The following is a 72,089-nucleotide window of genomic DNA, read 5'->3' as shown; positions in this document are numbered from 1 at the left end:
TACAATATCATAATTGAAAAATATCTACAGTTATTATTATTATTTTTTTTTTTTTGCCAGTAGTCTCAAAAAGGCGAATAAATATTGGGAAAATACTGTAAGCAAAATGAAAACCACCAAGTATACATAAATATCGAATACTTATATAACTAATGGCCCCAGAGGGACATCTACGACAATCTTTTTCTTAAAATTGTCTAATCATTTGGTTTTAACACGTGGTCTTAACTAAGAAATAATATCATCATGATTCATGAGGCATAATGATTTTCTATTCACTTTATCATTAATTTATAGATGATAAAGCTACCTGGTGACTTAATTAATAAGTCCCTTATTCTTCTTTCCCTATTCTCCTCTCTCTATACATAAAAAGCATACAAGTATCTCATAGCTGAAACAAAAAGCTTCATTATGCAATTCTTTCCAACCAAAAAGAAAAAAAAAGTAAGGAAAAGAAATAAAAGAGAATATATATATATATAAATAGAGAGAGAGAGAGAGAGAGAGAGAGAGAGAGAGAGAGAGAGAGAGAGAGAGATTTCTTCCTCTTCCAAAACAAAATTAAGGCCTGATTTTTATTTTTATTTTCCACTTATGCTGATAATATATATGATGATTACGAACATTAATTCGTGATTAGAAATGAACTTTATACAAACATTACCGTGATAATTGATCATGACCGTTTTCATATTAAATAGTGTATATATATATATATATATATATTGAACAATTTATTAATCGCTTAAATCATAGTTCTTACGAATCTTCATGAATCATGTGTAAAGCATCCCTGTCATTGTCTCATGTCATATAATTAAATCTAAGATCAACATGATGGGTAGAACCAATTGAGATTTGGCCAAATAAAAAAGACTCTCTCTTTCTATATATGTAGAGGCACTAGTTTCTAATACGGGTCATGTAGATGTGTATGTATGTACGAGTAGATGTAAATGAATTAGTACTTTCGCTATAAATATTTGTATTTTGTAGTCCTTTTTTATCGAATATTTTGTAGTCCTTTTTATTACTGTACTAGTTGTTTTAATTTGACAAATTGACCCTTAAAGAGAGAAAATATCAAGAGTATCCCTCATGTTAAATCGAAATGCGAGATTTATCCCATCTATTTCTAGAAATATCAGACATATCCTTTCAGTTTAATATAAATGACATATATCTCCCCTAAAAAAATGTTATATTACAAAAATCACCATTTTCGTTTATTTTTTACAAAAAAATAATTTGAACTCCTCAAAATACATTTAATAGAATAAATATTTATTTACTATTTTATTAAAAAAATCAAAATCTCTCTTTATAAAAAAAAACCTTAACTTTTTATAAAGAAATTTTTTAATTTAATTTTTCTGTATATAGAATAGAAGATAAAAAATTATTTCATTAAAGGTATTTAGGGGAGTTCAAATTTTTTTTTTTTATAAAAAATAAACGAAAAATGATGATATTTGTAATATAACATTTTTTTTATAGGAAATGTATATGTCATTTATATTAAACTGGAGGATATGTCTGATATTTCTAGAAATAGAAGAGATAAATCTCGTATTTCGATTAAACACAAGATATTTCCTCTTATTTATTTTATTGACACCGTAATTCCATGAACTTCATAAAAGTGGACTCTCATGGTCCTTTTGCTTAACTTCCGTCAACATATATGTATGTATATGTATGTATGTATATATATATATATATATATATATATATATATTATATTATATTTATTATTGAAAACTTATGAATTCCAGTCCCAAGTACCTTATTACCAAATTTAAACCAAATAATTAAAACATACTATTACCGAACGTGATGATGATTCAAGTACGTACTTACAGTATAAATTGTTGTAAGGAACTATGCAGTAAATTTCTGAATAGTTGTAAGTTCCAAACTCTACTGTTACTCATTAATATGTCTTTTATATTTCTTTCATCACTTGTTTGGGCTGAGAATGGTTCACCATCATTCGTATAAAGACGTGTTTTCTGATTGTCAATGCTCACTCAATTATTAGACAAAACACTTGTGTCCAGCGAATAAATTTCTCGGACCAGTGTCTCTTTTATTCTTAAAAAGTTGGGAAAACAATTTTGTCTTCCTTTGGAATCTCAGGGCAAAAAGCTAAATAAATTGTGTAGTAATTATTGAAATGAGATAGTCTCATATTAATTGTGCATGAATGGACATGTGTTAATTATATATCAGTTTCTCTACTTGATAATTTTGAGTTGGAATTTAAAACTAACTAATTATGATGGCCAAATTGAAAATCTCGTAGATAATGATACGGTGAGGTCACTAATCACTAGGGTGGGTCCAGTAAAAGGCATCACCAATTTTTTTTTATTTTTTTTTAAATCTTTTTTAGAGACTGTTTAAATTTTTTTTTTTTTTTTTTTTTTTATGTGATGACAATAACATCCACAGACCTGATTTTCTATTTAACTCTAAACACATGCTATTATCATGTAAATTGTCTCCCTAGTTTTGTTTTGGTGTCCTATACTCCAAAAACATTTATTAAGGAAGCACGTTATATTCTTTTGCTTAATCATAGACAATATAGTATATGAGCAAGAAAAATAAAATTTCCCCACTATATATGATTGCATTGATTCACCCCTTATCTTTCGGGATATAGCAAAAGAACAAGATATGGAAACTAAACGAATTGTGTTGACATATCTTATATTCTTTTATTTTTATATGTTCATTCAATTGCAACATGATTGAGAATAACAGATTAAGAAGTAAAGGGGTCTAAATCAAGTGGTAGATGGATTACTTTTACTTAGAGTCAAATTTACCAATCTAGAGTTATAATTAAAGAACCATAATACATGATCTAGAATAGAAGCACCGAGAGGGAGAGACATTTTTTAGAGGAAAGGAATAAAATAAAATAAAATAAAATAAAATAAAATAAAATAAAAACTGATGGCCGGCGTCATCATGACCAACAGTATATTTCCTTTGTTTAATTTTATTATTATTTTTAATATTCGATCGTAATAGCATAATACATAAGGCATACACGGTCTCGAAGTACTTTTTAATGAACAAATATATTCAAGAGAGCTTAGTACGTTTATGTTATGATCAACAAATCCAAGAAACTGAACAAAAACGACAGAAACTATGAACCAAAACAAAGCTTTTCTCTTTGTACTAAGAAAAAAAAGAAAAAGTAATGATAATTATGGAGACCCTTTTCATCTACAGCGACCAATACCGGAAAATCGCAGTACATTTGCAATATACAACAACCGGTCATCTTTTTCTTTTTCTTCTTTCAGACCAGAATTATTATTATTATCATTATCATTATTATATATATGACAACACAATTTAGTTTAATACATGTATATATATTGTTCACTAGAGAGCTAGGTAGCTAGCTATATATATATATATAATTACTCGAACAAGAATGGGTCTTCCAACAACCGGAAACCGGACTCATCATCATCAACTCCATCACCACCGAAAAAATGCCACGTGGCGGAGGGATCAGGAGGAGAGTAGTAGCAGAGCTCAACATCACCGCCGACGAAAAGGTCAGGCAAGTCGAAGAACAACGTTTCCTCGTAAGCATCGCCGGACGACGAATCGGAAGAAGAAGAAGAAGAGTTATTGGGAGAGCTCACAGCAGATTGACGATCGTGATCATCGCCGCTGCTGACTGGGCCTTGTCGGTGGGTCCCACCGGCGGCGGCGGCGGCTTGGGCGGCGGCGGCCTGAATGTCTTTCGGGGCGGTGGAGAGCGGCGTGGGGAGATCGGCGGCGAGGTGAGGGAAGTTGAGAATCGCCGATGGGCCTTTGATGGCCAGAGCCGCCACGTCGTGGGCCCGAGCCGCCATCTGGGCCGTCGGATATGTCCCGAGCCATATTCGAGATTTCTTCCTCGGCTCTCTTATCTCCGACACCCATTTTCCCCAGCTCCTCATCCTCACCCCTCTAAACGCCGTGCCGTTTTCTTGTAATTTCTGAACATCCTCGTCGCTGCTGCTTATACTACTATTGCTACTACTATTACTACTATTATTGCTAGTGCTTGTAGCAGTGTTGTCGTTCCTTTGCCGTTTTCTTTGGCCGCTTGATGATGATGTGGCGGTGGTGGTGATAATGGGGTTTGCTTGAGAGTCACTACTTTTCTGATCAGTGTTGGTTTCCTTTTCCATGGTTGGTGTGTGTGTGTGTGTAGACTGTTTTATTTTTCTTTAGTTAGTAACTTCTAGAGATGGCTAAGTAAGCTAAGACAAAGGGTGTGGTGTGTGAGTGTGTGTATATATATGATACATGTGGTTGGCTTTTAATATTTTAAGAAAATTGAGTGTATTGATTAAGAAAGTAAAAAAAAAAAATAAAAAAAAAATCTATGAAAATTAAATTAAGGAAAAGGAAAAGAAAGAGAGAGGGAATATATTGCATAAAGAAAGCGATGGGGTCCAACGGCGATTAGCTATAGGAAGACTACATACAGTTCAGCAATGCTGTTTCCATGTGGGATTTGAATAATGCATGCTTTCAAGACGACCATCCTTTTACACATACAAATAAAATAAAATAAATAAAATCTTCTTTTTCTTTCTTAATCTCAAAATACATAATTCATTATTTCACTTCCTCTCATTTACTCCTATAAACATTCATTATACGTAGGTTTTTACTCTTAAACATAATTACTCTTTGGAGTTCATATTTTCCATCCAACTTTATGAATATATATTTATTTTCCGAAAAATATAGTCTTTATTTTTAACGGACATAAGGTCGTCGTACGTAATGTTTCACATCAACTCACATAACGTAGTAAATGTGGAAAACTGTTACTGTATTAGTACGTAGGACATGTTTTTATATAGCACATAAATAACGTACGTTCAAACAACCATGAGATTCACATGATAATTCTAAGTAGAGCCTACCCAAGTTAACGTTTTCCAGTGCGGGTCCACATCGTATTTTTTTAACCCCCCATAATCAAAATTGGCAAGCTTAATTTTTTAAATTAACGTGATTTTGAATTTATAAAATAATTTTGTTCAATTTGTACTTATAATAAAATTTATCAAGTATATTGCAATAGCATACTTGGTGTATCACGCTCAACTCGGCCCCAACTGCGTCTCTTCCACCTACTATGGTCTGCTATAAAAGGCCTCAAGTCATCATAAAATTATATATTATAAATATTTATATTTATAATGTGAGCATATATATATATATATATATATATATATATATATATATATATATACATAACACTCTCTAGCTAAGGAGCAGGAACATACCAGATAACATACATTTTTCAAGCCTTGAGATAAATTGTCCAATACAAATAATTTGGCATACGCTTATATAGTGGAATAATCTTTATGAAAATATAAATAAAGCCGAAGTTTCTAGTGTTGGGCTAATTATTATTAGTTCTTTTGGGAAAAGACAATTTATTCAAAGCATAATGTCACATGAGCAATACGAAGAAGAAGAAAAAAAAACGATGCTGTACATGTATTTAAAAAAAAAAAAAAAAAAAAAAAAAAAAAAAAAAAAAAAACTACAACTATCGTAGTTGATCTAGTTACATCTTGCATACATTATACATATTAAATAAAATAAAAGAGCATATAATAACTGTATATATAAATATAATATACGTTATTATTCACCAAACTTGCATCGATTTTTCAAAAAAATGGCAAGTTAATTAATTTATAAATATATAATCATGAATATTATATATATGCACTTATATAGTGCATATATGCAAGTGGAGTGGGTGTGGGTCATGAATCAGCAATGCGTTTACTATTGCAACCTCCAAAGATTCTCATTATGTTTGACATTCGAATCCAATATCAATTACTCAACGAAGTGTGGATACATGCATGATATCATTGTTTTATTACTGTATTAAGTTTTTATGACTCCGAAGAAATTAGTAGAGTAGTGAGGTATTTCCAATTTCATTAATACCAGGACCAATATTTTCGATTCCATGGTCATTATATTACCTGTTTTATACTCGCAAAGATTAAAAAAACAAAGCTTGATTCCATTATGATCAAATTGAAATATTTCATCGCATGGACTTCCATATTTTATCCAAGTAGATCTCTTAATGGGTTCTTTCGGACAGCATCATGGAACAGAGTGACATTATTATTTATTTATTTTTTATTTTTACTTATTTCCATATTTTATGCCTAGTTGGTCTATAAACTCACATGGAACACAACAAAAACTACTCTATATTTTGTCATTTCTCCCCAATCGCTCGCAAAGCTCCAAAAGCACAATTAAGAAGAAACTATTTTTTTTTTTTTGAAGAAAATCTGGGAATTAAGAAGAAATTATATAGTGAATAAACTCGTCTGTTGAGCAATTATAACATGTGAATTTCCAGGTCTCATGCTATTAACTTAATTCTACGTACATTTGTAAATTAATTACATCCACATTTGAAGTTTCTTTAACTCTCTTCTTATTATTTTTTTTTTCTTTAAGCATCTAATTTGAGTGCCAATTACCTCTTTTTCGTGAAGTCTTGCATAGTACAGTCTCTCAAAATAGTGATTTGTTTTCATTATTTGAAGTTTAAAGAATTTCTTTATAATTTGAGTTTAAAATGTTTCATATAATCAAGTATCAAGTAAATTATATGTAAATATGTGAATGAAAAATACAGCAATTTTTTTTTTTTTTTTCAATTCGGCAGGAAATAATGAAAAAGTACCTCGCATTAAAAATTAGTTTCCACCTATATGGTGCAAAATGCAACTTAATGGATAAGGTTTAAGATTTGAGTAATTATGTTTTGGGCTTGGAAAATTAATGTCGTAATTTTGGTCTTTTAAGTGGTCTTAAATGAAAAAAGAAATCAATAAGCAATCACAAAAAAATCAGTCTCCTAGGGAAGATTAAGATTGGCGGAATTCTTATCATGAGATCGAAATCTCGGGTTGTCAGATTGGGGCCAAGAATGTACTGGGATGAAATACTTCATAGGGATTGGCTTTGGGAATCAGTTATCTAATTTGGTCAAGTTTGTTCGTCAATAATGGTTTAGGTCATTTTATTATAGAGTTTATACAGGGCTTTTACATCTTATATTTTAGGTGTGTTAATAGATGGTTAAAGTTTCTTCAACAATTGCTAAAAGTCATTTAGGAACAAGTCGTGTCACATTCGATATCTAGTGTATTTTCCAATTCTCTAATGGAAGTTTCGTTCAGATTTGAGTTAGTTACTATGTACTATTATTTAATTGGTGGTAATTATATTAATTATCTAGTTACTATGTAATGTATTATTAATACCACCCTTAATATATATATATATATATATATATATATATATATATATATATATATATTGACATACAAAATTAGTACAACAATTGTCTCGCAAATAACACTTGATTCCGAGCTCGCAGTGCTAAGAACTCCGAGTGTCTACGCAAGATTATCTCTAAGTACAGACGAATCTAATAAAAATAAATTCAACGAAGGTGCTGAACGATAGGTGAAATTTGGGGCGAGTGCTTGTGTGTGTGTGAAAATGTGCCCTTCTTCTCTTCAGCGAACTCTTCTTCTTGTTATAGGGGTTTTGGATCGAGTACGTGAGGTGATCTATTCTACGTTCTTGACGGTTTATCGACTAACTGCTCCCAAGACATGCGTAGTGGGCGGTTACTCCTCTTTTTCGCGGCATATAACCGTTGAGGTGTGCGTTTTATTTTAGTTTTAATTTATTTATACGTGTTTGTTTTGTTTTGTTTTGACTAATCTTTGACCTATCAGCTTCTCTTCTCTTCGAAGTTTTGCTCGGTATGATTCATTCTTGCCTTATGAACTGGTCGTTCCTTAATTTTCATGAATCCTCGAGCCTATTTGACTCGGGTTTAGTGCTGAATTTCTTGAGTTCTTGTGGAATTTCTATGAGTAATATATATATATATATATATATATATATATATATATATATATGTGCGCGCGTGCGCGTGCGTGTGTAGATTTTAATGCATATATATATATATATATATATATATATATATATATATATAGTATAATGATTCAAATTGATTTATTAGTACAAGTCACGCTCAGAATTCATTTCTTAAATTTGTACAACGCCAACAAATTATTATACTACTATTGCAGAGTACAGACCATTTATGAATGCGTTTGTTAGTGTAATACAACATAATATGATATGATAGAATATAATATAGAAGCATCTTCATCTTCAACTGGATCTACGTTAGTAAAAGCATATCCCATTATATATATATATATATATATATATATATATATATATATATATATATATATATACACACACACACATATATATTTTTATTTTTATATTCTCTAGGCTCCAGCAAGACTAAATATTGATTCTGATCAATATTATTTGTTAAACTAATTATGAGAATATCAAGCTGATTTGTATTGGTTATAATATAATTAGTTTGTTAAGTATCCTTTTGACTACAGCGTCATCGCACAAAATCTTTTTGCAAGTTATATTGCATTTTATTTTCTTATGCTATGGTGAAAGAATAATACATATATTGAATTATTTATTCATTAACTTCTCTTAAACACATTTCAATAGTAAAATATGATAACATTAGTCACACTCATACGTCTATGCACAGTACTTATTCCTTCCTAAACATTGATTAAGGTTTTCAGTGGAAAAATCTAGTCCATGCCTATGTATTATTATTGTATCATGCGTTAGTTACAAAATGACCGCCCTCGTTTCAATTGACCACATAGAAGTAATCCTCGTAATTATGCTATTATGTATGAATTTAATTACAATAATATTATCACTGGTCGAGCTTTGAAGTTGACTGAGTTTGAGCTAGTCAAACGAGTACAAAATTTCTCACGTATAGTCGAACATTACGAAAGACACATGACAATTCAATATGCACATGTCTCATATATATATGGTTAGTCACCACAAATTTTCGTAGATCACAACAACTATATAAAAACTAAATAGGAGTAATAAAGCTACATGTCACGAAGTGAGCTAGCCCCAAATCCAGACGGAGACATAACCATATCCACCACATCTGTTTTCTACTCTTTTTTCTCATCAGGTAGTGGGACGAGAAACCGTTTTTTCATTGCTCATAATTTGTTCAGAAAAGAAAGATATGACGGGTTTATGAGCGAGAAATAGTCGGTTTATCACAACAAGCAAACAAAGAATATGGAGTAAGAATAATGGAAACTTAAGAGATATGTTACATATCGTCGAGATTATAATATATTATGTTCTATTACGAAAATGATACAGTTTCTGTTGAGTTCCATTTTTTTTATTGAAATTTTTAACACATAGTCAATACTATAATGCACTATAGTTTGATGAACTTCTAAAAATTTCTAGTGTATTATGGTAAGAACATTAATATGGACAGCTACCAAAAATTAAAAAAAAAAAAAAATTTAAGTTACCAAAGAATCATCCAAAATAAAAATCCTCCATAAATACTGGCAAATAAATAAGCTCCACTAAATTAATTTATTAAACATGAAATGTCAGTTTTCGGTAGTACCAGCCAATATCCCTAACGTGCCAATATACGAAAAAAAAGAAAAAAAAAAGTAGGCCTTGTTGCGCATCGTTGAAATGCAAGTATAAAAGAAAAGGGAAAAGGGCTAGAAAGAGTACCAATATTACAAAACCTAATACCTCATATTTTGAGACACGTCAATTCGCAATAATGCATGGAATTACGGCAACACTACGATATACGCTTAATTGCTTCAACCGAAAGTGATGTAACAACGTTTGATTTTCATTATCAAAATATATTAAACCATGGCATTTTTCAAGCGATAAATAACCCAATTTCACTTATTTTAGATAGTTTTGAGCTATTTTACAAATCAATAACTTTAAATTGATTATTTAACTAAATCATCAAAAATTAAAATTGATCTTAATCCCACCTTTTTTTTATTATTGTCAAAGAGTCACAATTCTTATATAATCGACAGTAGTGTACCGTAAGTGCAATTTCTAAAAAATTTACAGAACTTGGAAACCCCAAAGTACGAATCTTATAACTGAATTTCGAATCATAAATTCATGGAATCAAGGAAATTTTAAGCACCCAACATAATGAACTAATACTCGGATTGATTTGGGTTCAAATTACGATATCAAATGGGAGAAAACTAGTTCAACTACAATACATCATCAATCTCATAACCCTAAAAACAGAGACATACCTTTGTCGTTTTTAGTGTTTTTACAACGTTTTTGTTTCTTTTGTTGCTTTCTTTTCTTTATTCAAAATTCCGTCATTTTTCTTGTTTATCATGATGATGAAGTTTTGTTGTTTGTTGTTTTTGCATGTTTGTGCAATTATTGTCGTTTTCTTCATATTTTGCCTTGTCGTGTATTACACACACATATGCAGATATATCGTTCATGAACATGTTAAATAGCATAATTACTTTATAATTTAAAATCAATAATGTATGTTTTCAGCTTCAAACTTTATGTCCATATGTTATCTATATATTAATGAGTTGATTCATATAACACATATTCTTGATTTTTCTTTTTTATTATATGCAACATTTTTTTTCATCAGCTATCTATTGGCCATCACAATTTTTCCGCGGCAATTTCCAACATCTGGGACGACCATCATCATACAATTGATCAATGCAATTTCAAGCAAAAGAGAAACTAAAACCTAACTGTTTTAATCTCAACCTTGTACCATTTCGAAGCAGATCAGATCCTCTAGCTGGCGAGACCGAGTTTTTATGATTATCATAAAGAGATGGATCAAATTCATGAAGACCGTGAAAATCTGGTCTCTGAAAATTCCTCCCAAGATTAAAGGTTATTGTGTGGCGTGTCTGCCAAAACATCATACCGACTCGGGACAATCTAGCGAGGCATCACATTCCGACCATATGGGCAATCTAACGGTTGTCTTCCTATGTTAATGCCTTGATTCTCGGCATTCTCAGCGGGTTGTATGTCTTGTTTCCATTCTCCTGATGGGATATTTGGAATCAAAGGATTAAGTAGTTGCATGACACGTGTCGATTTCCCTTGTGAGATCGAGTCCGACTCTAAGTCGATCGGCTATCTCCATCCTCGCAACCGGAATGGCAAGACAATGGAGAACGAAGAGGGCTTTATTATCGAAATGGAAACCGTTATTGTCTATCGAAATGGCAAGACAACCTGAGAGGCAGTAGAGCATCTTCGATGCCTCGGTAGAGCATCTTCGATGCCTTAATACGGTGAACAACCTATGATGCCAATCAATGAATAGTGATCATAATGTCATTCCGGACGTAACGTAAAAGATCTGATCTGTCAGACACATATGGCACATAAACTTAGCTCAATGTATTTTTAGTTCACACCCCTCCCCTGTTTTATCTCTGAACTTGTTCAGGCCTGAAATTCTGATTAGTCGCAAAGACAAGATGTCGCACACAATGTGTTGACAATGTGTCCGACAACTTGCTTGAACACAGATTATGGATAAACAACAAACAGTGCAGTAAATAGACGACACACAATATGGTTACCCAGTTCGGTGCAACATCACCTACGTCTGGGGGCACTCTGCCAGTGGAAAGGATTTCACTATCTTGTAGTCAATAGTACACACAAGGTTTATATCTGATTACAATCAACAAATCAATAAAACCTAGAGACTATTACCACCAGTGATCACCTAGTCAGGGACTCCCCCTGAATTTGAGCTCCGTCTCAATTCCACCCTTCGAGCAACCGCCTGGCTCGGATGACCTTCAGTCTTCAACAGTTCGTGAACCTTCAATCACGAGAACACAAAACCCAAATCTCACAAACACTCAATCTTTTCTGGAATAGTGTTTGAGGAATTACACCGCTCTTATCAATACACAAAGCCTCCCAATCCGCCGGTCTTGCACGTCTAGGAGCTCTAGGTGTTTTGATAAAGCGTCAAAGCTGCTAAGGGGGGAGCGCAGGGCTTTTATAGCAGCTGTACAATCCTGGAAGTGAATCTAGGTTTTCCTTATTCAGCCTCAAAAGAATATCTCATAATCAAGACGCCAACGAGGCAAATATCTTGCAATCAAGTTACCAACGAGGCAGATATCTTGCAATCAAGTCAGCAGCAAGGAAAATATCTTGCAATCAAGTCAGCAGCGAGACAATACCTCATAATCAAGTCACCAGCGAAGCAATATGTCAATATTGGAAACTTGCCCGAAATACTGTCTGCACATAGGAGGAAGGATGTCGTACCAGAAGCTGGAACATGAAGACCGACATCTTTCCAAACAACTTGCACTAAAAAATAAAGCCAACATATAACGTAACAACAATCTCCCCCTTTGGCTATTTTTTAGGCAAGCACTTCCAGGAATAGTTCTCATACAAGCGTCATAACCAGAGAGTCAAAGTAAATGACCTCATGACGCCTCTCCCCCTGATTGCCTCAAAATAATACTAAAGGCAAGGATCGACCAACACAGAGGGAGGAACATAACAGCCTGATTAAGGAGATGAGAACTAAAACAACCAGCAGTTAGAAACCACAATCAACATTGTCTGAAAACACATACCGATGAGGAATGCAGAGGCTGATCACCAAGAGAAGCCAAGGAGTGTATCAACCAGAGCAACAACAATATTGTCATCTTCATCTTCCCATTCACAATTATCGACCACATCTTCTTCTTCATCCTCATCTTCAACTTTATTCTCTTCATCTTTTGGAGCAGGCAGAACAGACTGTGCCGGCTGTGAGGTAGAAGCACCATAAGACAAGAACGAGAGGTCATCACCTTAAGAGGGTCATCACAAGCAGTATTCCGACGAGTAGAAGTCTTGGTGATTTCTTTGAGAGCAGAGACTTCCTGAAAGAGCTTTGAGGATGTCCCTCTGCACAGACTCGGAAAAACAGCAACCTTCAAAGATTCACCGACGGCGACAACAGTAGCGACATAAGACCTCCACTTCCTAAATGTCGTCCAGGATGTCAGTGACTTCTTTCTCAACAATCCTCTGTCTCAGCTTCTTCTAGTTCAAAACCCTTCTTCACAGGCTCGCTTTTCTTCTTCTTCTTCTTCTTCATCATCTTCAGAAGACCTGCTGAATCTTACTTCCCCAGTAAAGACAATGATCGAGAGAGAGACTTTCTTGAGCGTTACACTTCTTGCGGCGGAGAGTGATGGATTCTCAGGAGGAATTGACCCAGTAATCGCACCTCCGGCCTGACCATCGGCGCGTTTATTGGATCGCAAACCTCGAACCCGGAAACCGTGTCTATAACTCTCCAGCCTAGGCCCCTTTGATTTAACGTCTTTCGCCTTCATCGCGGTCTTCTCTTTCTTGGGAGGAATGTTAGTGTTGATCCCACTTCTAGTTCCAACCATTTTGAAAAGGAATTTGAACAAAACTGTCACACAAAAAAAAACGTCGAGAGGGGTGAAAGCGCAAATAAGTGTGAAAGAGGGGCGAAGAACAAAGCGAGAAATTAAGAGAAAGGCAATAGATAACTTCCCATCTTTTCTCGAATATGTAGCCATCTGCATGTAAGAGAGCATGGCAAGGAGAAATACGACGATGTAGCAGGGAATGGGCCATGGTCCGTCTCAAGAAGAAAAAAAACAAGTGGCATTTTAGCCCGGCAATACAGTCGAATGGGCCAACCAGAAAAATGGGTCCATGAGAAAACTATCATGAAGCATACGCGAACATATAACAGAGAGGAACCAGCTCTAACAACTTCTTCTGCTATCTCCACAGATGAAAAACAAGGAGGCACACTTACTACCTCAGTTTTCACAAAAGATGCAAGGACATCTTGTGCGACATCCTTCTCACCGACCAGATTGCAAGCACCAAGAAATCCAATGATAGCATCAGCAAGTGGAGATCAGATGAAACAAGAGGAGATCCCAAGTTATCACAATCACTCTCCACAACATCTTCATACATAGAACTAGGTTCTGGGTTCTCATCAATCACATCAACATCCCTAACCTCCTTTTCTTTCTCAATCAACACGGGGAGTAGGGACAGAACCAGAAATACCTTGAACCCACACAAGAGGAGCTTCACTTGGAGAAAACGAACGTTGTTCTTAGGAGGGAACATCTTCATGGTAGAGATCAACAGACGATGCCTGGAAGAGACAGACCCAATGACATCATGGATTGACAAAACAGCCTTCCTTGGAGCAATCATCACACCCTTCTTCTTGGCAATAATATTTTCTCTTGTAGGGAGAGTCTTCTTAGGTTGAGCACCTCCGGCCTGACCATCGGCACTCTTCCTAGAGGACATCCCCTTAACACGATCACCACGTTGGGTGATCTGAAACTCTATGGCTTCCTTCATGATAACTTTCTTTTTCACCATGGTAGAAGTTCTCTTCCCGCTTCTTGTTCCAACAACTCTGACAAAATTTGGAAGATAACTTCCACATAATAACATGAAGCAAAGAGTGGTTACACTAACCAGAAAATCGTCAATAGTAAGAGCTGAGAACCAGAGAAGTCCAAAACATCGTCGTGAGAAAAGCTGAGCCGAGAGATTAGTCAAGCTAAAAAAATATGGCTGCATGACATCAAGGCAAAGAGTGACAGAGTTTTCCCGAACAACCAAAGGAGAGCAACTGGGCCAGAGCAAGTACAAAGCCCAAACTATGAACCAAAATGGCATAAGAGCCCTGTACGCGCGTCGAATGAGCCAACCAGATAAATGGGCCCATGAATAAAAAGAGAAGAAATTCCAATAGTAATCATCCACATAAAACACCATATCATAATCAAAGGCCCTTAAAAGACAATACTGGCCTAGACCCAGTAATTGCTATTGACCAATAACACACAGCTCAAGAGAGGACCGAAGATCTCCAAAACTATCAGCATCCAAAACCTTAGCAAAAATGTCAGCTAGTTGAGTTTTAGAGATAATCATACCACTGAAGTTGTTGCAGAACAATGTCTTGATATCTTGGCCGACATCATACTCAGCACTCATTTGTTTCAACCACAAAAGTAGAGTGTTGCTGCTACCAGCTTCAATATATTCAGACTCTGAAATGCTTTTTCTATCAACTGCACTTCCTGCCCAGTCAGTGTCACAGTACCCCACACGAGTAGAAGTAGCATCACAGGAATATAAGAGCCCAAAGTCAGCAGTTCCAGAGATGTACCTTACAGTGCGCTTAGACTGAGAAAGATGGCTAACTTTGGGATTAGCTTGATACAGAGCACACGGACCAACAAAGTAAGCAATATCTAGACGGCTGGTGGTGAGATATGAAAGGCTTCCAATAATACGTATCCCATCTTTAATATCACCAATGACCTCTTCAATATGGTGATTTTTCTGAATTACTGTAGAAGGAGCACATCTTTGAGGCACAGCTTCAGTCTCCTTGTTAGGGAATGACTTATCACGAGGAGAATCGTCTTCAGACACAATGTCGACCACTTTGTCACCAACATCTGTTCTGACATCTGTGCTACTAGATAAAACTTCATCCTCATCATTAGCACTTTCAGAATTATCATAAACTTCATTAACAACCACATTTATAAACTCCATCATAGACTTGGTGCGTTTGTTAAAGACACGATAAGTATGACTATTTCTGGAATACCCAAGAAAGATACCTTCATCATTTTCGGGATCAAGCTTACGACCAGGATCCCGATCAGCAAGGATGTAGTGCACTGAGCCAAAGACATGGAAGTACTTGACGTATGTCTTTCTCCCCCTACATATCTCGTAACGAGTTACAGTAGTACCCGGACGAATGATAACTCTGTTATGAATATGGCATGCAATGTTGAGCACTTCAGTCCTCAAGAGAAGAGGAATGTCTTTGGCAAGCATCATCACTCGAGCCATTTCCTGAAGAGTCCGATTCTTCATTTCAACAACCCCATTTTGTTGTGGGATAATGGGGGCAGAAAATTCAGGAGCTATTCCTTCTATGCTTTCTCCTTTTTCTCTTTGCACTTGCCTCTTTCCACCGAGACTTTCAGTTTGCATAGGACCCATCAAGTCCATGTGTGAGAGCTCCAGAACACGTGAAGTGGTAAGATGTTGCACCATCTTGTGCGACTTCTGAACCCGTTTTCCTATCTTAGCTTCATCTGCCTTGGACAAGAGACACTTGGTGACTTGAGAGTCTTTGACCGGGGACCATATGTAACAGTCGTTCGGAGTCCTGGTTCCTTTCATAAGCTCATCCTGTTTATCATTTATCACAACACACTCATCACGAGTAAAATTAACACGTAAGTCCAAGTCACAGAGTTGGCTAACGCTAATAAGATTAGCAGTGAGACCCTCAACCAACAAAGCCTCTGTTAAGCAAGACAAACCAAGATAGTTAAGTTGACCTTTACCAATAACCTTGGCCTTCACTCCATCACCAAAAGTAACATAACAATTAGTGTAAGGTTTTATATTGGATAAAAAAGTCTGAACACCTGTCATGTGCCGAGAACAACCACTATCAAAGTACCAATCGTCACCAGTGGATGCAGGTTGGGAGGTGTAAGCAATGTTGGCGCGATAGGACACATTTTTCACTCTCCATTCCATGCGAGATGAGTGTGAAAGACCTGGTTGAGCTTGCTTGTGGGAGGATTGATGCCGATGAAGATTCCTCCCATATAGGCGATAGCAAAATGGCCGAATATGACCCTTACGACCACAGTGATGGCAGACCCAACGAGGTCTGTTGACAAGAGACCTGGTTGGTCTATAAGGATGTTGCTGATGCTGATTCTGGAACTTGTCACGACCAGATGTCTGAGACATATTTCGCGGCATCTGGGCAGCAGACCTTTGAGGAACAAAAGTAGTCTGAGACGTGGAAGCACCGTGAGTATACCCAAGCCCCTTCATGTTCTTTGCAGGCTTTCCAACAGCAGACTTTTGAGGGACAAAAGTAGTCTGAGACGTGGAAGCACTGTGAGTATACCCAAGCCCCTTCATGTTCTTTGCAGTCTTTCCAACTGTGAGAATTTTATCCAGGCTGTCGGTGCCGGAGTTCAGCATCCTGACTGATTTAGTCATCTGATCCAGCTCTCCATTCAGCCGACTGACTTCCTTCTTTAGATCCACAATCGTCTCTAGTAGCCTTGCCTTGTCTTTAGTCAGAGTGAGAATAAGAGCACTCTGTTTGTCGAGAATCTGAGACTCCTCAACCCATTTGGTGTGCAAGGTATTGTATGCGTCATTCATGACATCGTCAGATAGTTCTCCATCTAGAACAATTTTCTGAGAGCATTCACCAAATTTATCAGTAGACTCATGAGCAGTAAAGGCCACAAAATTACTTATCTTATCAGAGTCGCTATCTTCATCTGAAAAGGTAGCGTTGTACCCATTTTCCTGTTTCTTGAGGAAGTTAGGACACTCCTTTTGAATATGTCCGAAACCTTCACATTCGTGGCACTGAATGCTTTTGCCTTTGCCAGATCGTTCACCGCTATCACTGTTCCTGTGAGGGTTGGCTTCCTTCTGGAATCTTTGTTGAAACTTGTCCTTAACATCTTGTGAGACATTTTTTCCATTCATCTGGTTGAATCTCTTCATGACCCTGCTATAATTTCTTGCAAGCATAGCTATAGTATCTTCAATGTCACTATCAGAATCTGAGAATACCTGATCCTTTTGTTTATGAATAGAGCCTTTTAGGCCCACCCCTTTGTGTTTCTTCTCTGTCTTGGGCAGGGAGAGCTCAAATGTCATGAGAGACCCCATAAGTTCATCAAACTTCAAGGTTTTGAGGTCATGGACTTCTTCAATAGCCGTGATCTTCATTTTGAATCTGGGACTCAAAGCTCTCAGAGTTTTCCGAACAAGATCTTCGTCGGTCATGGGTTTCCCAAGAGAGTAGGATTCATTGGCAAGGTCTCGGATGCGAATGTTGAATTCAGCAACAGATTCATCCTCAAGCATAGTAAGAGCTTCAAAATTGGTTGTGAGGTATTGAAGCTTCTGCTCACGGACCTTTGTGGTACCCTCATACGCAACAGCAAGGATTTCCCAGGCCTCTTTGGCAATAGTGCATGTATTTATCAACCTGAAAACATTTGTATCGACCCCATTAAATATAGCATTTAGAGCACGAGAGTTACCAAGGGCCGCCTCTTCTTCAGCAGGAGTCCAGTCTTTTTCGGGTTTTGCACCAATAGGGGCTCCTTTGTCATCAGCCTGAACAGGAGCTTCCCACCCGTGTATCACTGCTTTCCAGGTTCTGCTATCAAGGGACTTCATGAAGGCAGTCATGCGTGCCTTCCAATAACCATAGTTGGTTCCGTCGAGTACTGGAGGGCGATTGACAGAACCTCCCTCTCGGGAACTATCCATATTAGGCAATCAGAAAAAAAATCCAGGAAACCACCTAAGAGATCAAGGTGCCTGCTCTGATACCAAATGAAATTCTGATTAGTCGCAAAGACAAGATGTCGCACACAATGTGTTGACAATGTGTCCGACAACTTGCTTGAACACAGATTATGGATAAACAACAAACAGTGCAGTAAATAGACGACACACAATATGGTTACCCAGTTCGGTGCAACATCACCTACGTCTGGGGGCACTCTGCCAGTGGAAAGGATTTCACTATCTTGTAGTCAATAGTACACACAAGGTTTATATCTGATTACAATCAACAAATCAATAAAACCTAGAGACTATTACCACCAGTGATCACCTAGTCAGGGACTCCCCCTGAATTTGAGCTCCGTCTCAATTCCACCCTTCGAGCAACCGCCTGGCTCGGATGACCTTCAGTCTTCAACAGTTCGTGAACCTTCAATCACGAGAACACAAAACCCAAATCTCACAAACACTCAATCTTTTCTGGAATAGTGTTTGAGGAATTACACCGCTCTTATCAATACACAAAGCCTCCCAATCCACCGGTCTTGCACGTCTAGGAGCTCTAGGTGTTTTGATAAAGCGTCAAAGCTGCTAAGGGGGGAGCGCAGGGCTTTTATAGCAGCTGTACAATCCTGGAAGTGAATCTAGGTTTTCCTTATTCAGCCTCAAAAGAATATCTCATAATCAAGACGCCAACGAGGCAAATATCTTGCAATCAAGTTACCAACGAGGCAGATATCTTGCAATCAAGTCAGCAGCAAGGAAAATATCTTGCAATCAAGTCAGCAGCGAGACAATACCTCATAATCAAGTCACCAGCGAAGCAATATGTCAATACTGGAAACTTGCCCGAAATACTGTCTGCACATAGGAGGAAGGATGTCGTACCAGAAGCTGGAACATGAAGACCGACATCTTTCCAAACAACTTGCACTAAAAAATAAAGCCAACATATAACGTAACAACAAGGCCCAAATCGCCACTACGGATCAATAAGATATTGCTGCTATTTTCATTTTCTAAAAAAAGAAAATTTCATCTCTACGTCGAGCCACAGGATTTCTAGGTATCTGCTCTCTAGTTTATTTATTACCAATATTTGGTTGTGTATGGTTCCAGACGATATTTTCCGTGTATACATATAAGTTAATAAATAAAGAAATAAATAAGACCAGCCTAGTGGGCAAGAGCACAATACACACTATTATTAACTATCATTATAATAATTTGTTAAAAAAACTATCATTATAATTTTCAAAGGAAATAATTAACGATTGACACCAAAATGAAAAATAATCCTCGATTTAAGGATCTCAGCTTCTCAAATGAAAAATAAATAAATAAACATAATCACTCGAAATAAATTAATGGCTGATTCAGCATCTTAGAGCCCTATAATTCAAGCAGTCAAAAGACTTGCAGTTTTATAGTGGGCGGAAGTGATTGTGCAAACTTAATGAACGAATAGTTATGTCGGCGTGGCTGCTGACGAATGGATATCTTCTCAATAGAATTAGCACAATTCACAATTTTCTTTAGAATAAGCTCAACTTCTCTTGCTTGTCCACGAAAATAGTAGACCACGACTTCCTTAAGATTAACGTGTTGATTGTCCTCTGAATAGGCTATCTTATTCATCCGATGATTCTTCCCATGAAGCATTGGAAACTGGAAACACAAACGCGATCAAATAGTTAACAGAGGATGCAACATTGTACAATCACATAAAGAGACACCAAATATATACGTACGCGTAGCTCAAGTTTGTTCAGACTCGGAGATGCCTTTAAAATATTCGAGATTTGTGGCCATAAGTTGTCAAGGTGTTGATGAACTAACACAAGCTCGAGTATCTTGATACTGGCGAATGTCGGCAAGCTTTCGCTCCCCTAATTTTCATAAGCAAAAAGAATCAATAATTCAAACAACAAATAAGAAGAAAAGGGAAGAGAAATAACGAAACTTACATTTGTAAACGGTTGGCGCAGAGACAAAGTTTCAAGGTTAGGGAAGTCATTTGCGAGGCTGTCAAGGTGCTTTGGATCATAATTTGAAATATGTAATGAAACTCTCTTGACAGTCACTCCACTGCTTTCACAATAAAGCTCCTCTAAAACGTTTCCCACGTAGTTCAACGACACGAGACATTTCGCTTCACTAACATCAACCCATCTCAGGTCCTCGCAATTAAGTATGCTCAAGTGCTTCAATCGAAGTGGTTCAATGCATGTAGGATTGTCGTAATCGAAGTATTCTAAACCATGGCAGTCTTCAATGCTTAGGCATTCAAGCGATAAACAACCCCTTAAAAGACGGTGTAGCTCAATATTCCTCACATGAGAACGTTTCAAAGTCACGGATAAAAGTGATCTATAAGCAAACTGATGACCAGCAGTGGAATCAATAAAGCAAGATCTCAAAGTTAAGTGTTTTATGGAAATTTCTTTTCGTTGGCGATACATATGATCTGGGTGAAATAAACAAACGCTCTCCGGCATCCCCATAGACATGTTTAGATTCATCCTTTGAACTTTATTCTTGATCGCAAATTGAAACCAATCCTCAAGAAACTTTCTTTGTTGATGAGCATTTGGTAAATAGCAACTTATCGTCATGGACTCAACCTCGGTACCGTAACGACTTGCTAAAAACGCAGTTACTTGGCTAGCAAAATCACGTGTCTTAGGCCCTGGCATACACTGACCCTTGAAATAAAGGTGTTTCAAACTTACTCCTCGTAACAAATTATTCCACCTTCTTGACAGAATTCCGGTTCTTATTGCATCTCTTGAATTCAATCGCGTTATTAGTTCATAGAGAAGATCGTCTGACAATCTACTGAAATAATCCTCCCTGTTTTCATCAACATTCTTACCCCCCAAAAAAGTACAACATGTCACAATGTGAGATATTAAAGCTTAGAATTAAATCATTAATATGTTATCCCGAAGATACATCACGAGCAACATAGAGAATGATAGAATATAGATTATCACCTTTGTAGCAACAAGGGCTCTCCGACTTCTCTTCTGACAATGCTTCTTTGAGCCGAATTTTGCGATCTAATAATAACAGAATGAAGCAAAGTAGTTGAAGGATTGATGTAATATATATATATATATATATATATATATATATATATATATATATATATATATATATACCTAGTGATAATATATCAGACTCACCTGCAATAAAGATGCCAATCTCGTTCCCAAACACCTTTTTGGAAATCTCCGCACAAGTTTGCTCTTTGAAGCCACCATCTGCAAGTCATGAGCATTGAACGGGATTAAATCATCACCCTGAGCTCTATTATAGATATTGATTTCCCTGTCTCTAATTGGAAATCTAATTGATAATAAACGTGAGTTCTGTTCTAATCGATAATCGAGCTCGAGTTCTTAACCATTCGTAATTATACGTCGAATGGAATTTGAAAAACATCAACCGAACAGATTAGATAGTCTCAGACGGCGACGAGAACTAACCGGAAACTTGTACTTCGGATGCTTCTTTTTTTTACTGTAGTTGCGACCTTTTTTTTGGAATTGTACTTGGGATGTTCGGCAGATGTGAACGACACTTGGACTGGGGGCTGCGAGACTATCCGATTATAAACTAGCACTTTATTATTATTTTTTTTTTTTTCCTTATGAAACTTTATTGGCACCCCACTTTATTTGAATTCAAGTCCGACGTTTAAAAAACTAGTATAATATCAACGGAAACTTTAAAAACAATGGAAAATAACCGTATATACCATCTGTTTTAGTAAAATATTGAGTTTAACTTTTAATTTTTAAAAATATCGAGTTCATATCATTTGTTTGACTAAAATGACGAAATTATACATGGATAACAGTATCACAAATCTCTCTTTCATTAATATAAACTCTTATATAAGAAAAAAAACGAATCAAATCAAAATCAGTACTTTAACTTTCAAATTCCTAATTTTGAAATAAAAATAGCCTTAAATTAAAATTAAATAATAAAATTCATATATCTCAAGATATGACTTAATTCCGTGTTCGAATTGCAACTATGAATCTTAGATTTTATGTACGAATATGTGATTTTGATGACCATCAACTGTCGATTCTTATTTCTTTGTCTCTTTCTGGGTTCTTCACGATTAAGAGATTGTTGTTTATTTATTATTTTTTAAATAAATTACATATATGGCATGAATAAATAAAGATATTTGGTGTTTACGCATAAATATTATAGTAAACGTCAATGAAAAGTCAATAAATATTCAATAAAAAAAATATTTGTGACACTGTTGTCTATTTCAAGGTATAATTTTATTATTTTACTCGACATTTTAAAACTAAAAGTTAAACTTGATATTTCATAAAACACAAAGTATAAATGTATCATTTTCCCCAAAAATATATGGTACACTAAATTCTACCCATTCGAATCAAGTTACATATGAAATTGTGTAATATAAAAATTGTCGACTTCACTTTCCTTAAAAAATATTTCTCTGTATGAATATGAAAAAAATAACATACAAATGATTATAAGTATAATTTATTATTATAAGACTATTTGTATAAAGAAAAATAGTAAGTGGAGATGATGAAATTAGAAGAAAAAAAAACCATAATGATAGACGTTTGTGGATTTTTAAAACACTAAGGACATGTTTGGTTGGGAACAAAATGTGGGAATGGAATGGAATGAATTCATAAAACTTACAATTCTTATGTTTGGTTTATTTTTATTTAATGGAATTATTATTCCATGGAATAACAATTACCTTGATTAGAGGTAATCAGCATTACTTAGCATACCCAGTGGAATGAGCCATTCCATCTGGTAAATCAATTATTTTACGATATCTACCCCTATTGAAAATTCAAAAGCAATACAATAATAAAATAAAAAAAATTAAACCTGATTGGCGATACGAACAAAAAACAAACACCATCACCGACGCGGCGCGTCGCCCTCTTCAACCTCTTCCTCCGCTCAGCCAACCGCACCAGGGTCATCGCCCTCTTCAACCAACCTCTCCCCAATTCGCCATCAAACCTACTCCAAAACCCTAAAACAAAAATCCCCAATCACAACCATCAAATCCCAATCCAACGGCGACGATTCCTCCGCCGACGCCAGTGACCGAATAATCTCCGCCGTCTGTTACTTCTACCCTCCCTTCGACGGAGTCCAGTACGTACGGAAATTACGTCCTCACCGATTTCCCTCCCATCCAGCCTGCCGGCATGGTCGACGACAAGTCAAAGAATGGCTACTTCGAGATGCCATCGCCGTTGTTGTTTGGGTGTTCATTGAAGACAGTTGAAAATCGATCGGTGAAAAAGCTTCTTCTCACGGTGTTAATGAAATGAAGAAAATATATGCATTAATAATTGTTATCGTTGATGTTATTATGTATTACGTTGGCTATCTTAGATTTTTATTTTGGGATTTGTAAATATAAAAGAAAAGTTGCAGACAAGGTTAAAGAAACGATGTTTTTCTGGGAAAAAAACCCTAATTTTGAATCGCCGCCGCTGCCCCTCTGGGTTCGGACGCCGTCACTGTCGCGGCTCCGGTCCGGAGGGGAGGGCGATTCTCCAAGAGACCCCTTCTCAGTGGATGTCGTTTCTCCGCTTCTTAGCCGCCGAGCCGCACGCCACCGTCATTTCAGATCTGTCGACCCCGTGGGTTCGTTGACGCTGTGCACCGCCGGACTCCTACGGTGCGACCGCCGTCCGCGTCTGACCTCGGAGTGTGGCTCTTAGCGTGTCGTCGTTGTGCGCGTCCGCTTCCGAGCTACAGCTCTCCGACCGTAGTGCGACCGCCGTCAGTGTGCGCCGCCTGGCTCTTGCTCTCCGATCGTTGTGCGACTGACGAAGGTTCGCAGATCTGGGTTGGTTGGATCAGAGGTGGTAGTAGATCTGAGTTTTTGTGGTTGGTTTACAGTTTCGGCGGCTGGTTTTTTGTTTTCAGTTTAGCTATAGGGTTCTTGGTTGGAGTATGGATCCTTTTAATTTTAATTATGCTTGTTTTGTTTTGGTTTGTTTTGGACTCGGATTAGCCGTAGTCTCATCTCCCGTAGTGGATTTTCTGTTAGATTTTTATAATGCAGGTTGAAGAGCCACCCTATTCGTGGTTATCGGACCGAGTTTGGTTGGATTTTTCCATCGCCAATCTTTGGGTTTTTTAACGAGTCTCTTGTGTGCTCTATTGGTGCTTGTAATTCTTCCCGTTGTCGGAAGTTTGCACATATCGTACTTTTACCGAAATTTAGTGTTAGATTCACCTAAACTTAGGTCTTGGTAATCCACGTACTAAGGTGTTATTCTCCTGTATTGATGGTTTTTTTTACCCAATTTTAATGGAAAATCCGTACTATTAAAAAAAAGGTTAAAGAAACGATGAAGATGAGGTGGAAAGGTAAGGGTAAATTAGGCATATGATTTTTCAGTACCAAGTCATTCTTATATTTGCAAAAAGATAAACCAAACAATAGAATATATTTTCTATTCCATTCCATTAGCATTCTTATTCCATTTTTCGTTGCAAACCAAACACGCCCTAAGAAACTAGGGACCAATGATAATATCGTAAAGACTAAAGAATACTTAAATCACTTATTTGAAGAAAGTTATATAGGGTGCGGCTCCAGGGATTCGATCCCTTATCTACCGGACTTCGAAGTTAAACGAAAACCAACAAAGCTACGCATGTTTGTATTGTAAATAAGGTTTATTTATTGGTATATAACATAATTAATTTTTAATAATTATACATTTATATTTATTAATATTTTTTTAATCCCGAGTCAATGAAGACTCGTGCACCCACTGATCTCCATGCGGCTCCGCTCCTAATTGTAAGTGTTAAGATTAATTAATATTAAAATTTTCTTCTTTGATATTTATATCTTTAAATTCAACATGCTACTAGATATTAGGAAGTAAGCTGTGATTAGCATGATAGCAGCGTTTTAGCGAATGAGTCAAAGAGCGTGGTAACACGATCCAGTGTCTATGATCACTTCAGGATTTATATCAAGTGTCACTATGACCATCATAGCGACCTCGATTAGTGTCGTAACGGTACTTAAACGACACATCTACAACCAAAGCATGTCTGGGTCGTGCAGAATGCTCGTACGTCGTGATCAAGATTCACTAGTGTTCCACATGTATGACTTTAGATACAGCTATCCAGGCGTGTATCAGTTATCGACCATGTTTTAGCTCACCTCCGGAACTCAAGTGCCCAACACGTGACTCAGTTTAATACGGAGCCAAGGATGATAGTTGTTATTGATTTTGATATTCAGAGCTCAACCCACTAATCATATGATGCTAAAAAAGTAAACCATTATTCTATTTAGTAATCATTTAAAATTTATTCATTATCTCTTGTGGTTAAGAATTCCTAACAGTCCGACCCTGGGAGAGAACCAACGAGCTGCATATTGATACAAAGTGATTCCATCATAGGGACAGAGAAACTTCCACCTACTCCTGCCTATCGAGCTGCTAAACCCCACTTCCATTACTCAAATTTGCCGAAAAGCTAAAGGGCAACAATACTACTTGTCATCACAAAGCCAAGTTCCACGACGAATGCTGCGTTGTCAAGGAGGGTTGAAACACTGGAAAGATAAAAAAACGAATATGGCAATAATGGTGGGACTTTAAGAGAGGACGGGGATAAAAGGAAAGTGCAATCTCTTAACGACTCCCCTTGTGTCGAGAAGCACACCTATGGGCAAGATCATTTGATGTCTTTAACGCCCCAAGGGAAGGCGGCGACACCGATGACTAAAACTTTATATTTGGAAACGAGGAGGCAGCAATGATTTTTAGAGAGAAAAGTCATTAACTCAACTATATTTACCAATTGATATCAATTAATGGAGAAATTAGTAAGAATTAATGAAATAAAAAAATAAAAGATTAGTTTAACAATAAATGTAAAAACGATGGGAGAAAATGATATGCTTGAAAACACAAAATATAGATATATAATTTTAATATGAGTGAGGGAAAATATATGATATTTGTCTTTTCACAACCTCTATATGAATGTTTGTAATAATCATGAGAGGTTAACAAAAGTTAACCGAAAATCGGTTAAACTGATAATCAAATCGAAACGGAACAAAAATTTGATTCAACATCATTCAATAAAAAAATTCGATTCGACTAAATGGATTCGTTTTATGAAACTGTATAAATTATTGGTTTTGGATATCCGAAATTTTAGTTTCAATTATTTAATAATTTTTTATTTATTTTTTATAAACATGATAACTAGTATGAAAATGAATAACTGATTTGAACCGGATAACCGATTTTACCCTGATAACAAGTTTTGAAATCAGATAGTCAATTTTTTTTTCTAAACTAGTATAACATTATAGGAAAGTAAATATGTTCGAATTTGGTAATCAATTTTATTGGATAATTAATTTCAAAATTAGATAATCGATTTTCAAGCTGCATATTGATTTTTAAAATTTGGTTAACTATTATTTCAAATAATCGAATTTTTATTTTAGATTAAATCGTTTAGGTTATTGTTTTGATCCAAAAATTTATAAACCGAAAATTCAATTGCAATTTTAAAAACGGGCCAAACCAAACCAATTTTTAGTAGAGAGAAAAGTTGGACCGTCATGTTATTATTAGACCATTGATCTTCTCATCCTCTTAGAAAACGGACCAGCATCCGCGAATCAAGCCCCGTCGATACGCGACATGTGATCGGCGAAGTCTGACGTGGTCTCCTATCTTTCCTTTAAAATGTGGGGTCCACTCAGAGGCATCGTGTACCAATATGATGACGTGTCTTGCAGGCACATGCCTAAGTCTAACTAAGCAAAACTCTTGTGGGTCCCGATAGACGTGGACTCTAAGCGATTTTCTGAGATCGGATCTGATTTCCACCACTTTTTGTTTGGCCTTCTTCCCAAAAACCCCATACATTCACATCTTGAAATTACTATTAAAGCCCCACTCCGTCTGGTTTGAAAAGGTGGCTAAATGCGTTGACACTTGCCTTTCGCTATTGCTAATGTCTTGTGCATATTAATAAATCAAATTAACTAGCACAAAGTTGCTTTTTAAACTTTTTTTTATTATGTTGTCGATTCTTGGATTATAAAAATAAAATAAAAATAAAGTCGAAAAACATTAGGTTGGTTGGCCCAGGTCCACAAACTTCTAGCCCAAAGCTAATTGGGCACTTGGATACTAAGCCAAGCTGATTTGATGTTCTCATCTTGCTCTACAAATATAAAATATTTTCAAAATAACCACCTCATCTGCTGAATGCTCTCTCTGATTATTTCTCATAAATATTGCCTTTATCATGGACCAATTTTTTTTTTTTTAGCAGAAATTTGACATGCATATATCATTCAACACCTTTTAAACTACCATATGAAGCCATAATATTTTTTAACCCGGCCTCGTTGAAACCTTTTTTTTAAATGCTAGCCTGAAGATTAACACAGGCGAGAAAAGAGCGCCAATTTATCAATGAAAGCATCTACCTCCAATTTTTTTTTTTTTCACAAGACACTGAACATTCCCAACATTACAATAGATGTCCTGAATTGCCCAGCCAAGCATAAATAATACAAGAAAAGGGGATTATTCATATTCTATGACTTGTATCAAGATTTTGGACCAAAATCTACTAAACCCAAATAAATCCTAAACTATGACTACCTATTTTCACTAAATACAAAAATACCCTTACTTTTAATAACATTTGATTTTCTTTCTTATTTAATTATTTGACTTTCTTTTCGTTTTGGGTTCAGCTCTCTTCCACTCTCTCTTTTCGTTTTTCAGTTCGTCATTTTTTTCAGGGTTCATCTTTATTTTTCAGTTTGTCTTTTCAGTTTAGGGTTAGAGATTTTCATGAAAAAAATTGATCATATTCAAAGTGTTTAAGTCGTTGAATTTCTATGGTTTTTGAAGTTAAAAACAAAGAAAAAACGATTCTCGGGATTCTGAAAAATTTTGAAAAGTTTCTGAAAATTTCTGGGTTTTCGTTGAAGATTTATTGACATTGATGTCAATAAATATGCACTTTTATTGACATTGATGTCAATAAATCTTCAACGTTTCTGGGGTTTTTTAAGTTAAAAAACAAAGAAAAAACGATTATCGAGATTCTGGATAATTTTAAAAAGTTTCTGAATATTTCTGGGTTTTCGTTGAAGATTTATTGACGTTGATGTCAATAAAAATGCAAATTTATTGACATCAATGTCAATAAATCTTCAAAGGAATTTTCCAGAATCGTTGAAGATTTATTGACATTAATGTCAATAAAAATGCATATTTATTGACATCAATGTCAATAAATCTTCAACGAAAACCCAGAAATGTCAATAAATCTTCAACGATTCTGGAAAATTCCTTTGAAGATTTATTGACATCAATGTCAATAAATCTTCAACGAAAACCCAGAAATTTTCATAAACTTTTCAAAATTATCCAGAATCTCGAGAATCGTTTTTTCTTATATTTTTTAACTTTTAAAACCTCATAAATTCTACACGGAATCCATGGCGGGCTGTTCCGGCGGACACTTCGAGGTCGCCGCCGCCGGGATGGCCATGGGCTGCTCTCCGGCGGCCATGACCGTCGTTCCCAGGAGCTTCAGCGTCGGAGATTCCCAAGGCTGCTCTCCAGGTTTTTGTAATGATGTTTGTTTTCATAATATAAACTAAATAATTGTTTTTGTTTTATTAATTTACTAATAAAAATAAACTAAATATGAAGGATAAATATGTAATTACTCATTTCATTAAGTCATAGTTTAGAATTTATTTGGGTTTGGTAGATTTTGGTCCAAAATCATGGTAGAAGTCATAGAATAGGAATAATCTCATAGAAAAATGCTTAAACGAGTTAAGGGCCGGCCCAACATGAATTGTGGCCCTATGCAAAATAAAAAATTGTGTTTTCAATTAAGGATTTTTATTTTTTTTATATAATGGCCACAAGTAGTAACAACTTTGATATTTTAGACAAAAATAAATCAAATTATGTTTTTTGATACTTTACTAATAACTGTAAACATGAAAGTATAAAATTGTCATAAACTGTAGATTTATAAATCTACAAATAATAACAATTATAGAGATATAGGTATACGCTTACTAGTAGAATGGTCCAAGAACATAGTTTGACTTATTTTGATCAAAAATATCAAAGTTGCTATTACTTGTGGTCATTTTTAACTTTTTAGAAAAACGAGGCATAAATTATAAAGCAAAGAGGTCTCTTTAAATATGACGCCTAAAACGATTGCTTATGTCGCTTAAGGCAAAGGCCGACTCTGAACGATTTTAGGATCGACATAAAAGTTACTTCTTATCGTTACTTGTTATCGCATTCAAGCGAAATCATTATCAAGCTCATACAATTTTGCATGTTTGGTTGTCGCTGCCACTACCGAGCTTCAATCAAATAGGTTGTCCTTTTTTGATCGACATTCAACTTTATGGTTTTTATATACAGAAAACCATATATAAGCATTATTGACCTCATATTTCCTTGAGCAAATAACAAACACATGACGTTTATCCCTGTTTGTATATGCAACATGATGATATCGAGTGAATTTCTTTCCGGTTTACAAGCATCAACTCACTCTCTATTTAATTATTCAATATAACAATTTATTTGTTATTCTTTCTTGATGTTTAGCAATTTATTATCGAAATGGAAACCGTTATTGTCTATCGAAATGGCAAGACAACCTGAGAGGCAGTAGAGCATCTTCGATGCCTTAATACGGTGAACAACCTATGATGCCAATCAATGAATAGTGATCATAATGTCATTCCGGACGTAACGTAAAAGATCTGATCTGTCAGACACATGTGGCACATAAACTTAGCTCAATGTATTTTTAGTTCACACCCCTCCCCTGTTTTATCTCTGAACTTGTTCAGGCCCAAATCGCCACTACGGATCAATAAGTATTGCTGCTATTTTCATTTTCTAAAAAAAGAAAATTTCATCTCTACGTCGAGCCACAGGATTTCTAGGTATCTGCTCTCTAGTTTATTTAGTACCAATATTTGGTTGTGTATGGTTCCAGATGGCGATATTTTCCGTGTATACATATCAGTTAATAAATAAATAAATAAATAAGACCAGCCTAGTGGGCAAGAGCACAATACACACTATTATTAACTATCATTATAATAATTTGTTAAAAAAAACTATCATTATAATTTTCAAAGGAAATAATTAACGATTGACACCAAAATGAAAAATAATCCTCGATTTAAGGATCTCAGCTTCTCAAATGAAAAATAAATAAATAAACATAATCACTCGAAATAAATTAATGGCTGATTCAGCATCTTAGAGCCCTATAATTCAAGCAGTCAAAAGACTTGCAGTTTTATAGTGGGCGGAAGTGATTGTGCAAACTTAATGAACGAATAGTTATGTCGGCGTGGCTGCTGACGAATGGATATCTTCTCAATAGAATTAGCACAATTCACAATTTTCTTTAGAATAAGCTCAACTTCTCTTGCTTGTCCACGAAAATAGTAGACCACGACTTCCTTAAGATTAACGTGTTGATTGTCCTCTGAATAGGCTATCTTATTCATCCGATGATTCTTCCCATGAAGCATTGGAAACTGGAAACACAAACGCGATCAAATAGTTAACAGAGGATGCAACATTGTACAATCACATAAAGAGACACCAAATATATACGTACGCGTAGCTCAAGTTTGTTCAGACTCGGAGATGCCTTTAAAATATTCGAGATTTGTGGCCATAAGTTGTCAAGGTGTTGATGAACTAACACAAGCTCGAGTATCTTGATACTGGCGAATGTCGGCAAGCTTTCGCTCCCCTAATTTTCATAAGCAAAAAGAATCAATAATTCAAACAACAAATAAGAAGAAAAGGGAAGAGAAATAACGAAACTTACATTTGTAAACGGTTGGCGCAGAGACAAAGTTTCAAGGTTAGGGAAGTCATTTGCGAGGCTGTCAAGGTGCTTTGGATCATAATTTGAAATATGTAATGAAACTCTCTTGACAGTCACTCCACTGCTTTCACAATAAAGCTCCTCTAAAACGTTTCCCACGTAGTTCAACGACACGAGACATTTCGCTTCACTAACATCAACCCATCTCAGGTCCTCGCAATTAAGTATGCTCAAGTGCTTCAATCGAAGTGGTTCAATGCATGTAGGATTGTCGTAATCGAAGTATTCTAAACCATGGCAGTCTTCAATGCTTAGGCATTCAAGCGATAAACAACCCCTTAAAAGACGGTGTAGCTCAATATTCCTCACATGAGAACGTTTCAAAGTCACGGATAAAAGTGATCTATAAGCAAACTGATGACCAGCAGCGGAATCAATAAAGCAAGATCTCAAAGTTAAGTGTTTTATGGAAATTTCTTTTCGTCGACGATACATATGATCTGGTTCAAATAAACAAATGCTCTCCGGCATCCCCATAGACATGTTTAGATTCATCCTTTGAACATTATTCTTGATCGCAAATTGAAACCAATCCTCAAGAAACTTTCTTTGTTGATGAGGATTTGGTAAATAGCAACTTATCGTCATGGACTCAACCTCGGTACCGTAACGACTTGCTAAAAACGCAGTTACTTGGCTAGCAAAATCACGTGTCTTAGGCCCTGGCATACACTGACCCTTGAAATAAAGGTGTTTCAAACTTACTCCTCGTAACAAATTATTCCACCTTCTTGACAGAATTCCGGTTCTTATTGCATCTCTTGAATTCAATCGCGTTATTAGTTCATAGAGAAGATCGTCTGACAATCTACTGAAATAATCCTCCCTGTTTTCATCAACATTCTTACCCCCCCAAAAAAGTACAACATGTCACAATGTGAGATATTAAAGCTTAGAATTAAATCATTAATATGTTATCCCGAAGATACATCACGAGCAACATAGAGAATGATAGAATATAGATTATCACCTTTGTAGCAACAAGGGCTCTCCGACTTCTCTTCTGACAATGCTTCTTTGAGCCGAATTTTGCGATCTAATAATAACAGAATGAAGCAAAGTAGTTGAAGGATTGATGTAATATATATATATATATATATATATATATATATATATATATATACATACCTAGTGATAATATATCAGACTCACCTGCAATAAAGATGTCAATCTCGTTCCCAAACACCTTTTTGGAAATCTCCGCACAAGTTTGCTCTTTGAAGCCACCATCTGCAAGTCATGAGCATTGAACGGGATTAAATCATCACCCTGAGCTCTATTATAGATACTGATTTCCCTGTCTCTAATTGGAAATCTAATTGATAATAAACGTGAGTTCTGTTCTAATCGATAATCGAGCTCGAGTTCTTAACCATTCGTAATTTTACGTCGAATGGAATTTGAAAAACATCAACCGAACAGATTAGATAGTCTCAGACGGCGACGAGAACTAACCGGAAACTTGTACTTCGGATGCTTCTTTTTTTCGAACTGTAGTTGCGACCTTTTTTTTGGAATTGTACTTGGGATGTTCGGCAGATGTGAACGACACTTGGACTGGGGGCTGCGAGACTATCCGATTATAAACTAGCACTTTATTAATTTTAGTTTTTTTTTTTTCCTTATGAAACTTTATTGAGGCCCCACTTTATTTGAATTCAAGTCCGACGTTTAAAAAACTAGTATAATATCAACGGAAACTTTAAAAACAATGGAAAATAACCATATATATCATTTGTTTTAGTAAAATATTGAGTTTAACGTTTAATTTTTAAAAATATCGAGTTCATATCATTTGTTTGATTAAAATGACGAAATTATACATGGATAACAGTATCACAAATCTCTCTTTCATTGATATAAACTCTTATATAAGAAAAAAAACGAATCAAATCAAAATCAGTACTTTAACTTTCAAATTCCTAATTTTGAAATAAAAATAGTCTTAAATTAAAATTAAATAATAAAATTCATATATCTCAATATATGACTTAATTCCGTGTTCGATTTGCAACTATAAATCTTAGATTTTATGTTCGAATATGTGATTTTGATGACCATCAACTGTCAATTCTTATTTCTTTGTTTATTTCTGTGTTATTCACGATTAAGAGAGTATTGTTTATTTTATTATTTTTTAAATAAATTACATATATGGCACGAATGAATAAATATATTTGGTGTTTACGCATAAATATTATAGTCAACGTCAATGAAAAGTCAATAAATATTCAATAAAAAAATATTTGTGACACTGTTGTCTATTTTAAGGTATAATTTTATCATTTTACTCGACATTTTAAAACTAAAGGTTAAACTCAATATTTCATAAAACACAAAGTATATATGTATCATTTTCCCCAAAAATATACGGGACACTAAATTCTACCCATTCGAATCAAGTTACATATGAAATTGTGTAATATAAAAATTGTCGACTTCACTTTCCTTTTAAAATATTTCTCTATATGAATATGAAAAAAATAACATACAAATGATTATAAGTATAATTTATTATTATAAGACTATTTGTAAAAAGAAAAATAGTAAGTGGAGATGATGAAATTAGAAGGAAAAAAAAACCATAACGATAGACGTTTGTGGATTTTTAAAACACTAAGGGCATGTTTTGTTAGGAACAAAATGTGGGAATGGAATGGAATGAATTCATAAAACTTACCATTCTTATGTTTGGTTTATTTTTATTTAATGGAAGTATTATTCCACGGAATAACAATTACCTTGATTTGAGTTAATCAGCATTACTTAGCATACCTAGTGGAATGGGCCATTCCATCTGGTAAATCGATTATTTTACGATATCTACCCCTAAACCTGGCCTAGCGGGATATCCCGCTACTCCCGTCCCGCTCGAACCCGGGCTCCCGTTGTTTGGCCAAACGGGACTTAACGGGACGGAACCGAGACCCGGCCTAACGGGATTCGGACCCCGTTAGGTATAAAAAAAAAAATTAAAAAAAATGTTTTAAAAGAATTTAAATAATTAAATAGAAGGATGTAAATGAAATGATTTTAAACTAAGTGGTTAGAAAAAAAGAATAAAGAAGAATGTAAATTTAAAAATGGGCCTCCTAAAAAACCTCACCGGCCCCTAAAAAGGTGTGACGGCGAGGAAAAAGAGCACCCATTTCCTCGTTAATTATTTGAAAAATTATCCCGGACAAGGGCCAAGATATCCCTTAGGTATACAAGGTAGTCTAACCATTGATGTTTACATTTGCTAAATCAATTTCAAAATCGTCAAGAATATCGAAGCACATGAATGTTTCTTGTGCTCGATTTCTATGTTGAATCCAATCCTTACCACACGTCAATGCTTCGATAATCTCCGGTTTCAAGCTACATCTTCTATCGTCGATGATGCGGCCCGCGCTACTAAAAGCCGCCTCAGATGACACAGTTGAAACATGGATGGTGAGGATGTCTTGTGCCATATATGACAAGACCGGGAACCTCCTCGCATTATGTCTCCACCAAACCAATAGGTCGATGGCTTCGTCATCCGGTTTGACCCACTCGTTCCGATCGTACTCTTGGATCTCCGGATGGGATCGTGCGTCGGTTGCGCTCGACCTCGTATGACTTGTCCCAGCTTCTTGTTGTTGAGGCGATGGGCTGTAAGCGGGCGCGTTGACGAAGACATTCGTGTATTGGTGTCTTCTTGGATACTGCGTCTGTGATTGAGTTGCTTGTGCTCGATATTGCGGTAGGAATTTCGCCTCGTATACCCTGAAAATATCATAAAAAGCTTGCACGATCCTCGCGAGATTAAGTGCAACGTAATCTTGTTCCTCGAAATGGTTTCTAATATACTTAAGAAATTTTTTTAAACCACCAATTTTACATCGGCAGTCTAGAATGGCTCCAAAACCGTATAATAATGGAACATTTCCAGCCCCCCAATATTTTAAAAACTTGGCTGTCATTGCTTGAATACAATCATCAAAAATTGTTTGGTTTTTATATTTATCAAGATGCACAGCAATTGCGGTCATATTATGAAGACCGAGAAAAGAAGTAGGAGTGTAAACAGCAGAGAGATAACAAGTTTCTTTGTAAAAAAATGTCGAGAAAAGAAACAAATTATTCAGCCTGACTGGGGATACAATAATAAAAAAAAAATTAAACCTGACTGGCGATACGAACAAAAAAAAAACACCATCAAACAAACACCATCGCCGACGCGGCGCGCCGCCCTCTTCAACCTCTTCCTCCGCTCAGCCAACCGCGCCAGTGCCGTCGCCCTCTTCAACCTTCCTCTCCCCAATTCGCCATCAAACCTACTCCAAAACCCTAAAACAAAAATCCCCAAGCACAACCATCAAATCCCAATCCAACGGCGACGATTCCTCCGCCGATGCCAGTGACCGAATAATCTCCGCCGTCTGTTACTTCTACCCTCTCTTCGACGGAGTCCAGTACGTACTGAAATTACGTCCTCACCGAGTTCCCTCCCATCCAGCCCGCCGGCATGGTCGACAACAAGTCAAAGAATGGCTCCTTTGAGATGTCATCGCCGTTGTTGTTTGGGTGTTCATTGAAGACAGTGGAAAATCGATCGGTGAAAAAGCTTCTTCTCACGGTGTTAATGAAATGAAGAAAATATATGCATTAATAATTGTTATTGTTGATGTTATTGTGTATTACGTTGGCTATCTTAGATTTTTATTTTGAGATTTGTAAATACAAAAGAAAAGTTGCAGACAGACAAGGTTAAAGAAACAATGAAGATGAGGTGGAAAGGCAAGGGTAAATTAGGCATATGATTTTTCATTACCAAGTCATTCTTATATTTGCAAAAAGATAAACCAAACAATAGAATATATTTTCTATTCCATTCCATTAGCATTCTTATTCCATCTTTCGTTGCAAACCAAACACGCCATAATAAACTAGGGACCACTGATAATATCGTAAAGACTAAAGAATACTTAAATCCAAGGTTCGAAATGTCGTTTTCGATGCCATTTCGAGACTCTTGATTTACGGAAAATCGATCCGCCGACAAAAAATCGAACATAAAAAATGTGGAAATTGGCAAATGAAATACCGTTTCTAAATACCGTTTTCGATGGAAAACCGACATGCCGATGGAAAATCGAACGAAAATAATGCTGCAGAATATACTAAAAATATATACATATACGCATTTTACAATTTCTAAACTTAGATATATATATATATATATATATATATATATATATATATATATATCAAAATATGTCTACCCGATAGGCCAATACACATATTATATAAATATACATATATATATATATATATATATATGTGTGTATTTAAATATATTTCTACCCGACACACATATTTGTAGTTTTTTTACTTTTATTTATGTGTATATATAGTTTATTTTTTTGTAAAAACAGAAGTTATCAAGTTCATTTAATAAGAACACTCTGGTGTGTACGTAAATATTTTATATAAGAAGTGGAGCAACAGAGTTAATACATTCATTGAACGTTCAAACCAATGAAGATTGTTATACCTTTAAAATAAAAGAGTGCACTTATAAAGTTAATACATTCATTAATAGCCAGCCCACTTTTTCTTTTTCATTTAGTTCATTTGGGCAAATTTTTTTAGCCCACGTTTTCATTCAGCCCAACCCACTACGGCAGTAATACTCAAGTCTTTCTTCTCCAGATGCAAGTCACGCATCAGGACAACGCCGCATAAACAAAAAAAACTGGAAAGCAACGCAACCAAGACCAAAGCCGCCGTACGTTGCAATTTTCTTCTCGCTGATATGGCTTCCATTTCTCTCACTCTTCAGTCTCATCTCCGAGGACTCTCGCCGGCGTCCAGAAGCTTTTTGTCGCTTCTCTGAGGACGACAAAAATCGTTCATCTCCGTCGTTTTCTCCGATTTTCCTCGACATTCTTCGATATTAACTCATTTTTTTGCTTAAAAAGTAACGAAACCTGTTAATGCCTGAAAATGGATCAACACGAAAACCGGTCCGCGGTTCGGTCTAGGGCCGGACCCTATGACCGCGCGGTGGTCGAACGGAGAAGTTGTCCCAACACCTGTACCTCCGCCGTGCCGGAAAAGGATTTCCGACGACTCGTCACCTGAGAAAAGAGAAGAGAGTGAGCTAAAGGACCGCGGAGGGGTTTCCTCCGGCGGGCACTCCGACGCTCAACATTAGTCTAGGTGTCGTGCTTCGAGTTCTAGAGAGAGAAGCTCTGATGAGAGAGAAGCAGAGGTTTTGTAAGTGTGAGCAAACTTACCTCCAAATAGGAAAAGTGGAGGTTTTTATAGAGATGTGATGATGGGTCGGGGTAAAATCGTCATCTACTCGGGCTCCCCCCCCCCCAGCTATGAGCCTGGCTGGAGGTCGACCCCGCCTGGAGGTCGACCCTGCCCGGAGGTCGAGCGTGGCTGGAGGTCGGGCCTGGCCTGGAGGTCGACCCTGCCTGGAGGTCGAGCCTGGCTGGAGGTCGGGCCTGGCCTGGAGGTCGACCCTGCCTGGAGGTCGACCCTGCCTGGAGGTCGGGCTTGGCCTGGGGGTCGACCCTGCCTGGAGGTCGAGCCTGGCTGGAGGTCGTACCTGGCCTGGAGGTCGACCCTGCCTGGAGGTCGAGCCTGACCTGGAGGTCGACCCTGCCTGGAGGTCGACCCTGGCCTGGAGGTCGACCCTGCCTGGAGGTCGAGCCTGGCTGGAGGTCGAGCCTGGCTGGAAGTCGGGCCTGGCCTGGAGGTCGACCCTGCGTGGAGGTCGAGCCTGCCTGGAAGTCGAGCCTGACCTGGAGGTCGACCCTGCCTAGAAGTTGAGTCTGACCTGGAGGTCGAGCGTGGCTGGAGGTCGGGCCTGGCCTGGAGGTCGACCCTGCCTGGAGGTTGAGCGTGGCTGGAGGTCGGGCCTGGCCTGGAGGTCAACCCTGCCTGGAAGTCGAGCCTGACCTGGAGGTCGACCCTGCCTGGAGGTCCCCTTAGGGGTGAGCCCGACTTGTCTCGATTCCGGACTCTATCTTTCGGACCGGGCTCGCCTTGCTTCTCGTTTGGGTTGGGCCTTGATATTTCTTAGTATGGGAAAAATCCCACATAACATTAACCCCCCAGTTTCTTGGATGACTTAGTCGTTCAGGAAACTTTGTGTCTTCGGGGTGGATCGTCACCTGTCCGGACGTCGCTCTGACCGCCTTTGATTTTCTAGCTTGAGTACGTCGACGGTGAGCGCTCTCCGCTCGCCTTCCCCTGTCGTCTTCTACTATTATTATTATTTTTTTTAGCTCCTTAAGCTTGATTTCCTTGCTTCTCTGTCACACCCTTATTATTTTTTTTTTTTCAGGTGCTGTGTGGAGCCTTGGAGAGGGAGAGAGGGGTTCTCTTGCTTTGAAAAAGTCCACCCTTTTTTTTTTGAAAGGTAGTCTTTTATCTCTTCTCCTTTTGCCATTTCTTTAATCATTCATTTGCCATCTTCTCCACGTGTTTTTTTTTTTATTTATTTTTTTATTCTCCATTGATGGGCTCTACCAACTTACATGACGATGGTGGGGTCCATGATCTCGAAATTGATGATTTTGTGGGGTTCAATGATTTGGATGTAAGCTTTTCTTCTCCATGTAATGACTTTTTTGAGCTTGAAGGTGAGAGTGAATTTCAAGACGTCATTAGAGCTGCTCAGGAGAGTCTTCAAAATGATGGTGAGGGAGCCCAAAAAACTTCCAGAAATGATCATGAAAATTCTCAAATAATCCTCCAGATTGATGGTGGCCTTGTTAATATACATGCCCAACATAAGTTTGAAGTTGCTGGAGTGGGTAGTAGTGACGTGGGTGAGTTTGTCTCCCCAAATTCTTTGGCAGATTCAAATGTCCACTCAAAACCCTTGCCTTTGACCAACTTTCTCTCTCACCCACGTGAACCCATTTCTTCATCTTCTCTGTTGATTTTTCCAGCCGCCCAAAACACAACAACTCTCCCTGGGCTGCGAAATCAAAACCCAGATCTAAAAATCCCATCTTCTTCCTCCTCACTTCTTCTTCCTCCAACTTCTCTACCCATTCTCTTTTCCACAGATCTCCTCACCCAGGGACGCCGCTTGGCCGACCTCCCTCCGGGCTCGATCTCTCCCGTGCGCGGCGAACTCCTCCTTCCTCACGCTGGGCCCGGCCAGGACGGGCGCACGAGCAGATCTCGGCCAGATCTCGAGTCCTCGGGTGCCGGAGCAGCAGTCCTCGGTCGCCTAGACGCGGGCTCTCCAGCGGCCGCGCGAGCTCTCCAGCGGCCGCGCGGGCTCTCAAATCGGCCGTGCGGGCTCTTCAGCGGGCGCGCGAGCAGATCCCGGTCGGGCCCCGAGCGCCTGGGGGCTGGAGCCAGTAGCCCAGACGGGCGCGCGAGCTCGGATCCCGGTCAGCTGCGCGGGAGTAACAGCGGCCCTTGGCCGGATCTGGGTCGTCCAAGTGTGGGAACAGCGGTGGTCTTCGGCCGGACCTCCAGTCGGCCGTGGGGGAGCAGCAGATCTCGACCGCGCGGGATTTCCTCGGCCCGGGAGCGAGTCTCGGTCGCATCCCATTCGCTCGGTGTGCGTTCGTCGTCTTCGTTCTCGGAGGTCCCGTCCGGCGCGAGCTCCTTGGCCAAGGAACAGGTGTCGGCCATCCCCTCTTCTTTGCTCCTTCCTTTCCCCGAGACTCATTCAACCCAAGAGCCGTGTCTTCAGATCCAGACCGCGCAGAGCTTCGACCTCCCTTCACGTGGTGAGTGGTCTTCATCTTCACGCCGGGGGGCCGCGCTTGTTGGTCGCGCCGAGGCGTCCTCGACCCCGAAGGTCCAGCTCGCAGGTCGTGCTCGGGATCTGACCGCCCAGGACCGCTCGCCACCGTTCGCGCGTGGCTGGACGTTGGCGAGCCCGGCCGAGGTTCCATTTCCTTGCGCCGAGCGCGACGAAGACAAGCTTTGCTCGGGCTCGGTGAAGCCCCATTCTCCGACCCTTGCGTGCGACGACGGAGCCTGTTTCTGTGACAACCTTTCGGGCTTGACGGATTCAGAGCATCTCTCGAACCTCCACGGCCCGGACCCCGGCGTTCCTCTTTTTTCGGGGGCTCTTGGCGGCCAGATTCGGCGACGCTTCTTGGATTTGACGAGAAGCTTCCTTCCACATAGCGGAGAACAGGTTCAAGAAGACTTGGCTAGGTATCCATCCCCGGGTCCGCACGGGGGGTCTTCCGCCGATTTGGTCGCGCGCTCGGAGTCCTTGGCGGTCGTGCCAGATCCGCCCTTTGGGGAGGCGCCCATTTTGCAAGGTCGGAGCGAGGTTCCGTTGATGGGGGAGGACACGGAGCAAGGTCAATCTCTTTTTCTAATGCCAGGATCCTCAAATGGTGACGCCCGGGTCGGTGCCGCGGTCTCTGCGAGCGCGGATCCGAATTGCGGGGGTAAGTCCTTCGACTCGGGAACCTGCATGGATAGAGATTTACGTTCTTACAGGTCGGAGTGCGGCGAGGCGGCCCGTGTTCCCCCCGTTAGGTTGGTTCCGGCAAACGGGGGGCCGAACCGACCTGTCTCCAAGCCGCGAGTGGATTCTTTGCGCGCACCGGCCATAACGTCGGCCCCCCGCGCTGATCCCGACTACTGCCCTTCCTCCGATAAGAGAAAGAAGAAAAGGCCTCCAGAGTCGCGCGGGCGGCGAAGGCGGAGATCGGGGGGAGCGCCTGCGGACGGGGCCGCCATTTATCCCAAAAAGCAGAAGTCGCGGGCAGGGTCGGGGCTATATACGGAGGAGGTCGCGCCTGCCCCGAAGAAAGCCCGACCCTCCCTTCGCCTTGCTCCTAATTCGGTGAAACCACATGGTTTTTCCGGTCTTGACGCGCCGAGTACCGTTACCCCCGGTAAGATCAAGAGGTTTCGAGACGAGTTCGGTGCTCTGTTCGACGTGGAGCTCCGTGCGCCGCTAGAGACGGAGGTCCCGAGTCGCCCGCCAGAGGGTTTCGCCGCCGTTCACCTTGAAAGTTTGAAGAACGGCATGGGCCTCCCTTTGCAACCCGTCTTGCAACATCTTCTCGCCGCCCTTGGTCTTCATCCCGTGCAGCTGAGTCCCTCTTGCTATCGGTACGCCGCAGCGTGCCACGTGGCCTGGTACGAGAAATGCCAACGCGCCATGACCCTCGATGAGTTTCGCAGTTTGTTCACGTACTACCCTAACGCGAACGTGCAGGGTCTGTACTCCCCTCGAAGCCGCATTAACTCATCGTTTCTCAAAGGCTTTCCTTTGAGGGTGGCCAAGCTATGGAGGTCTGACTGGGTGTGGGCGCCCGACCATTTACTGGGGGCCGTTCCCAGGCAGTTTGGCGTGATGGTCGACTTTCCCCCGGGCGAGAGCTCATGCGACATCGAGGAGTTTCTTGAGCACTTTGGGAACCTTTCTGAGTATGGTGACGAGGGTGCCGCGTATATGACCCCCGAGCGGTGGAGTAGCTCGGGTTGGTTCCCACCTTGCAGGTCTTCCCCCGCCGACGTGCCGCGATCTCTCCTGATCGCTCCTTCCGATCCGAGGTCACCTCCCATCGTGCGATCAGGATCGCGGTCATGCTCGGGGTCCTCGACGTCGTCGGCTTCGACATCGCCCCTCTCAGATTCCTCGGCGACCTCCGCGGGGTCGTCGACCCGGGCCGCCGTGCGCCATGCGTCGCCCGGTGGCGTCTCTATGCCAGGCCCGTCGGATCCGACTCCCTTGTCATCTCCGCGCGCTCTGACTCCCTTGGTAGACTTCTCGGATCCGCTGCCCCCCAGGTCGCCGACGGTGGCGCAGGATGGTAGACGGACCTTCTAGACCGAACTTTATACTTAGCCGTTTTTCATGCTATCTTTACTTGCATCATACTTAGCCATTTTTCATGCTATCTTTACTTGCATCATACTTAGCCATTTTTCATGCTATCTTTACTTGCATTATACTTAGCCATTTTTTTTTCTTTTTTCAGGCATGGCTCCTACAGGTCAGGACGCGAGGAGAAGGTTCGTGCCTTCGTTGGTTCCGCCCGTCAAATTTCGTGGGGTGTCTGACGTGCGCGACCCTGCTGAGGCTCCGACCCCCCGAGCTCCGCGTGAGAGGACGAGCGAGCGGAGGAGGTTCACTTCTTCACCGGATCTTCCGGTCGACCCTCAGGGCGGGCCGGACATTCATGGCTCCGACGTGGTTTCCGTTCCTTGCGATGTCGGTGAGGAGGGGGGGTGCGTGCCCCCTCCGGCCTTACCGATCACGCCCCGCGCCGCACCGAGCGCTCGCGACCCAGCGACTAACTCTCTTCCCCAGCACGATGGTGGTTTGAAGCGTCGTGCCTCTGACGTCGACCCTCCCCTGCCGAAGAAACCTCGCGGTCCGACAGTCTCCGAGCTTGCGGATCGCCTTGGCGAGCGCTGCCTTCAAGACTTGGGGAAGGTCCGCATCGGAGACTTCAAATCGGTAGTGTCGAAGGGTGGTTCCCAATCGATGCGAGATGCGACCGAGCTTTCTCGCTCAGTAAGTCTCATTTCCTTATCTCACGTTGGTGGTGTTAGCTTCTTGACTGTCCTTCTTTCGTGCAGCTTTTCATGGTATGCGAGCATAACGAGCAGGTGTATCGAGCCTCTCGTGATCGGCTGCAGGAGATGGGGGAGGTCCGTAAAGAGAGGGACTCCCTTCAAAAGGAGGTGGAGCGGCTAAAATTGGAGGCCCAGTCTGCGCGAGCCGCCGGCTTCGACGAAGGCAAGGCGGCCGCTCGCGTCGAGGTGGCGCAGTTGAAGAAGAAATTGGAGGAACGCGACCTGGAGCTGAAAGAGGCGGTGTTATCGTCCGACGAGCGGTCCGTTGAAGTATCTCGTGCTCGTCATGAGATTTCCGATCTGAAGGAACGAGTGAGGTGTCTTCAGGGCGAGGCGGGATGCAACGCCGATAAACTCGTCTCCATGCGCGCCCAGCTTGACGAGGGTGAGAAAACGATCGAGTCTCTCCGTGCTAACCTGGCGAGCGCGACGGCGACCGTCTCCCGGCTCAACAGGTCGGTCGAGGTCGAGCTAGAGATTATGAAGGCTACGTGGGACGAGGCTTCTGACAAGATGTTTTGGATGGGGGTTACCATGTGTCACGATGGTTACCAGGAGGAGAACGCTAACCTCCCCCCTACCTACAGGTTTCTCGATACCGATGGCGCTCCAGCGAGACTCCGTGCTGCCCAGCCTGCCGTGGCCGCGCCCGACGTTCCGATCGCCCTTCCTGCCTCCCCCCGGGCCGTCCTCGAGGGTTCGGTTGTGCCGCCCGCAGCGACGACTCAGCAGGGACAGCAGGAGGGTCCTTCCGAGGGTGAGGCGCACGTGGACCTGGGGGATGGTCGTGACGGTGATTCTAACGATGAGGATTGACGCCTCTGTGGTGCTCTCGTTATTTAGCTAGTCTTCCTTTTATTAGTGCCTTATCTATCCTGCTTGAGTAGATTTTTCTTTTTGTGTAGCGTGGTTTTTGCGCGCCTAGTTAGATGATGATTTTGGGGTGGTGCGGTCGGTTGTGCACCTAGTTAGATGATGATTTTGGGATGGTGCGGTCGGTTGTGCACCTAGTTAGATTTTGTTTTGACTCTCTTTTGTGGTGTTCAAATGGTGGAATGAGAGTTATCTTTGATCTTTATCTTTGAATGTTATACCGTGTTGAATGTCTTGCTTGCTTTGATGTCTTTGACTCTAGGGGCGCCTTGCCGCCTTCCTTGCTGCGGGGCCGGACATTTTCGATGTCTCGAGCCCCCTATTTGCGTGAGTGCCTCGTGGGCGCCTCGCCGCATTCCCATCTGCAGGGTCGGACATCGTTGATGTCTCGGGTCCCTGTTCGCGCGAGTGCCTCGTGGGCGCCTCGCCGTCTTCCTCGCTGCAGGGCCGGATATCATTGATGTCTCGGGTCCCTGTTCGCGGGAGTGCCTCATGGGCGCCTCGCCGCCTTCCTCGCTGCAGGGCCGGATATCGTTGACGTCTCGGGTCCCTGTTCGCGTGAGTGCCTCGTGGGCGCCTCGCCGCCTTCCTCGCTGCAGGGCCGGATATCGTTGATGTCTCGGGTCCCTGTTCGCGTGAGTGCCTCATGGGCGCCTCGCCGCCTTCCTCGCTGCAGGGCCGGATATCGTTGACGTCTCGGGTCCCTGTTCGCGTGAGTGCCTCGTGGGCGCCTCGCCGCCTTCCTCGCTGCAGGGCCGGATATCGTTGATGTCTCGGGTCCCTGTTCATCATTAACCCCCAGTCTCTTGCGTGATCTTGTAAAGATTGGGGAAGAGACTTAGAAGGCTACTGTTACCCTTAATTCCCTTCATTGTGACATAACCATAAGCGAAAATTACGCGTCAGGCAATAAATAAGGATTCGAAAAAGGGCAGATAGATTTCATTGAACATAAACAGTGCTTTGCAGTTACATGAGACTGATTACAAAGACACTTTCATTTGTGTTTCACTACACACTTCATTGAAATAAAAATGAAAAAGGTAGAAACAAGTCGCTAGCTTGATTTCCTTCCCGCTTGTCTCCTCGAGGCGGTAGGTTCCGTCACGGATCACTTGGCGGACGCGGTAAGGACCTTTCGTCGGTACGTCGGGGCGGCGGGGCGCGCGCTGGGCGCGTCCGCAGTCGGCGCCATGGAGGCTCGGGTCCGGGGCGTCTTCGCTCTCGTCTGGCCTGGGGTCGCGTCCTTCACGCTCAGGCGGGGTCTCCAACTGCTCCCCTCCCCCGAAGATTCCTTCCAGGGCGGGCTCGTATCCCCCGATTCTGGCCAGCGCGCCAGTCCTGAAAAGATTGTCTTCCAAGCGTGTCATCCGCGCGTCCCTCTCATCTTGGACGGGGTCGGAGGTCACGCTCGCCTGGGGGGCGTTGTGAGCCTGGTTTTGGCGGGCGTGGGCTTGAGCCCGAGTGTTCATCGCGACGCTCCCCGCGGGGCGGGGGGCTGCGTTTTCGGAGACGGTCACGCGGTTGGCCATCCCGTGAGAAGAGTTCCTAATCACGTTCTTCGGTACCTAAGGTGGTGGACCTTCAAAGTCGTGGAGGAAAGATTTGCCGGTGGAATCTCGTGGTTGTTGCTCGAGACCCCTCCTTCTAGCGCCAAAATGTTAATGCCTGAAAATGGATCAACACGAAAACCGGTCCGCGGTTCGGTCTAGGGCCGGACCCTATGACCGCGCGGTGGTCGAACGGAGAAGTTGTCCCAACACCTGTACCTCCGCCGTGCCGGAAAAGGATTTCCGACGACTCGTCACCTGAGAAAATAGAAGATAGTGAGCTAAAGGACCGCGGAGGGGTTTCCTCCGGCGGGCACTCCGACGCTCAACATTAGTCTAGGTGTCGTGCTTCGAGTTCTAGAGAGAGAAGCTATGATGAGAGAGAAGCAGAGGTTTTGTAAGTGTGAGCAAACTTACCTCCAAACAGGAAAAGTTGAGGTTTTTATAGAGATGTGATGATGGGTCGGGGTAAAATCGTCATCTACTCGGGCTCCCCCCCCCCCCAGATATGAGCCTGGCTGGAGGTCGACCCCGCCTGGAGGTCGACCCTGCCCAGAGGTCGAGCGTGGCTGGAGGTCGGGCCTGGCCTGGAGGTCGACCCTGCCTGGAGGTCGAGCCTGGCTGGAGGTCGGGCCTGGCCTGGAGGTCGACCCTGCCTGGAGGTCGACCCTGCCTGGAGGTCGGGCCTGGCCTGGGGGTCGACCCTGCCTGGAGGTCGAGCCTGGCTGGAGGTCGGACCTGGCCTGGAGGTCGACCCTGCCTGGAGGTCGACCCTGCCTGGAGGTCGAGCCTGACCTGGAGGTCGACCCTGCCTGGAGGTCGACTCTGCCTGGAGGTCGACCCTGGCTAGAGGTCGGGCCTGGCCTGGAGGTCGACCCTGCCTGGAGGTCGAGCCTGGCTGGAGGTCGAGCCTGGCTGGAAGTCGGGCCTGGCCTGGAGGTCGACCCTGCGTGGAGGTCGAGCCTGCCTGGAAGTCGAGCCTGACCTGGAGGTCGACCCTGCCTGGAAGTTGAGCCTGACCTGGAGGTCGAGCGTGGCTGGAGGTCGGGCCTGGCCTGGAGGTCGACCCTGCCTGGAGGTTGAGCGTGGCTGGAGGTCGGGCCTGGCCTAGAGGTCAACCCTGCCTGGAAGTCGAGCCTGACCTGGAGGTCGACCCTGCCTGGAGGTCCCCTTAGGGGTGAGCCCGACTTGTCTCGATTCCGGGCTCTATCTTTCGGACCGGGCTCGCCTTGCTTCTCGTTTGGGTTGGGCCTTGATATTTCTTAGTATGGGAAAAATCCCACATAACAAAACCTGTCGATCGTTTTTTGGTTGATCGACGCGTCGTTTCGGCGACAATCGAACGGCAAATGACAACGAAATGAAAAATGTTCTCTTCGTCGGCCGCTAAGCCACCGGCAGCGGCGGCGCCGGAGAATTTCAGCGACATTTAGAACGTTGCTTAAATCACTTATTTGAAGAAAGTTATATAGGGTGCGGCTCCAGGGATTCGATCCCTTATCCACCGGACTTCGAAGTTAAACGAAAACCAACAAAGCTACGCATGTTTGTATTGTAAATAAGGTTTATTTATTGGTATATAACATAATTAATTTTTAATAATTATACATTTATTTATTAATATTTTTTTAATCTCCATGCGGCTCCGCTCATAATTGTAAGGGTTAAGATTAATTAATATTAAAATTTTCTTCTTTGATATTTATATCTTTAAATTCAACATGCTATTAGATATTAGGAAGTAAGCTGTGATTACATGATAGTAGCCTTTTAGCGAATGAGTCAAAGAGCGCGGCAACACGATCCAGTGTCTATGATCATTTCAGGATTTAGATCAAGTGTTGATAGGTGCGTTAATCACGCGTAAACTCCTATTTTCCGAACAAAAAACCGACGAGTCCTCAAGTATTTTAATGGTTTTTAGTAGGTTTTTGAGTAGTTTCTGGTTCAGAGGAGCATTAGAGTGTCTACAGTCAATTTCATGGAAAGAGGACGGGATTTGGGGGCAAAACGATCGAAATAGAGTAAAAAAGCGATGAGCAAGAAAATTGGCGACTACGCGCGCCGCGGGAAGACAGACTTCGAGACCGCGCGCCGCGCATATTGGGGGCACAAACCGTGAAAACGCACAGAGTCTTATGCGCGGAGCGCGCGTAACCTGGAGTCTGGTCCGCACGCCGCGCGCCTCCGAATTGCTGGAATAGGAAATTAACGTTTTCTGAAGATTTTTTACCCTTGGATTGAATTGGAAGGCTCAGATAACTCCGAAAACACACATTCAGAGCTAAAAACACCTCTTGTAACCTAATTAACTCACTCTAGATTTGGAGAGTTGTTTTTCTAGTTTTTTTTGCACTTTTTCTTTGAGAGCTTTTGTTTGGGAGCGAAGTTGAGTCGAAGATCTGACGAACAAGCAACCATGAACTCTCGTTTTTACTAGTGTTTCCTTCTTTCCCTTATTCTCTATTACTCTAATTTTCGTTAATTGATAGTTTCATTCTTCCCGTCATGAATTTCATAGTGTTTCTCTTATTTATGGTTATGTTGATTCTTGTCTTGATCATTATGTTATTGAATATGGATTCCGTTAGAGGTTAGGTTTTTAGCGGGGTTGCGATGTAGCCATATTGAATTGGGTTAGGGGGTTTCGTTAGGGTGAGATTATGGTTTAATTTACTTAATTATTCTTGCTTGTGTGGATGTGTTCTTAATGCATTCTTTAGATTGACCATCTCTAGGATTGTGTTTAGGAATTTTCTGTCACTCGAGAGAGAGCGAAAACTCACGCTCATAATTCATGCTTCGTTTTGTTCTTAGGTTGCTAGACGGCTTAAGCTTAATGTAATCGTTTGAATTCTCGTGTTAATTGCTCGTAATTGTTTTAATAGGATTAGAGGCCGAGAGGATATATAATCTGTCAATTGCGTAGGTTGCTAGATCACTCGAGAAAGGCTAGTAATATCATAGGGAGAGTGAGATTAGCGAGAATATAGTAGTTTAAGTTGTTCGAACCTGAAACCCCCGAGTCTTGATTTTCCGGTGAAGTCGTAACCCCCATTTTCTCTTATTCAAAGTGTCGGTTAAATTTCTGTTGCTGTTTTTGTTAGTTTAATTGTAGTCAATTCCTGCACCATCCACTTTAATACCGTGAAATCAATTCGCTTTAGGTTATTTAACGTCGCTATAGTAACTAATCTCTGTGGGATCGATATCTGTAACTTACGTAACATTATTACTTGTACGATACGTCCGCTTGCGTGCTAGTTATAAAAATATCGCAACAAGTGTCACTATGACCATCATAGCGACCTCGGTTAGTGTGTCGTAACGGTACTTAAACGACACATCTACAACCAAAGCATGTCCTGGTCGTGCAGAATGCTCGTACGTCGTGATCAACATTCACTAGTGTTCCACATATATGACTTTAGATACAGCTATCCAGGCATGTATCAGTTATCGATCATGTTTTAGCTCACCGCCAGAACTCAAGTGCCCAACACGTGACTCAGTTTAATACGGAGCCAAGGATGATAGTTACTATTGATTCTGATATTCATAGCTCAACCCACTAATCATATGATGCTAATAAAGTAAACCATTATTCTATTTAGTAATCATTTAAAATTTATTCATTATCTCTCGTGGGTAAGAATTTCGAACAGTCCGACCCTAGATTGAACCACAAACGGTTCTTAGTGCTAGTACAATAACGCGATTAACAATACTTACGAAATAAAATTTGCTTTATATTTTTATTTCTTACATATATAGTTAAAGTCATTTTTATAAAGGACAATTATGCCAGTAGTTCAATAGTCCATCATTTTTTTTAAATAGTTAGAGTTTTATTTTATTAAAAAAATAGCCCACTAAACCGAAATAAATTAAATATCTATTTAAATTAATTTAATAACTCACCAGACCGGAGTAAATTAAATTAACTTCGGGTTGATGATTTAATTTAAAAAAAATAGCTCCCCAAATCGAAATAAATTAAATATCTATTTAAATTAATTTAATAACTCACCATACCGAAATAAATTAAATTAACTTCGGTTTGGTGGATTATTTTTTTAATAAAATAATTTTTTTGTTAAAATACTAAAAAAATATTAAAAACTTAACTAATTGCAACAAATTCTTTCTTTTTATAATACCTTTAAATCATATACATAATGGTAAAGCATGCCACTATTCTTAGCTAAATAGCGATCTATGATTTTTTTTCTTTTTGACAAATGAGATTTGTTTTATGAGTTTTGATAAATATCTTATGACAAGTTCAATATTTATGACTTCATCATTTAATCTTCAAAAATAAATTCTGAAAATTTATAATGATCTCCTCATGAAATGTTTTATGACAATGCTCATAAAAAAAATCTAGAGCAGATAAAACTAGTTTCGTTTGAGGGAATTTATGACACTTCTTTGTCTAAAAAAAGTTTTATGACAGAGCTCATAAAAATGTTTCTGAAACGTGGCGGCTCAGCCGTCTTATTTCACTCCTCTTACTTTTTTTTTTTTTTTTTTATCTGAGGTCATATTTCTCTTTTATCTTTTCTCTCATTTTTTTCTTTTGCTCGAATCTCTTTTTCTCTTTCTCCATCACGTGTTGGGCAATCTGGAATGACACGTGGCTCAATAAACAAAAATTTCTCTTGTTTTCCTTCTCTGCGTGGGACCCACATGCTACTGATGATTTTTCTCTTCCATTTTCTCGTTGTTGTATATCCTATTTTTTAAAAAGGTAAGGGTAGTCTCTCTCTCGGTGACTGTGAGCAAATTCCCAGTCACTGACATTTGATATCTATCATATATGTCATTGGCTCATATTGCCAACTCGTTTAATAATTATTTGCTTGTAAATCAACAATTTACAATTATGCTTCATGAAGATGCACCATGGAAGTATTTAAATAATAACAGTTTACAATTCATGATATTTTATTATATCATAAAGTATTGAAATGGTGGTAATTGACTTAAATATAGGGAGTAGTATTATTATTATGTATTACATAGGAAGAGGAAAAAGAAGGGAAACTTGATAAATCAAACCTTTTGTGACATCACATTTGAAAATAAAATCATGTTTTGGTACTTTTAGGAAAATCAAGCATTTTTACTTATGAAAAGTCATAAATACCTTTACCTTCCTTCTTATTCCTTCAGTAAGAGAGTTAAATGAGTTAAAGAAAATCGAAATAAAAAGAGTGAGCAAAACCCCGCCATCCCAAACCCACGCATGGCAAGAAAGGACGAAGCCCGAACCAGAGCGTCGAACGGAAGAAACCCACGCGAAATCTCAGCGCCCAAGCCAGCCACTTCATCGCGAGTCAGTCCAGCACTCCTCGTCGCTACACAGAGCGCCCACGATGCCCATGCCATAATTCCTTTAAACTCAAATTTGTTGGGCCTTCTATGTAGTTAACCACTTGAGAGAAGAAAAATGGGTAAGTTTCGATCCCTAATTCGATGATATTTTGTAAGAGATTTGTTTGCTTTGCTGGAAAAAGGAATTTGGGTTCGTCATTTGGGATCCTGGAAAAAGTTCGAATTTTTTGTCTGTAATTTCGAACTTTATAGCTGTTATTTCGATTGCATTTCGAACTTTTTAACTTATACAGATTTGACTTCTAATGTATACTTTTTAACTTCTTAACAGGTCCAGACGTTCATATATGTTGTTTATTTGATGGTACTTGGGTGAACAAAGATACAAAATGAGAATATACTAATGAATCGCGATTCGAACAGCGTGCACTAGCGAAAGACATATCTCGGGCGAAGCTATTAATCGCTATGTACGAAGCTTTTTGTGTCGATGAGTCGTTATACGATTTGAAACTTGAAGCTGCGTATGTTTGGGGCTGGAAATATATGTCGTTTCTTGGAAATTCCAGCGACATCACACATGGAAACGACATATGTCTCTTCCGCTCGCCGTTGACCCATGGAAATGGAATTTCCACCCGAAATTCCGGGAAATTCGCCGGCATTTAGTTCCTTGAGTCAAACTACTTTCATTTCAATTCAAAACGTAACAATTTCAATTCATAATCTAATTTAAACATGTCAACAAATTTATTTCAAGATATCAATAAATTCTATTCAAAGTTCAAACTAATTTAATTTCAATTCAAAACGTAACAATTTCAATTAATAATCTAATTTAAACATGCAACAAATTTATTTCAACATGTCAAACATTTCTATTCAAAGTTCAAACTAATTTCATTTCAATTCAAAACGTAACAATTTCAATATATCAATAAATTCATACACTTAAGTCTTAAATAATTTCATTTCTAGCATATACAAGATAAAAATTAAACACATAAACTTACTTAAAAACAGAAATAAAACTTGAACTTCGGTTTTTTCAGTCGCCGGAAAATTCAAGGTTCGCCGGAAAAAACGGTGTTCCGCCGGAAAATTTCAAGGTTCGCCGGAATTTCACCAAAAAATCTGGAAAAAATATATATGATAGATCGTCACATTACAAACAACTTTCATGAAGAGGATTATATGAAAAAAAAATCAAATTACTCAAGAAATTGAAGGTGCAAGTTTCAGAATCTAGGGTTTCCAAAACGACTTGGAAATTCCTTCAAATCGGAGGAAATTCGTCGACATCTTGTTGATTTATACCTTGAGCATGACGAAAATGGTGGAAACTCGCCGATCGCCGTCGAATTCCTCCGACACCCACGTTCTCTCCTCCACAGCCGCGAGTCTTTTTTTTTTTCTTTTCCTTCGAATTTCCTCGAATTTCCTGGATATGAAGATGGTTTTATACACAAGTTGGAACGACATCAACCGTCATTAAACGACAGAAACGAAATGTCGTTTCTTGGAAATTCCAGCGACATCACACATGGAAACGACATATGTCTCTTCCGCTCGCCGTTGACCCATGGAAATGGAATTTCCACCCGAAATTCCGGGAAATTCGCCGGCATTTAGTTCCTTGGTATATATTCAGATTTAGGGGTTTTTTCTATACTAAGAGAAATAGAATGAAAGAATAAACTGCCACATACACAAAAATAAATTCATTGAACTTTGACAGCGCTTTCCCATAAACGCTGTGAAACAAAAACTAACGACATAAAATAAATACAATTAAATTAAATTCTGAAACTTATAACACGTGTCAAGTTATAATTGTAAATTAACTTTTCACAACGTTTGTATATAAACGCTGTCAAAACTTTTTTTTTCAAACCACGTCTTCTCCACATGGCTTCTTGTAATTCGAGGGAATAAAATGAAAGCGTTGTCTTATGTTTTCCACAGCGTTTCTCTTCACAGGCCACGTGTCTTCTTACGATTCGACAATAAAAAAATGATGTTTTGACGGCGTTTTTTTTTTGTCAAACGCCGTGAAAACATGTGCTGTGAAAAGCATGATTTTTAGTAGTGGTAAGACATAGTAAATACATACTACTAAAGCTTGGTATACTATTACTATAGCCAATTTAGTAGCCAATTAAATAAATTAAATAAAAATAGATAAAATGGGGTAAAGTTTTGAGTCTCTCTCTATACATAACCATTTCGAAAAGTTGATATTATCTGGAATACTCTACAAGCTCTGCGTACATCTTCCTCTATCTCAATCCAATTACTTCTTCTTCAATATTTGATCTTTAACTGATCAATTAAGTTAGAAACAAAAGATGACATTATCCGATCAAAAGAATTAAAATAATTATGCTTACATAGTTTGCTTTCATAATATTACTTTATGTGCATGTGTGTGTGTATATATATATATATATATAACTTTGTTTCTATCTAAATGTAAAAACAAAAAAACTTTCATGTCTCACAAATGAGTCTTAGAACTCCGTACCCATTTCAAAGCAAAGTAATAAAAAAGAGGAAAAAAATTGGTTTGAATTCAAATAAAAAATTTATTTTTTATACACACAATATTATAGAGTCGTAAAGTCACATAATATCTAATGACTTTTCATTGCCGTCTCCGTTTTCTTATGCATTATAAGTTTTTAACCAGACGGTGATTTCAGCATTTCAATTTCTATTGGATAATAGCTGTGGTTAGTTGAAGATATGTTATGACCACTAATTTCTGTTACTTCATTAGCTACCTTGAGTTTGAGCCTGGTCTACTGCTGATTGCTTCGACACATCACTTGTTATACATGTAAGTCACTTCAATTATATAATATTTGTATATTTTTTTTAGGATAATTTAGTAAAATAGCCAATTTAAAAGTTGAAAATTGCTAAATAGCCTTTGATAAATATTAGGTAAATAACCAATTTTATATATTTACAAACGTAAATACTAACTAAATAACCACTGTCATATTAAGCCACGTCATCATTTATGGTTATTTACCTAATATTTACCAAATCTTGACTATTTAGTAATATCAAACGTTTAAGTTGGCTATTTTTATAATTTTTTGTTTTTTTTATTACAATATATTAATTCATTTATTCTTAATTTCTTAGTACTTTAGATAACCCTTGTTTCGTTTTATTAAAGCATTTAAAAAACATGGTTAGAAAACGACTGGTTTTTTTATTTATTTATTACAATATATGACTTCATTTATAGTATACTCAGCTCTTAAAAAAACCTGACTACCACGTAAGTCACTATATACTAAGATATTAGGCTCATTTGTTACTATCAGTTTACTATACAAATGGCGTTAATATATTCAACGGGGAATGAAAATCAGATTAAATAACTTAATTTTGAACTTTTATTAAAAAAAAATTGATGTTTAAATCTGTAATAGATTTGTATTCTTTTAATCAAAGGGTAAGTTGACTGAATTTCTCTTTATGATTCTATATATATTTCGTTATTTATTAACTAATCATTTTCTCATGTTATTTTTTTTTTTTGCACTATTCTTAAATACGAGCAACTTGAATATGGATTTATTTACAAGACTAGAAAGACCTCATCAAACAGATATTGAGGTATCGATTGGTAGCAACTACACGTTTTTTAATAAATATAATACATATATGTATAACCCGCGGCAACGCGCGTATAAATAGTATATATATATATATATATATATATATATATATATATATATATATATTACACGATTTTTTAATAAATAGTAATGCATATATGAAAACATACGTTAATTAACTTTTGTTGGATGTGAAATCTCACTCAGCAATTAATTCACATATAGCGCGTAATTAGCTCGTTGTATACTATAACTAATTGGAACCACTTTTTATAGACTACAACACATTTATACTACCATCATATTTTTAATAAAAGTAAAAGAAATTCTAAATATGACCCTCAGCGACAACATTCATACATCATGTATGCTAATTATATGTCATTAGTATTAATCCTTGGTTTGTTAAATTTAACAACACCCTTGATAATTGCACCTGCTCTTGAGACTTGTGAATCTTGAGTCTTGACACAATATCTTTTGTTTTACAGTGAGCCGTTACACATTCTGTTAGATCAGTGTTTTTCATTTTTTATTTTATTTTAATTTTTATGGAGTTAGATCATTGTTTTTTTTTTCTTACAACTTCATGAAATTGGAGTATATAATTATGAATAGGTACGATTGTAAATACATGATAAATTCTAAGAAAATCAACCTCTCAGCAATTTTTTTTAGTCCACATGTAAATATTGTCAAGCTCATAACAAATAGCTACAATTAAATTAATATTGTAAACACTTTACAAAATTCACACGTTTTTATTCAAAACCAAGTACTGATAGTGCTCTAATATTTACCATATACACTTGGACCCAGTACTTGATTTGGTCCTTCGGAAAAAAGTTAGTGATACCTTAAATTAATTAGTAATGTGTGAGATAGATAAATGCTAATACTTGGAGTTGGAGCACAATTTTGAAAATGTTGTTAGAGAATCTATTTTTTTTAGCCTTGTAATTGCACGTTTTCTCTAACATTAGTAACTTTTGCCCTTCCTATATAGATTTATAAGTTTTTAGGGTTATTTGTTAACATTTTTTTTTTTTTTTGTTGATTTTCCAGAAAAAGGCTTTGTTCGTCATTCAATCTCCATAAGTTTAATTTTCTTTGAGAATTTCAAAGTTTTTTTTGTAATATTTTTTACCAATTTTTTGGACACTCTCTCCGCTTGCCACGTGGTTTTCCCTCTCTTTCACGCTCGCGTTCTCTCTCTCTCTGTAACTAATTCCGTTCCTACACTAATTCACTACCTTCTTGATCTCTCTCTCTCTCTACCACTCTCTTCGATCTCTCTCTCTCTCTTACCTGACTACACACGATGGTGCGCCCCGTGGTTCGTCACAGAGTTCCGCCGACGGTAGCACCGAGACACCGGGGCTTCATCGTGGTGAATCGGTCTCCGTACTTCCCGGTCGACTCAGCGATCCGCGGGTACCGGAGGCAGCTGCGATCTCTCCGAGGCCAAAGGCGCTGGTACCAGGAAATCCTCCGCTCCATCAGGTCTAACGTAGCCCTTGGCCGCGCCGGACGCGTCCGTCCACGGCGTTTCCACTTTCAGCTTGAAGCGAGCTCGGTCCGAGAGGTGGAGAGCTACAGCATTCCTTCGCAGTGGAATGTGGAGGTGCTTTGCAACCGAGCTCTACCCGAAGAAACCAGATACCAGATAGCCGTCGCTGTGCTTATTAGGCCGAACTTCCATATTACTCTTTATTGAGTTAAGCTCGAATGTTTCGTCGTGCTCTGCTCAGTTTTTTTTTTCTTTCTTTTTCTTTTTCTTTTTTGTTTTAGATAATCGGATATTCAATCAATGTAATGGAAAGTAGGCCTAATGGAATGTAAGTCTGATTTGAAATGAAAAAAGTTGACCTGACAGTATTATCCCGAGTCTTCTTGTTTCTCTAACATATATTATTTAACTATAAAAATTACATTCTAAAAAAAAAAACCACCACCGACGACGGTAAAATCAACCTAAAATTAATATATATATATATATATATATATATATATATATATATATTATTAAAGAAAAAGCAGATCTAAAATTGATGTGGAGCCGAGCGGGAGCAGACGAGGCAGAGGGACTCTGTCGGAGATGTACGGGAGCGCGAAGAAGGTTCTTCTACGGCCCAGAGACGGACTCGAACGCCTCGAGAGGCTCGAGTACACCTCCGTCTCCCTGGACTCGCCGGAGCCCTCCTTCTCTCTCGCTCCGTCGCCGCCGAGTCTCAGCGCGATCTCTGGCGGAGGAAGTACGACACCGCTCTCCGCGCTCAGCACCGGATCATCGAAGCTCGAAGAGGACCGATCTGTTCGAAAGATCGGTACGTCTCGCGTGTTTGTGTGGAGCGGCGGCACGAGACGAGGCGCCGGCCGTCGTCGAGGGAAACGAGGGTGTGCGGGTCGGAAATTGCGCCGTCAGAGATGGCCTTGTCCTGAAATTCCGGACGAGTCAGAGCAAAAGCTTCATTACAAGTCCTAATGGCATCGCTACAATCTCAAGCGCAAGGTTTGCTTAGATATTCTTTTTTTTTTCGTTCTTCAAATAACCTCTAATGTTTTTGTTCGATTTGTAAGGTTATTCGTTTAATTGTGTTTGAATTTTATGGATTGTTTTCTAGCGATAAAATCAAACAAATCATTTGGGAGGTTGATTGGGATTGTTGGAATGAATTTCGTCCAGTTTCCCTGGAGATCGAGAACGTAACGTGTTCATTTCATTCACTTTAATTGATAAATGTAATATAAAAATTCCTTCCACGATATTGAACCTTTACGTGCTCTTGGCGCTGAATCTCGTGGCGAACCGGCTGAGCAGGGTCATCTGGTTGTTTCGGGTGAAGGAAACACCGTGGAACTTGCGGGCTCCAAGCTCGTCATCACTACCAGATCGAGCAAGAAAACAAGAAAATCTCGACCAAAACAATTGGAGCCCAGGATTTCTTGCGCTACTACCGGCAGAAACCCAGACCGTCTCCCTTGAATAATTTGGCAATATCAGCTTCATTGGCCGCAAGCTCAGCTTCTTAAAAACCTCTTATAAATATATATAACTAGATAATGTTTTTTTTTTCACCTGTATCAACATATGTATAAGGTCAAAGAGTAAATCAAGTTTGCATTGGTTGTGTGTATTCAGGTACAGAAGCATGGGATTGACTACTGTGCAATCAAAAGAACGCCTGATGAAGATGAAAGTACTGAAGGAGATGAACATGTCTGGTGTTGAGACATAATATTTTTTTATTTTGATAAAGTCTTGTCCTGGAGACTTAGATCAGCATTTAAGAATTTGTGAAATTTGAGATCGCTATGAATATAGTATGAGTGAGCCTATTCTAGAGATTCTGATTTCTAGCCTTCGTTGTTTCTGTTGTTGACGAACTGCTTGTCTGTACTTTGCTTTCATCACAGCCTACTTGGACTACCATGACATACTGTATAAAGTACAAGAAGGTTCCGATCTTGATGGTTGATGGTGAAGCACTAGTCGACTCATCAGGTTTGTATCCTTGTGAGATCCTTTCATATATTTTTTTGAATCACTTGAGTAGCCGAATCTTTGTTTGAATGCAGTACTCAATATTGGTGAAGTGATTTTTAGTTTCATCTGGTATGGGGTATTTTTAGTTTTCGTCATTAGAACAGAGGAAGGTTGGGAATGGTCGACAGTCAGTGAGAATTAAAATAGTGAGTTTCACGGGTTTGTATATATATAGATTTTTTTGGGAGGGTTTGTATTTATTTGTACTCTATGTCCCAAACATAGAATATTAAGAAAGTAAATGAAAGAATAGGAAATTGGCATTGACATTAAAGCAAAAAAACAAGGGCTCAAAACCTCGGTGCGCCATTGCTCACCATGTCAAAACATTGTATGAATCATCGATTTGTTTATGGGACGCTGTAGGATCACTGACAGACTCTATAATTTTCAAGTCGAGTTTTGACAGGAACGATCGTATTCATTTTACACTTGGTACCGATCAAGTGATCAAAGCTGCGCGGGTCTGGCTTGTACTTAGGATTCTCATATTTTTTTTCTTACAGTTGATATCAATACACAATGTAATTATGATTCACTTCATTGTGTATAGGGTGGGACTAAGGACTATTAGGAATCTGTGTGGGTGAGAAGAGGAAGTCGAGAATCCCAGCCAAAATCGGTTACAGTGGACGAGATTCTCCACCAACTATCCCAGGTAATGATTTATTTTCATGTTATCTTCTATGCTGTCTCTCGTGTGAAGATGGTATGGGATGATAGGAAACTAACATGGCAATGGGAGAGTTTTAGACCTGATATAAGCAAAAGTTCAATTCAGTTTTGGACTTGTATTTTCCTAATCAAAATGGGTTTGTATTGTTCTCTTTTAAGGGAGATGTCTGCAATTCATTAAGTTATGATTATACTCATCCGTGCTGCTTGACTTGAATTAGAATACTTTGATTCCATTTCTCCTGTTAAATTTCCTTAATAGATGGTTTTTTTTTTTTTTTTTTTTTTTTTTTTCCTTCACAACATTATACCTATATGTGGACAAGAATAGGACCGAGAAGGAAATGTTAATGCATTGAATCTCACAGATGTGTTCTCTTATTCTTATTATTATTTTAAATTTTACCTTCTCCATTTTTGGGTTTGTTTCGTACATCCTCTATCTTTGTCTCAGTTCATTTACATCATCTTTTTCAGTTGCAGCCTTAACACTTGGCTACAGAGGTCTCTTTGTTTCATTTGTATTTTTGAACGGAATTTCAGCAACTCCTTCCTATAAAGCTGCTGTGTTCTAGAATGGCTGACAATGGTAATATATTTGTAATTCAATTCTATGTTCTCGTACTGCTCACCATATTAATTTGGTAAATTTTTTATGGTTTACTTGTGCCTTTTCCAGGATGTGAAGATTCTGTACCATCGAACACGATATTAGCGTCATACCTCGACTGTAAACGAACAAGACAATACGAAAAGGTCAGCTCTGTCTCAGTCTGTTCTATTTTTTAAACTAATACAAAAAATATAATCTGAGCAAATGAAAGTCTAATACTCACGTTTATTGTTTAGCGGAAACGTTCTTACCCTGAGACATGTGATTCTACTCCCTCAGACATGGCCTTAGGTAATTATTTAGCATTGGACATGAGTTACCTTCGAAAAAGGTATTGAAACTAAGTTTTTTTACTGCACGGCTTTTCCAGATAATATGAAAGCTGAAATATTTCCGTAACTGTCTTTTTTTATTTCTTGTTTTTATAGAGAAATCGCAAATCTACTTTGCCACCTACAGAATCACATTTCACGCGCACGCCTGCACTCCAAATATTCTTTGCACATGTAGTTCCCGAAAGTAAGTAAGTGTTCTTTACTGACCGTTTATTGGTTTCCTCGACACTGTGTTTTGTTTTTATCAATAATCTGCTTCAGTAAGTATTAGCAACATCAATTTACATGTATTGTACTTGTGATACTGAAGCACATATACGTTTTGTAATTATCTAAGCAGGTTGGGTTGGGTTGTGTTGTGTTTATTTCCTTTAGGTGTTGTATAGTTATTTAAAGTTTTCTTTATGCTACTGCAAGTATTATACATACATGTCTGCTAATATACGTTATTCAAAACTAATTTTCAATCTCCAACGTGTGAACCACGTTTTTGCACCTAGTATAATATATATATATATATATATATATATATATATATATATATATATATATATATATATATATATAACCAAAAAGGCAATACTGAGTTGAATACTGGATTCTTCTATTTTAATATCCACGAACTTATCAAGAACGGAGGTTAACTTATTTGTGAGTAACTTATTTATCAGTCTTCGCTCCTAAACTCACTCATGCTATTATTAGAATGTTAAAAGCTTTCAATTTCAAGTTTGCACTACAATCTCGTTTTGGATAAGTTTGCAAGAAATTGATTGAACTTTTCACCCATTGATGACTGCAGTTATAGTGACCATGATAAGACTGCCTGCTCTAATTAAAGTCAATTAGCACATATTTAAGTTGGACTTTAGAATGTTCAGGTGAAGAGTATAGAAAATATCTAGGTTCACTCTAGTGTGTTGTCCGGGACTATATGTTAAGACTCAAAGAAATTTCCTCTTAGTATGAGAATCCTTGATGTCACATATGAAAATTCCACAATGCTTGCCCTATTCCTATTAAGATTTCCGTGTCTCTTTTCTGCTTATTGTTGTCCCTAATATACATCATGCAATCAGAGGTCACAATATCCTTGTCAGTAGCATATATTACTTGCCAAACTCATAATATATTATTTTTCGGTTTAGTTATATCCACGAACTCAGTTCTCCTATAGATAACGATGTTCTTCTATTTTCTTTTTAAACGGTTTTTAAGCTTCTCAACGGTCTCTTCTCTGAGGCGAAATTCATCTGCGAACTCCTCGTTATCCTGATGTCTCCATCGACCGTCGGAGAGAGTGATGTTCTCAAGCTGGAACTTAGCTCTACATTTTATTTATACGGGATATATTGGAGCCTCTGACATGGGTTTCTTTAAGTTCCTTTTAATTTTATGTGGCATTCTTCTCTAAAGTATTAGCCCAATTGGGGCTCTCTCTCAATTTTCACCAGGTATTGGTTTCATTGATTATTTAGACGAGTGTTTAGTTTTACAGTCGAGGTGATATAATATTCATAGTGCTCTATGCTCTTGTTTTGACCTGTATATGTTTATATACAATACCCATCTGCCGAAGATATTATTCCATATTGCATATTTAAAGCAAGGATTAAATTGCCGGGGAAAGTCGTGGAAAGGGCGGCGAAATCGCGATGATCAGAGGTGGCCGGCAAAAATATGCCCATTTGTCGTTTCGTGTTAAGTTGTCGTCGACATATCCTGGGGATGTCGTTTTCGCGTCGTCGTCGTCTTGCCGAAGCTGTGTCGTTTGGGGGCTGGTATAAAATCATCATTTTCGGGGAAAAATCGTCGAGTCAAACCAGGAAGAAACCCTAAAAATCCTCTGCTCTAAGTCGACGAAGATCACCGACAAAACGGCGCGATTCCCGTCGTGCCCAGGTAATTTCGACTGCTCATGAACAAAATCAGCGTTTTTTCGGTCATGTCGTCGACAAGGCAACGTGATTTCGGCCAGTTGTCCGAGAATTTGTTTTGGACTGAGAAGAAATCGCCATTTTCGTGGTCTGTGAATTGTTCGTGGGTCTGTGAATTGTAGATGGGTGATGACATGTGCGGTTGTCATATTTTTTTTCCAATTTTTTTTAAAAAAGTCCGAATGTGTGGTTGTCATTTAATGGGTTTTTAAATACTTTTTCTCTGACAAACAATGGGTTTTTACTTTTTACAACCGCACAAAGTTGTATACTATTTTTTTTTAAACCAAGTTGTATACTATAATATAACCAATAAATACCTTTTCTCTAACCCATTGTTTGGAATTTTTCCAACCCATTGTTTGGAATTTTTTCCAACTTTGTGTGGTTGTCAACTTTGTGAAATTACTTTTTTTACGTGTGCCTACTATGAATTTTATTTCGTATATTCAGAATTACGCAACATTTTTTCCGTCGGCATTTCCGTGTTTTATCGAAATTTCCATCGGCATCGAAATTTCCGTCGGCATTTTCTTAAGCAAATTTCCACATTTTTTCCGTCGCAATTCCCATCGGCCACCGCAATTCCTGTTTTTGGAGACCATCGACACGAAATCGGCAATCGGCATTTCAATCCTTGATTTAAAGAACAGGGACGCGAAGACGTACCCAAACCCCTGTTGGTGTCGAAACCATCACCATATATAAAGAGTGCCACAAAATCGGTTGGACTATTTTGAATACTTAGCTAAAAACAAGGATCAGAATCAGCAAACTAGTATCTCAGCTCGTCCATACGAGAGACGAACTAAAAATGCTTGGTGAATTTTTCAAAAAATTCGAAAAAAGCGTTTCAGCATGTCCAAACAAGAGACGAACTGAAATACTTGGTGAATTTTCCATAAAATTGGAAAAGAGCATTTCAGCTCGTCCATACAAGAGAGGAATTAAAATACTTAGTAAATTATTCAAAAAATTCAAAAAGAGCATTTCAGCTCGCCCCTACGAGAGACGGACCGAATACTTAGTGAATTTTTTAAAAAAATTCGAAAAAAGCATTTCGGCTCGTCCATACGAGACGAACTGGAATATTTAATTTCCCAATACGCCCTCAGGACATCATCGGTGGACGATCTCTCCGAATACGGGGTGAAGACTATGTCCTCCGCCCCAGCGAGATCGGCGTAATTGGTTTCTAAAATCGTTTCCTGTTCTAGGATTTTTAGTTGTTAGTCTCGGTAAAGCACCCAGACGACGTATTTTTTTGAAACGTGGTCCTCTTGTTACGCGACATAAAGACTCATTATAAAGTTGCATAAACCGAAAAGTAGTTTTCCAAAGCTAGAAGTTATCAAGTGTGTGTCTTGCCATTTTAACTTTCCTCCTCCTCTATACCCAAAACCTCGTCCTCATTATCGAAAATTCAAATACAAGGAAGCATAGCCAAAAACAAAGAGAATAATATATTACAAAGACTTGAACATACAAAGTGTTGTAATTGATCATATAACCGTCAATTTGGAGGCCAAGTCGGAAAGCGACTTAGTGGAAGTCCCTTCTGGACCAAGTGCCTTAAGAGCCGCCTCTTTAAGCCCATCCATCCGATCCCTCACTGCTTTTCCCTCTCGCCCCATGAGAACCCGAACCACACTCGCCACGTCATCACGCCGAACGAGCCCATCGGGCCCAATTTCGGGCCTGAGCGCAACTCCGAGGCCGTCGGCGAGCATCACGGCGTTCATGTTCTGCTCGGCAAAGAGCGGCCACGTAATCACGGGCTTACCCGAAGCGATGCTCTCCGACGCCGATCCCCACCCGCAGTGGCTCAGAAACCCGCCGGTGGACTCGTGGGCCAGAATTTGGGCCTGCGGGGCCCAATTCGGCACAACCAGGCCCATTTCCCTCGTCCTCTCCAGAAACCCGCTCGGGAGAAAGTCACACGTGTCGGACTCCGATTGGCTCTGGCCGCTCTGAAGGTAGGCCCCGCTGCGGGACTCGTCGTTGGGCTTTCTGGCAACCCACAGGAATCTCTGGCCGCTCATCTCCAGCCCGAGCGCAAGCTCGGTAAGCTGTTCGCGGGACAGAGTACCGCCGCTCCCGAACGAGACGTATAACACGCTGCCACGTGGCTGGTTCTCTAGCCAGGCCAAGGACTTCGAGTCGTTTGCGTTTTCGACTCCGGTTTTTTGTATCACCGGCCCGATCGGGTACACGGTTCGGTTCCCGTGGTCTCGCAGACTGTCGATGACTCTTGGCTCGAGATCCTCGAAGCTGTTGACTACGAAGCCGTCGGCGAGAGTCGGCGAGTTGAGAAGTTTCGAGAGTCTGAGGAACTCCGAGTAGGTTTGACTCGTACGGTCCTGGACCTTCTCGAGGAGATCTTCGCCTTTTAGCGGTGGTAATCCCGGTATTTTCACCGGTTCAGGTAGGTCCTTCATGAACCGGATTTCCCCGGCGAGTTGATCTATCTCCGGCAAGCGGAGAAAGAGAGACAGCGACGCGGCGTTGGAGGAGAAAAAGGAGTAAGAAGGGACGCCAAGCTCTTTAGCGACACACAGAGCGTCGACGCCGAAGGGATCGGCAAAGAAAGCTGCGAAACGTTTCGTAGTGACCGAGGGTTTCAGAGCGTCTCGGAGAGACGAGAGAGAGCGAGTGATCGTGAGGAGTATCTGGAGTCCCGTTCCCGATCCGGCTTCCAGGTCATCAAAGTTCACCGGCGGAAGGAAAACGGTTTGCGTTTTGGGTTTCGGGAGTGTTTCGAGAAGAGACTCTGTTGCGTTTCTGGTAGAGGTTTCGGCGTTGGGGATGAAGAAAGTGACGTGGAAGTTGTGGTCGTGAAGAGCGATGAGGCGCTTCGCGAACTCGACGAATGGGATGAGATGGCTAATTCCGGGACTTGGGAAAATGGCTATGTTCGTCTCTGACTTTGTTTGCTTCATAATTCTGTGAAGAAGATAGTGCAACCGTATATGTGTGTATGTTTGTAGTTGAGCTGTGAATAGAAGTTATCAGTGCGTGTAAATATTCATGCACATCTAGTTAATATATATAATATATATGTCAAGACCGCTAGGGAGGATCGATTCCTTGTCTTGGAGAGTAAGTTCAAACGTAGTAATGAACTTGTTGGACAAGATGTGGTTATTACCAAAATATTATTTAATTTTTATCCATGTACGTGGCATTGTCTGTTTCCCAAGACTATAAGTACTTTTTGTATCTGAGTCTAAAAGTACCGTCTTGGTCAAAGCTTTCTTCTAAGACATAATATCTGATATAATATATAGGTCTTAAAACCAAGGATCGCCTTACCGTTACCGTACCGGGGCCCCAATTTTAGGGGGATACCGCTTACCGGAGAGGAAACCGAGGGGGATTCAGGAAAAAAAAAGGAAACCGATACCGGTAGGAACCCGTTTACCGGTAGGAACCCGGCAAAAAATGTAGGAACCCGATGGGGATTCAGACAAATATTTTACAATAATAAAAATAGTTTTCATAGTTCATACTTCATACTTCAAACAAAGGTTCATACCAAACATAAACTGAGTTCTTAAACATAAAATACCATAAGTAGAGTATAAAATTATTACAACACGTACGATAAAACACACTAATTATAAGTGATAATCGTAGGACATATGTATACGTCACTCGTGAATGAAGAATCGGTCGACAGCTTTGGCCAACCTCTTGATCCCGGAGTGCGATCTTCTTGGATCAGAGGACCTCGAAGATCCACCGGGACCTTCGTCTATTTCTTCGTCAGAGTCCCCTAGACTTTTGTGAAGGTCTGCTCGCATCGCCTCACACAAACTTTCACGTTCCTTCTTCTTTTGAGAGCGTACGTAGAGTAACTTCTGCATTTCCTCTTGTACTTCATGAGGAACCTGGTCGCACATCTTCACACTTTTTGTCTTCTCTATGTTCGCCAAGTGATTTTTCACACGAGTGATTCCACCACCGCTAATGATGTACCCGCAAAATTTGCATTTGCTTGCATTCGGTCGTCCTTCGACGGGCTCGCAATACTTGTATGCCGGGTCGGACGCCATACTTCATAATCATAATCATTTCAATTCCACATATTCACAAATCACCATAACAATCATCAAATTAATTTCAATTCAATATAACCATTACAATAATTATCAAATTCATTTTAATCAACACTTCAAGTAATTCAACTTAATCATAACAATAATCAATTCGATTCAACATTTTAATCTCGGAATTAATTAAAATTCTATAATAATCATCAAATTAATTGTAATCAACACTATTATTTAACTTCATCATGCCAATAATCACTAATTTCAACTTCATCATGACAATAATCACAATAATCAACAATTCATAACTAAAAATTGAAAAAAATTCCCAAAAGTTGAAGAACTCGGGTGGTACCTCTCGGTTCCCCGGGATTTGGACAAAATCGGCCTCTCCAGGACGGGATCCGGCGGGACGAAGGACGGACTCGAAGGGTTTCACGGGATTTGGCCGGGATTTGAGCAAAACACGAAGAGAGTCGACGGGATCCGGTCGGGACGGGACGCACAAATTTGTTCCTCGGGAGATAAGGGTTTCGCGAATTAGGGGCAAATTATTTATAACCAAAACGAGACCCGGTCTGGGGGGATCCGCCCGGTTTACCCGGGATTCGACCGGGTTTGGTTCACGGGACCGGTTTATGTGCGTTCCGTCCCGGTCCCCTCCGGTTCAGGGGATCCCGACCGGAACCCGTACGGAACCCGCGGGATTGCGAACCTTGCTTAAAACATAATACGGGTCTACTTTTCATTCTATTGGGTGACGTAAGTTTCAAACGTAGTGCACGATGATATATATATATATATATATATATATATATATATATATATATATATATTTCAAGCTTTACCAAACAACCAAGTAAGAAAATTGCAACTTTATTTTGTAATTGATGAAAGATAACCCCATGTACATTTCTCTTTAATAAAAATGTTCTCATGACATACCATAAGCAAATCAAAGAAAAAGGTACAAATCGGTGCAAAATCTATAGAAACCAAACGAAAACTCGTAAAAATCGAAGCTAAATCGGAGCATGATTCCATAGAAAAAATTGGACGTGATGGTCCAAAACCCACGTACTTATTGGTGAATTCGATCACCGAATAATTAATCCTAACGCAATAATATGGGAGTCGCGCTTGATACCATGATGAATTGAGAGAGGGATTTCAGATGGAGAGAAAGAGCTACAAAACAAAGAGCCTAAGTTTGTATGTAACAAAATATAAGTATAGAAGAGACAATAAATAATAAAGATACAAATAAAAGACAGATGCTAAAATACATTTACCATAATATATATATATATATATATATATATATATATGTAATTCTCCATTTTGTCAATCTCCCTTCAAAACATAATCGTATACTTATTAAAAATATCCTCAATAGTCGCATTCTACATAATAATAAAAAAAGTTATATAACAAATTGAAATTTTGATTAGTCACAAAGATAAAGATAAGATGTCGCACACAATGTGTTGACAATGTGTCCGACAACTTGTTTGAACACATATAATGGATAATCAATAAACAGTGCGATAAATATAAGCGACACACAATATGGTTACCCAGTTCGGTGCAATATCACCTACGTCTAAGGGCACTCTGCCAGTAGAAATGATTTTACTATATAGTAGTCAATAGTACAAGCAAGGTCTTATATGATTACAACACAAAATCAAAGCCCTAGAAACTATTACCACGAGTGAATATCTAGACCAGAGACTCCCCCTGAATTTGAGATTATCCTCAATTCCACTCTTCGAGCAAACACCTATACCCGAATGACTTCAGTCTTCAAACGCACGTGAGTCTTCAATCATGTAAACACATAACCCAAATCACTCAATCTTCTCGAATAGTATTTGGTGAATGACACCACTCTTATCAAAACACAAAGCCTCCCAATCCGCCGGTCTTGCACGTCTAGGAGCTCTAAGTATTTAGAAAAAGTGTCAAGGCTGCTAAAGGGGAATCGCATGGCTTTTATAGCAGCTGTACAATTCTGGAAGTGTATCTAGGGTTTCCTTACCTATTCTCGTAAGAATATCACGCAATAAAGTTACCAGCGAGGCAATCAGATAAAACCGAAAACTTGCCAGAAATACTGTCTGCACACAGGAGGAAGGATGTCGTACCAGAATCTGGAGCATGAAGACCGACATCTTTCCATACAACTTGCACTAAAAAATAAAGCCAACTTATAACGTAACAACACAAATATTCACAACTTAGTTCAAAACTAGTGAACATAAAGAGCATACTAGTCTAGTGGTAAGGGCGCTGGGACCTTGTACATTATCCTTAGTTCGATTCCCCTAAACACAATAATTAAGGCTACTGAAGTAGTCTCCGGATCGACAATGCCACGACTTAATGGATTTTAGTCGGTTATAAAAAAAAAGTGCTTACAAAATTTAAAGCCTTTAATAAATTGAGCATCAACAATAACTTATCAAAGTTAAATAATATATCTCGAATTACATCTTTTTAATTATGATATACATTGTTAAAAAAAATTACGATTAATTTTTTTAAAATTTATTACAATATAATTTGTCCTAAATGAAATAAATTTCTTATTTGATTTTAACAATGTTTACTAGTTAACTGCAATGAATTTAATTTATATATATTCAACTTCAAATGAACAAAAAAAAATTGTTAACTAAAAAAAATTAACTAAATAATGATGAAAGACATATGGCCATAAATTAAAGGCTCCGTCCGTGTTAGTTTCTTATATACATATCAAGAAAGTTTCTTAATCACATGGCAAAATCGGATAGCAAAGGCTTTAGTATAACTATAAAGCAGGGATATTACTGGATCCGCAGGCGGTACTAGGGCATAAATTACTATAGTTGAAGCTGCAGTTGCAATATTAATTTCCATTAAATTATTGTGCTTCAATTACTGTAAAAATAGAGTCCTTTCACAGGCATGTTTAAATCATTGATAAGATCACATTCAAAAGCTACTCAGTTTATCAAGGCATGTGATTTGTATCTTAAATTTAGAGTTTCGGACTTATCTAGTGTTGAAGAGTTGAGGATAAATTAAGATATATATCAAATAACCACTGATAAAGTGAAGGAATCTGGCTACCAAATTCCCCAACGTACGGGAAGCAATTTTAGTTTGGATATCGTCGAATATATAATTAATACCATTTAAAGAGATTATCCGGATTCAATTGAGAGAAAAATGGAAACAATTAAACATCTCTTTTGCATTCATGGTTATTTCTTTATAAGTTTCTAGAATTAAGTAGTATATAATATTTGGAAATAATCTACTTTTTAATATATATAATTTAGAAATTTACTTGTATTATATTTTCATTCTCTTAAAAGTTACAACTTCTCTCAATGCTTTCAAACTCTATAAAGAAATCAGGTACATTAAATTAATGCTTTAAACAATGGGCTCTCAAACCCGAACAATCTCCATCTATATAACAATCATCTATAGTTTTGAAATTAGATAGTGATATAGTTTTTATATGGAAGCTCAAGCATGTGACTTTATTGACATAACTAGGAGTAAATTATGGTGGTTGGACACATAACTACTTTTTTTGAAAAATGGCACATTTAGGAGAAGTCAAAGGAGAGATAAATATGGTCAACTGAGAGAGGAGAAAAAATTACCCATTTTAACCTCCATTTAAATCCGTAATTACTTCAGTACCACCCTATATACCTAACCCCTATCCCTTTTCTCTTCTGCCTTCAACCGAACCCAGCTCTCAACCGAACCCACCGAACCCAGCTCTCAACCGAACCCAGCCATCTTCGTCATCATCTTCGGCTCTCTTCTGCTAACCCAAAAAAAAACCGCCGTTTCCCATCCCAGTTTCTGCCTCGTCATCATCTTCGGTTGTCCCACCTTTGTTGCCGAGGTGTTTGAACTAAACCGCCGTGAAGAAATTTTCCGATCACCGATCATCGTCAAGTCCATCCGATGACCGGGTTGGTGTTCATACCAAAGATCTTCGCCGGATCCCTGTAAATTTCGTGCCCAGATCTGCATCAATCAATTCAATACAGGTTAGTCTCATATATTGTTGATTAAAAAAAATCCGGAACCCAGATTAAACATTACTGAGTTTAGTTACAGGGAAATCACTGAGAAATGTATGTTTTTTTTGTTTAGTTATGTTTCTGTAACTAATTCCGGTAGTTTTCTTGTGTAGTTACGTACACATAACTAACACGCCACACTGTTATGAAATGAGTGTAATTCTCTGTAACTAATAATTTTGCAGCGGCTATGAAAGGAGATATATTCACGTACGTCAAGCATAGCGGTGAGTGGCTAAGAGATGATTATTACCAGGCCGGTGTTTCGTATGCAGCTCTCATACCGCCGACGACCAAGTATGAAGATTTGACAAAAGTTCTGTTCACGTGTTCCGGGGGAAAGTTAAATCAAAACAGTCATAAGGTTGTTAGTGTGAAATATGAAACAGAAGGGGCGGTAAAACCAATAGTAATTGACTCCGACATTAGTTTGGCATGTTATTTACATATTCGGAAAGAGAAACCGAATACATCAATAATGTCTCTGGTTTTGGAGATTGAGTCATTGAAGACTTCTTCTGCGCATGTTGGTTCGACTCCGAATACCGGAGAGAGTGGTTTTCCAGGAGCAGGTCTCTTACCGCCTGTGATGAAACGTGAGTCTCCTCTGCCAGCCGGTGAACCATCTGACAGTAGTGAGAGTGATCCTCCTCCAGCTGCCGGTGAAACGAGCCAGCCCCCTTCTCCTGCCGCTGGTGAACCGAGCCAGCCCCCTCCTCCAGCCGCTGGTGAACCGAGCCAGCCCCCTCCTCCAGCCGCTGGTGAACCGAGCCAGCCCCCTTCTCCAGTCCCCGGCGAACCGAGCAGTCCTTCGCCTTCTCAAGGAGCGACAACAGTTCCATCATCGGATTCCACGCTCTTGGACGTGATGGACATACATTCTCCCATAAGGGTATGTAAAGGAGGATTGTATGCTAACAAAACCGCGTTGCAAAAACATTTGAGCATGTATGCAATCAACAATCATTTTACGTTCAAGGTTAGAACGTCTACTACACAGTATCTCCACGTGGTTTGTCGTGATGACTCTTGTAAGTGGACCGTGCGTGCAGTTAGACTGAGGAAAACACTATTATTCCATATAAGGAGGTAATACTACAAAAACAATTAGAGTAGTGTAAATCTTTCCAAGCTGTCGTCAGTTTACATGCATATAACTTGTTATTGTGCCTGATGTTTGTAGGTTCGACCCTGAGCACACTTGTGCTGCACAATACAGGCAAGGACAACATCCTCAGGCGACCATGTATTTGGTTGGGGAGGTTGTGAAACACAGACTCGTTGATCCAACATTATCACCATGTAGGCCCAAAGACATCATGGCGCACATGGAGCAGGATTACGGAGTACAATTGAATTATAAAAAAGCATGGAGGGCTAGAGAGAAAGCTTTAGAATCGTTATATGGGACTGAGGATGGATCGTTCGCAAGGTTGCCTACATTGAGGTACGTGATGGAGATGGCCAATCCAGGTTCTTCATTCGACCTTGTGACTACTGTACGTTCTCGTCGTTTTAGATACTTCTTTATGTCCCTTAGCGCGTGGAAAAGAGGATGGAAATACCTTCGTCCCGTAATTATCATCGACGGAACTTTTCTGACGAATTACTACAAAGGCACGCTGTTTTCCGCCTGCGGGATGGATGCAAACGAACAGATTTTTCCACTCGCCTTTGGTGTTGGTGATTCAGAGTCTACGGAGTCGTGGGTTTACTTCTTAACACAGTTAAAAAAAGCAATTGGGGAGAGACAACACCAAGTGATTGTGTCAGATAGGAACAAAGGAATACTTCAGGCTGTTGGAAAGGTATTTAGAGAATCCGATCACGGGTATTGCATGTACCATCTACTGAAAAATGTGAGGAATAAATTCAAAGGTTTGACGAAAGAAGCGGCATGGAAATTTTCCGGTGCCGCCAAGGCGTACACTCACGTCGAGTGGGAAAAGTTTATGGGTATGCTTGATGAAGAAGATGAGGGAATCCGAACCTACCTTGAGAAGGAGGTAGGCCATGAGAAGTGGGCTCGGGCACATTTCACCGAAAAAAGGTACTCCATCATGACCTCCAACAATGCCGAATCTTTGAACTCCGTGCTTCTCAAAGCTCGGGAGTTCCCGATCGCGAAGATTTTTGATTTTTTGAGGGAGAGGATGACAAAATGGTTTTACGAAAGAAGAGAGAAAGCTCTTGGTACCATGACTGCTCTCTCTGTGGATTCGAATGCAAAGCTTATCGGGTACATCGGGCAAGCGTGTGGAATGCAGGTAATAAGTAACTAATATATACGTGTTTTAGTTACCAATACGTAACTTATAAAAGTGTTTTAGTTATATAAGTTGGTCTGGTATTTAGTTACCAATACGTAACTTATATATGTGTTTTAGTTTCTTAAAAGGAACTAAAATATAATAGTCATAT

General features: G+C 39.4%; 4 protein-coding genes, 1 long non-coding RNA gene and 1 pseudogene across 20 annotated transcripts; 2 read left to right on the top strand and 4 right to left on the bottom strand.

The window, feature by feature from the left end:
• Nucleotides 1-3,180: 3,180 nt before the first annotated feature.
• Nucleotides 3,181-4,332, bottom strand: LOC149400549 (Integrase-type DNA-binding superfamily protein). Its single transcript, XM_089612092.1, has one exon. The coding sequence runs from the start codon at nt 4,209-4,211 to the stop codon at nt 3,447-3,449; it is 765 nt and encodes a 254-aa protein (XP_089468218.1). The 5' UTR covers nt 4,212-4,332; the 3' UTR covers nt 3,181-3,446.
• Nucleotides 4,333-19,722: 15,390 nt separating this feature from the next.
• LOC149400548 (uncharacterized) lies at nt 19,723-21,527 on the bottom strand. Its single transcript, XM_089612739.1, has 4 exons — nt 21,441-21,527; nt 20,412-21,314; nt 20,196-20,333; nt 19,723-20,112 (listed from the first exon to the last, which is right to left on the bottom strand). Exons 2-4 carry the CDS (start codon nt 21,138-21,140, stop codon nt 19,852-19,854), a joined length of 1,128 nt encoding a protein of 375 aa, XP_089468865.1. The 5' UTR covers nt 21,141-21,314; nt 21,441-21,527; the 3' UTR covers nt 19,723-19,851.
• A 9,120-nt stretch (nt 21,528-30,647) lies between these two features.
• LOC149400547 (putative F-box/LRR-repeat protein At3g58880) lies at nt 30,648-33,046 on the bottom strand. Its single transcript, XM_089611220.1, has 6 exons — nt 32,914-33,046; nt 32,611-32,688; nt 32,429-32,494; nt 31,399-32,301; nt 31,183-31,320; nt 30,648-31,099 (listed from the first exon to the last, which is right to left on the bottom strand). The coding sequence occupies exons 2-6, from the start codon at nt 32,686-32,688 to the stop codon at nt 30,839-30,841; spliced, it is 1,446 nt and encodes a 481-aa protein (XP_089467346.1). The 5' UTR covers nt 32,914-33,046; the 3' UTR covers nt 30,648-30,838.
• A 23,744-nt stretch (nt 33,047-56,790) lies between these two features.
• Nucleotides 56,791-61,129, top strand: LOC149400546 (uncharacterized). 16 transcript variants are annotated; one of them, XR_016296573.1, is made up of 8 exons: nt 56,791-56,927; nt 57,040-57,920; nt 58,516-58,620; nt 59,173-59,226; nt 59,317-59,393; nt 59,487-59,541; nt 59,679-59,769; nt 60,804-61,129. It is a non-coding gene; the product is annotated as an uncharacterized LOC149400546 (long non-coding RNA). The 16 variants fall into 16 exon arrangements; XR_016296572.1 differs by having other exon boundaries at nt 59,121-59,226; XR_016296571.1 differs by having other exon boundaries at nt 59,115-59,226.
• Nucleotides 61,130-62,892: 1,763 nt separating this feature from the next.
• Nucleotides 62,893-64,536, bottom strand: LOC149400545 (hydroquinone glucosyltransferase pseudogene; annotated as a pseudogene).
• Nucleotides 64,537-70,146: 5,610 nt separating this feature from the next.
• Nucleotides 70,147-71,805, top strand: LOC149400544 (uncharacterized). Its single transcript, XM_089610449.1, has 3 exons — nt 70,147-70,757; nt 70,852-71,718; nt 71,775-71,805. The coding sequence occupies exons 1-3, from the start codon at nt 70,147-70,149 to the stop codon at nt 71,803-71,805; spliced, it is 1,509 nt and encodes a 502-aa protein (XP_089466575.1).
• Nucleotides 71,806-72,089: the final 284 nt, after the last annotated feature.

This window comes from Urtica dioica, chromosome 4 (assembly GCF_054948205.1).
Source record: "Urtica dioica subsp. dioica isolate 48M chromosome 4, U.dioica_male_clone48M_v1_H2, whole genome shotgun sequence".
Classification (NCBI taxonomy): domain Eukaryota; kingdom Viridiplantae; phylum Streptophyta; class Magnoliopsida; order Rosales; family Urticaceae; genus Urtica; species Urtica dioica.
Note: the sequence above shows the minus strand (reverse complement) of the source record. Positions and strands in the feature narration are given on the sequence as shown.

Coding starts and splice junctions, on each gene's coding strand:
- LOC149400549 (XM_089612092.1), bottom strand. CDS start 4,211: ATGGAAAAGGAAACCAACACTGATCAGAAAAGTAGTGACTCTCAAGCA.
- LOC149400548 (XM_089612739.1), bottom strand. CDS start 21,140: ATGCCAGGGCCTAAGACACGTGATTTTGCTAGCCAAGTAACTGCGTTT. Junction 20,334..20,411: donor TGCGCCAACCGTTTACAAAT/GTAAGTTTCGTT, acceptor TATGAAAATTAG/GGGAGCGAAAGCTTGCCGAC. Junction 20,113..20,195: donor TGAACAAACTTGAGCTACGC/GTACGTATATAT, acceptor TTGTGTTTCCAG/TTTCCAATGCTTCATGGGAA.
- LOC149400547 (XM_089611220.1), bottom strand. CDS start 32,688: ATGGTGGCTTCAAAGAGCAAACTTGTGCGGAGATTTCCAAAAAGGTGT. Junction 31,321..31,398: donor TGCGCCAACCGTTTACAAAT/GTAAGTTTCGTT, acceptor TATGAAAATTAG/GGGAGCGAAAGCTTGCCGAC. Junction 31,100..31,182: donor TGAACAAACTTGAGCTACGC/GTACGTATATAT, acceptor TTGTGTTTCCAG/TTTCCAATGCTTCATGGGAA.
- LOC149400544 (XM_089610449.1), top strand. CDS start 70,147: ATGTCTCTGGTTTTGGAGATTGAGTCATTGAAGACTTCTTCTGCGCAT. Junction 70,758..70,851: donor CTATTATTCCATATAAGGAG/GTAATACTACAA, acceptor TGATGTTTGTAG/GTTCGACCCTGAGCACACTT. Junction 71,719..71,774: donor GCACATTTCACCGAAAAAAG/GTACTCCATCAT, acceptor TGCTTCTCAAAG/CTCGGGAGTTCCCGATCGCG.